Source organism: Dama dama, chromosome X (assembly GCF_033118175.1).
Source record: "Dama dama isolate Ldn47 chromosome X, ASM3311817v1, whole genome shotgun sequence".
NCBI classification, from domain to species: domain Eukaryota; kingdom Metazoa; phylum Chordata; class Mammalia; order Artiodactyla; family Cervidae; genus Dama; species Dama dama.
The window spans coordinates 24,357,731-24,429,819 of NC_083714.1; the positions used below are offsets into that span (position 1 = coordinate 24,357,731).

At 40.4% G+C, this 72,089-nt stretch overlaps 2 protein-coding genes and 1 pseudogene across 2 annotated transcripts; 2 read left to right on the forward strand and 1 right to left on the reverse strand.

Annotated features, from left to right (window-relative positions):
• Positions 1 to 2,650: 2,650 nt before the first annotated feature.
• Positions 2,651 to 8,544, reverse strand: C1GALT1C1 (C1GALT1 specific chaperone 1). Its single transcript, XM_061137813.1, has 2 exons — positions 8,304 to 8,544; positions 2,651 to 6,273 (listed from the first exon to the last, which is right to left on the reverse strand). The coding sequence occupies exon 2, from the start codon at positions 6,266 to 6,268 to the stop codon at positions 5,312 to 5,314; it is 957 nt and encodes a 318-aa protein (XP_060993796.1). The 5' UTR covers positions 6,269 to 6,273; positions 8,304 to 8,544; the 3' UTR covers positions 2,651 to 5,311.
• A 22,082-nt stretch (positions 8,545 to 30,626) lies between these two features.
• Positions 30,627 to 37,756, forward strand: LOC133053032 (ubiquitin-ribosomal protein eS31 fusion protein-like; annotated as a pseudogene).
• A 7,876-nt stretch (positions 37,757 to 45,632) lies between these two features.
• Positions 45,633 to 46,464, forward strand: LOC133053044 (large ribosomal subunit protein uL30-like). Its single transcript, XM_061137827.1, has one exon. It carries the CDS (start codon positions 45,655 to 45,657, stop codon positions 46,399 to 46,401), a length of 747 nt encoding a protein of 248 aa, XP_060993810.1. The 5' UTR covers positions 45,633 to 45,654; the 3' UTR covers positions 46,402 to 46,464.
• The last annotated feature ends 25,625 nt before the right edge of the window (positions 46,465 to 72,089 follow it).

Sequence of the window (72,089 nt, forward strand, 5' to 3'; positions counted from 1 at the left end):
CAAAAAAATAAACAGCTCCTTAAGAAGAAACTTCGAGTTTTCTCCATTCACATGTCAGCCCCAGGGTGGGATGTTGTCTGACACTTCTAGAATTGGTTAGACCCGTGTTGTAACTGTAAAATACACACTGGGTTTCAAAGACTTAATAAAATAATGTAAACTATCCCACTTTTCTGTCACTTATACATTGAAATGACAATATTTTGGATATATTTTGGTTAAATAAAATATAATATTAAAAGTAATTTCACCTGTGTTTTTAAATGTGGCTAATATTAGTGGAAATTTTTATTTATTTATTTTTTTTAAATTTTTTTATTTTTTATTAGTTGGAGGCTAATTACTTCACATTTCAGTGGGTTTTGTCATACATTGATATGAATCAGCCATAGAGTTACATGTATTTAGTGGAAATTTTTAAACTACACATGTGGCTTTCATTTCAATTGGATGGCACTGGGATGGAGATTGGGCAGTGTTCCTTGAAGTTTTCTTCTAAAGGTGAATACCTTAGAGTAGTAAATAGGGAAAAGAAGATTCTCAGTGCCAATATTTAAAGTCTCCCATCAGTGGGATGGATAAATTGGGGGACTATGATTGACATATACACTATGTACATATACATATACTATGTACACTAATAAGGACCTACTGTATAGCACAGGAAACTCTACTCAATACTCTGTAATAACCTCTGTGGGAAAATAATCTAAAAGAATGGATATATGTATAACTGACTCACTGTGCTGTACACTGAAACTAACACAACATAGTAAATCAACTCTACTCCAATAAAAATTAATTAAAAAAAATAGTCTTCCATCAGGTTAGGACTGGACTGTAGCTGGCCATGTTCCTCTGTCCATGGAATTCTCCAGGCAAGAATACTTGAGTGGGTTGCCATTTCTTTCTCCAGGGGATCTTCCTGACCCAGGGATCAAACCCGGGTCTCCTGCATTGCAGGCGATTCTTTACTGTCTTAGCCACCAGGGAAGCCCCAAGTTAGGACCACTTTTTCCTCCTGATGGTAGGGGCCTGGTGTTTTGACTATTAGAACATCCCAATTTTACACTTTGAATACCTTTGTAGATGTCTCTTATCACTTATTCATTAGAAGCACTGCTTACTTTTTTTTTTTTCCCCAAATGTAAGCCTGTCACATAATTAAGTGGCATCCTTCCTCCTTCCTGGACTTCCCTGGTGGCTCAGTGGTAAAGAATTTGCCTGCAATGAAGAAGTGAAGTGAAGTAAAAGTCGCTCAGTGGTGTCTGACTCTTTGTGACCCCATGGACTATACAGTCCATGGAATTCTCCGGGCCAGAATACTGGAGTGGGTAGCTTTTCCCTTCTCCAGGGGATCTTCCCAACCCAGGGATCAAACCCAGGTCTCCTGCATTGCAGGTGGATTCTTCACCAGCTGAGCCACCAGAGGAAACCTGGGTTCAATCCCTAGGTTGGAAAGATCCCTGAAGGGTATGGCAACCCACTCCAGTATTTTTGCCTGGAGAATCCCATGGACAGAGGAGCCTGGCGGGCTATAGTCCATGGGGTCACAGAGAGTCAGACACAAGTGAGCACATGCAGCTTCTCACTCCCATCCATCCATCCATTCATAGAAAATCTTAGTTTTATTTTTAGGCCCTGCTCTTCCTGCCAGGTCTTTCACTAAACTGCCAAAGCAATGGCAAAACCAGTGTGGCCATTCTTGCACAGAATCAGTGAAAACTATCAAAGAAATGGGAATTACATGGGTTAAGAGAAACAGAACCTATCAAAATGATTTTTAAGGAAAAAAGAACCACCATATTCTAATAGTAAACAATGGCTTGTTTTATTGCTCATGCAAAGCTTATACAATATGATTGTTTGACTGCCTGTATGAATCATGTGTTTGGGCCTTTCTGCTTTCCACAAAATAACCAGGTCTAGTGTTGAGCTAATGGATACTCAATATATGCAAGGAATAGTATAGTGTTTAGATTCCACACTAATAAAAGTGGACTTTTCTATTATGCTAGAGACCCCAGATACACACCATAATTTCATACTTTCTAAATAAGTAGTTTCCTCCATTGTCCTTTGAATACAGTATTTTACCTTTGATTATATTGGAATTGAGTTATTTTTCTTTCATTAGACTTTGGGGACTCCTTTGTGGGAAGGTTGTCAAAAATTTCTGATTTTTTTTCTATGCCAAAAAAAAGCTAAATTTTTACAAACAGGCTCTTCACATAACCACTCAGACATGCAGTGAATGCATCAATCCAAGTGAGCTGGCACTAAAAGGAACAGAATATTTCAAATGAGTGGAAAATTAGTGGTACATCACTACTAAACTGTGCTTTCAGTAGCTTTTCTAATACAGGTGTTCCCTGCTTTAAGAAAGCCCAATAGATGGGTTTGTTTAAATGCATTACAGAAAAATCTGGACATTATAAATCAGATTTGATACACAAGCAATCTTCTAGCTACATGAAGAAAAAAGCCAAGAGATCTAATCTATATTTTGCTCCAAATCCAGTGTTTTGAAAAAGAAGGTCTAGTGACTGAACTTGTGCAAGGAGATGGCCTGGGGCCTAGTGAAAGTCAAGGTGCAGTTTCCACTGCATTCAAGAAAACCAGAAAGATAAATATAACTTTTAGAAGAAACTTAGTTTTCTCTCATTTACATTCAGCCAGTGGGTCTCACACTTGGGGAACTGGTTTAGACCTGTGTTGTCCAATTAAGTAGGCATTAGCCAGCCATATATAAAATATATTCACAATCATGATCAATTCTCATTAGACCTCCATTCTTCCCAACTCTCTTCCCAATAAGATTGTAGTTAGGGTTACAGTTTTTGACTACTGAATGCATGATGATCAAATCTGTAACCATGACCTCTGTAGCACAATTTTCTGTGTTACTGACTCCAGTTTTATCTATAAGACTAGGTACAAATATGTTCAAAGAGACAGTGTATTATTTAAGACAACTAATATTTTATAAGGAATTCTCCAGGCCAGAATACTGGAGTGGGTAGCTGTTCCCTTCTCCAGGGGATCTTCCCAACCCAGGGATCGAACCTGGGTCTCCTGCATTGCAGGTGGATTCTTTATCAGCTGAGCCACTAGGGAAGCCCAAGCATCCTGGAGTGGGTAGCCTATCCCTTCTTCAGCAGATCTTCCCAACCTAGGAATTGAACCGGGGTCTCCTGCATTGCAGGTGGATTCTCTACCAGCTGAGCTACCAGGGAAGTCCCTTTTATAAAGGAATACTCGTATAAAAATACAATCAAGAGCATCAATTTGGTTTAAAAAGCAATTGTTACCTTAGTACCCACTAGGAAATCAAACAATAGAATACATTCTCTAATATATTTATTTCAACTATATTTTGATACCCTAATGTAATTGAAGGTGATAATACACTAGAAAAAATTTTAATATATTGGTGTTGGGGGCAAGGTGATACTTGTAAACTGAGTGTCACACTCAGTGAAATACTGTGCATTATTATACTCACTGAATATGATTTGGTTTGTAGTAATTACATCTAAGACCACATATTAGGGTGCTTGATAAAAGGGTTTTTATTATTTTTCAAAATAACCTTTCATCTTAACCAAGAGCCCCAATGAGGAAAATCGTACAAATTAAAACAAAGGGTTTTACACACTACTCTGATGATTGATAATTTGTAGCCCAAGGCCCTCTTAAGGAAATTCTCTTTCTGGCTTACAAAAGCTGTGGGAGACTATTAACATCATGAGGCCAGTTATAAGAAAAATTGACCTCTAAAATGTCATGGTCTCTCACTCTGTGGGGGCTTATGGCTCTGACTTAATATGGCATGTGCAGGCCCAATTAGAGGGCAAGTCAGCTCCAAGTATTTCACAAATTTATGAAGACAGAAGTTATTGTATCCACCATCCTTAAAGCTTCTATATAGCCACTGAAATCAGGCAAATGGCATAGTAATCCGAGGTGAATGGTGAGGTTAAGGCCTCCACACCAAATAGGTGCAATCAACATATGGTACAATCAAGAACATGCAAAAAAAAAATCTCAAAATTTGAACAGGTAAACAAAAACCACGGCAGATTCAACCCAGGTAAATGAAACTGCCAGACTACCAAAAGGAGTTCTTTAAAGGAGATTTAAAGGGGCTTCCCTGGAGAAGGGCGTGGCAACCCACTCCAGTATTCTTGCCTGGAGAATTCCATGGACAGAGGAGCCTGGCGGGCTACAGTCCATGGGGTCGCAAAGAGTTGGGCAAGACTGTGAGACTAAGCACAAAGGGGCTTCCCTGGTGGTTCAGCAGTAAAGAATCCGCCTGTAATGCAGGAAACTTGGGTTTGATCCCTGGGTTGGAAGATCCCCTGGAGAAGAAAATGGCAACCCATTCCAGTATTCTTGCCTGGGAACTCCCACGGATAGAGGAGCTTAGTAGGCTACAGTCCATGAGGTCTCAGAACAATTGGTCACAATTTAGCGATTAAACAACAACAAAGGAGATTTCCACAGAACTCACTTGCTCTGCAGGAGTAAATCAATCTCAACTGGTATATTTTTATTCAAGCCATAGCTAACAGCTTGATTAACTGGGAAACAGTGCAGTTAAATGACATTACATTCCTTATGATCACCATTCCAATTTCAGTATATGCATAGAGAAATTGTACATGCTGAGGAATGCCACTAAACTAGCTCCCAGGAAAATTATTAACCTTTGTAAGTAATCTTCACTTTCAGAGACATTCAACTTTCACTGTATCAGGGGTTGAGAACATTCTCTTGGTTCCTTGGTTGTGTATTTTGAGAAAGCAAATCCACTGGCACTTATGAGGGCTTAGAACATAAACCAATATTAGAAGTAACAGAAACACATAGCTAAAAGTTTTACTTTAATCACAGATTCGAAACTAGAGATTTCATTTGCAAGCTAAAAAGACAAGCTAAAAAGCAAGCTAAAAAGACACGTTAAATTTGTAACCAATCAGCAAAAATATGTGCCACACAGATTTTAATGTTCATAATTTAGGATTTATCACATATATTACTTATAAATATATCCTTTATTTGTAAAATTATTATTCTTAAGACACTTCTTTCCAACACAGTTGAAATTATCACATTTTTTAAGAAAAAAATTCCACCCTATTTTAAAATGTACCATTAAACTTCAATGTGGGAATAAATCAGTGCCACCAAATTGAAAAAGAAAACAAAAAAAGAAACATACTGCTGTGTTGGATATATATGCAGTTGTTACTACAAATAACAACACACGTCTTGTACGGCAATCATATACATACTCTCGTTTCACTTCTCAGTCATTGTCAGAACCATTTGGAGGTAGGAAAACTAATGCATCATTGAAAACATGCCCAAATGCCCTAAGACGGTATACCCCATACATCATTACATGCATCTGATTAGGTGTCAGTCCATTAAAAGTAACAGCCATATCTGAACAACATCCTTCTACTACCTGGTTTGGGTGATTAGTCATTGCCTCTTTAATAAAAAGCCCAACAGATTTGGTGTTAAATATATCTTTTCCTTCAGAATCTTCTGCATTTTCTGCAAACACTCCGGCATATTTCAGGCAGACGGCAAGCTGCTTATCTTCAGATATCTTCCAAATCATCCCTCCCTGTTCAGGACACTTCTCAGGAATACTGAGAAGGCTGTGAAGTCTCTTCATTGATTCTATACTTAAGACAATTCCTCCTTCCATGCTCACATACTCCAGGTCTCCAGATTTTACAGTGTGACCTAGATAGAAAGGTTGTGATGGATCCTTTTTTAACAAAAAGTACTTTAAGTTTTCAATAATAGCAAACGTCGTGGGGCGTGCAAGGAAGAACCAGTTGTATTGGTCTCTATATTTATCAAAGGCGTATTTGTAAGCTTTTCTCATCATTAACCACATGTCATTTGTTTCCATGTTAACTGACTCAAACACTTTAACATTTTCAGAACTGAAGAAGTCTACTTTGTCACAGTGATTGGTCCAAGTTTCTTTCACTGCAGCCCAGAGGCTCACATCTTTGGGTTTGACAAGGAGGATACAGTATACCCGAAAGCTCTTACTGAGTTCCATGCGTTCATCCTCTGAAATTTTCAAGATGTCTTCTTTATTAGGCGCTTGGAGATGATGATGCTCATGATGGTGCATTCTATTTCCATGACCAATCCTAACGTGTCCTAGCATAGTGATCAAGGCACAGAAAATGCTTCCAAGCATTACACCCTTCAAAAATGAACTGCTTTCAGAAAGCATTTTTCCTATAAAGAAGAAAAAGAACTTTAGGATACTTAATAGAAAAGGATTAGTCTAATGATTTGATAGTTCCCTTATACTTACATTTGGCTCTTAATGTTAAGGAAAAAAAAAAAAGGCACCCAGGTTTGACATGGAATCAGTTACAAATAGTACAAGAGGATCTTAAGAGTTTTTTGCTTCCAATGGTATCTGATTACTGCTAGGTATAACCTGGAACTTTGCAGAAATACCTCACAGCCATAGAATTTTCTGGGAGGCTATTTCTGCACTTCATCTATGGGGATTTAATTAACCAAGTACTGAATTAAAGCACTGACCCCAGACACCAATGTTACAGAGGTCGTCTGTCCATCATTCTCTTGAAAGGAATTTTGTTTCACAAGCTTGCATTATATTATTTAAATACCCCTGTAGCTAAAAATGGACTTTTACAAGAAAATGTTAAACTGAACAAATAAAACCACTAACAACTGCTATATCACCACTGGTATCTGTGCTGGCTTTTGTTCTCAATCTAATGCTTTATTTAACTGGTGGCTACTATCAGGTGTTTTGAGTACATCTAAAGCAAGTTTCTTGGAATTGATACCATATTTGTTAATATTTACCCTCTTGTGCCTAAGACTAAATGATTTCCAACACAGTATCTCAACTAACTGATGTAATAAAAGCCCATAATGAAAAGAGTTAAGTTATTTGGGTGAGAAATGAGTCAATATAAGGCATATCTGGGGACCATTAATGAACATTTTTATTTCCTCCAAAGGCATCTGTTTATTCTTTGGGGAAGTAAAAAGTCTACACTTTGATTCCAATTAGAAATTAAAAGAAAAGTCAACATTAAATACAACTGTTGAAAATTTCCCAATCTCCTCTCCATCTCCACAAGGAATGTTCTGAGCTACTTAGATTTTTCCCTTTGTCTCTTAAAGTTGAAAGTGGGCTTAAAAGATACTTAATGTCACTTTTCTCATTTTACAGATAGGGAAACAGAGGGTCCACAGAGGTTAGGTAACTGACCCAAAGTCACAGTTAGTAGTAGAAATGAACGAGAAATCAGCTATCCTGACATCAGTTTAATGCTTTTTCTAGTACAGAACAATGACCTCAACAGTGCTTCTATCCATATTATTGATAATAAACAGGTTACTGAATAACCCTGTTTTCCTATAAATGAACATGTAAGATCTGTTAACCATAATTTAACAGATCTTGCACCTAACATCACCATACTGCCTCAAGGACACCAACCCTTGGTTTTAGAGGAAATGGACTTTGACTTCCATTACCTTTGAAGGACCGGGTGTGGAATAGCTTGACAGACGTAATTCTTAAGCAGGGGTGGGGGAGTGGGGAAAGAGACAGGACAGTTTTTCTGTGTCACTCACAGAACTCGGTCAACAAACACAGCTCTAATAAGGAAAAGAGAATTGACAGGAAACAAGCAGAATTGTCAGATGCACTGCAAAATGAATTCTTTTATATAGGTCTTCAGCATTTCATATTATTTCTGGTCAATATATGATAATTCACTAGTGTTTCTTAGCTTGATGATGGCATATGGATTTCAGGATTCTTCTTGATAGGGATACTACTTATAAGTCATTTGCACAAATTTTCCTAAGGAGTAGCACATGATATGTGATGCACATGATAGGATATTTGATGCAGAGGGGAGGGAAACTTAAAACTGCACATGGGCACAAACAAGGCAGAAACTACCAGAGTGGTTTTCCACTCTGTCTCTTTAGATGAAGGTGGTTGCGGTGGAATATGGAAAAGGGAGGAGGATGAAATGAAGAACAGAAGTGAGGGGGAGAACATGGTCAACCCAAGACCCCAAGGAGGGGCAGAGGGAGCGCCTCTAGGAAGCTCGCGCTCAATCTCTCCCTCCCACTGGACCTGCCTGGGCACCTCGCGCGGAGCATGCTGGGAGTGAGCCAGGGCCCAGGCCTACCCCGGAGAGGGGCGGGGTCGTTCGGGGGCTGCTCCGCAAGCAGCTCCAGGTGCGGGCCGGAACCGCAGCACTCACCCGCGTCTAGAACGGCTCAGGGGCGGGAAAGCGCAGCCGCGCACAGGTTTCCTCTCACGTTCGCGCGCCACTCGGTTACGTTCCTGGTCGGGCTGCTCTAGATGCAGGCGGTGTCCTCTCGTTGGTTTCGCAAAAGGTGGGGAGGGCCAGGAAGTGGCCGCCACGACGGCGCGGGAAGGGGACGGGGCAAAGAAGCCCTCGGCCGGGCGGAGCCTCCCGTCGCACCGACGACAGAAGGGCCGGCGCGCACGCAGCGCGCCTTTTCTCCCCGCCCCCTGCCGAGTTCCGAGAAGCGCGTCGGGTTGGCGTGACCCGCACGCCGGCCCAGACCAAACGGGACGCCCAGAGAGGCGTGCGTGCGCGCGTACGACCCGCCGACACCTCCCACCACCGCATCTTCCGGGCGTGGAAACTGCGAGAGCGAGGTAGAGCGTTCCGTCTGACCGAGCTCGTGTCAGGTCTCTCATTGGTTTCTCTGACGAACTCTTGAGACGTTGCACCAAGAGGGTGCTCCATCCAGTACCCCTGGGCTGAGTTTAAATGTAGACCACTGAAGCAGTCACCAGATTATGAGGGCAGGGAGTCGCTAAGGTTATTGGAACGGTATCTGAAGCCCCACGGTCCGGAATCCAGTGCTGTCTTCACCGCGTCATTTGGTATGCTGGGGAGGTTACTTCACCTCGCTATGCCTCAGTTTCCCCCTCTGTAATGTACAGAAAGTATCACGGTAGTGCTATCTCGTAGAAGATTAAATGAGATAGTGCCATTGACTCTTTATTAGCAAAAGACCAAGCCTAGAATAAGCATTCATTAGCTGCTAGCTGTTAGGCTACTCACCCCTGTATCACTAGCCTTAGTACCAGCACGCCGTGGACAGTATATATTTGTGGAATTAATGAATGTTAGAACAACAGATGAACCAGGACCGGAAAGGAAGGGTAAGGAACTTTCTAAAGATCACAGAGTAATTAACGGCAGAAGAGGAACTAGAACTCAGGTCTAATTACAAGTGTAGAGCTCGCTTTCTGCTAAACATGTGCGCTGTCTTAAAATTCATTTTTGTGACATAAAGGGGTTTTTGCTAAAAAGCACAAAATATTACACATTTTTAAAATGTATTGTCACCAGGTTCCATCCAAATAACTTTGAGTGGTGATTTACCCAGCCCTGAGTTCCTAAAGACACGTATATTTGAGTATTGGCAGTGACCCAGTTTAAGTGGACTGAAAGTTTCAGCACTGAAATAATGAACAAATAGATTTTAGGCATGTACTATCCTGGCAGCACTACCCTAAAATCTGGAGATACAATGGTGAACAAAATTAACCCCCTGCCTTTAAGGAACTCTCAGTATAGCTGGGAAGAAAGACATTAAATAATCCATTACAAATACATGGTGCTACGTTCTCCAAAGGAATACAAAAATAAATTTTAGAACTGGAAAAGAGCTTAAGACTGCAGAGTATCTCCACTGTATTTTGTTAAATGACATACATTGTCTGTTGTCACATATATATTAATACATGTGTACTGACTAAACCGCAACCACCTTACCTGTATGTGTGTGAGGTGTGTATATGTGTGTATGTCCGACTATGTGTTGCAGACTCTGCAACCCCATGGACTGTAGCCCACCAGGCTCCTCTGTCCATGGAATTCTCAGGCAAGACTATTGGAGTGGGTTGCCATTTCTTTCTTCAGGGGATCTTCCCAACTCAGGGATTGAACCTGGGTCTCCTGCGTTGCAGGCAGACTCTTTACCCACTGAGCCACCAGCGATGACCTATATCTATACACACACACACACACGCACATTTAGTTAAGTGAAACAAGTTGCAGAATAATGTGTATGGTGTGATTATGCTTTGCAGAAAACAAACAATTTTATATATGTGCACATATGTTTGATCTGTTGGTAATGAGCAAAGGGAGTTGTGGAAGGCTCAGCAGCCTGTTAATACTGATCACATCAGGAGGTCGAGGTGTGAATGATTAGCCTTGTCTTTATACATTCTTCAATTGCATTGTTTGCATTGTTTCACTGGTCATAACAAGCATTTGTTATTTTTGAATTTGAAGAACAGCAAATAAAGGGATCTTTAAGATTAGAAGGAGAAAAAGAATGAGGGAAAGATACCAATAAAAATACTTTCAAAGAGTGCAGACAACCAAGCTCTCCTTGCAAAAAGGGACCAAGGAAAGACAGATAAAAGTGGCACTCAGAATTCAGAGACAGTGGCACAGAGTCAATTTAAACCACTGCTTCTTTCTAGTACTGGAGGGAATACCAAACTGAAAATACTGATACAAGATGCTCTGAAACAATAAACCACGGAATTTTCAACATCAGAAGCGCTGCAGATGAGAGGTTAAGAACCCAATTTTCTATTTAAAGCAGTTTTTAAGCATACTTAGCATTTGAAGTGAGACTAGTGAGATGGTTGACTTGTAGTTAGGTGATTGCATTTTTAAAACGTCATTCCTCATTGTAGTCCTAATTTAAAAAATACATGCAAGTTTCTGCTAAAATTAAGAATATTTATAAATATTCTTTGGCTCAGTTAACCCACTTCTTGTAATCGCTCCCCTAGAAATTAAAGCACCAGAATGTAAGGCTAAATGTATATGGTCAAAAGCATTGTTGTTTTTAGTAGTGGGAAATATCCATCAATGGTTGAATTAATTAAAGTGCATCCATATAGTGTAATATTAAGCATAAAATAAACAGCTTATCTCTCCTGCACTAAAGACTTCACTAAACATACTAACCTACACCTTGTCAGGGTGGAGAGGGTTGCTTTTTAATTTGGTTGCCTGCATGTACCTAGCAGGTAAGGCCAGACTGCATTCAAAACTGACAACACTGCATTATTGTCAAAGTCCTCCTGCCAAGTGCATGCATTATTCAGCATGAGGAGTCATTAATTTTTAGTAATTGGCCATCACTTGCATTTGAACATTCCAATTTTGGAAATCTGTCCAAAGGCCTTTGGGAAATTAACATGATTTTCCACAACAGTTCACTGGAATAGTAAATGTTGAAGAAAATCTAAGGTAGATTGTTTTCTGCATAACATCTTTTTGGAGGGTTAAAGGTGTCTTCTGTGTTTACCAAAATTAATACCTGTAATATATGTAACCTCTGCTGCCTAGAATTTCACAGATGTTCGTCTTTAATAAACAAATTCCCTGTCTGAGCAAATTCATTATTGTTTTCATTTGAATATAGCTTGGTCCATAAATGAATCTGATTTGTGTTTTCAGGCATATTCATGCTTGCAGTCTCATTTAATTTTTAATTCTTTTTTGGAACTAAGTAACCAGAGGTTTTTTTTTTTTTTTAAGTTTATTTATTTTTTTTATTGAAGGATAATTGCTTTACAGAATTTTGTTGTTTTTCTGTCAAACCTCAGCATGAATCAGCCATAGGTATACACATATCCCCTCTGTTCTGAACCTCCCTCCCATCTTCCTCCCCATCCCACCCCTCTAGGTTGATCCAGAGTACCTGTTTTGAGTTTCCTGAGCCATACAGCAAATTCCTGTTGGCTATCAATTTTACATATGGTAATATAAATTTCCATGTTACTCTTTCCATACATCTCACCCTCTCCTCCCGTCTCCCCATGTCCATAAGTCTATTCTGTATGTCTGTTTCTCCATTGCTGCCCTGTAAATAAATGCTTCAGTACCATTTTTATAGATTCTGTATATATGCGTCAGAAAATGATATTTATCTTTCTCTTTCTGAATTACTTCACTCTGTTTAATAGGTTCTAGGTTCATCCACCTCATTAGAACTGACTCAAATGCATTCCTTTTTATGGCTAAGTAATACTCCATTGTGTCTATGTACCACAACTTCCTTTTTTTATTTTTTTAATTTTTATTTTAATTGGAGGCTAATTACTTTATAATATTGTGGTGGTTTTGCCATACATTCACATGAATCAGCCATGGGTGTACATGTGTTCCCCATCCTGACCCTCCCTCCCACCTCCCTCCCTATCCCATCTCTCAGGGTCATCCCAGTGCACCAACCCTGAGCACCCTGTCTCACGCATTGAACCTGGACTGGCAATCTATTTCACATACGTTAATATACATGTTTCAATGCTATTCTCTCAAATCATTCCACCCTTGCCTTCTCCCACAGAGTCCAACAGTCTGTTCTTTACCTCTGTGTCTCTTTCGCTGTCTTGCATATAGGGTCATCATTACCATCTTTCTAAATTCCATATATATGCATTAATATACTGTATTGGTGTTTTTCTTTCTGACTTACTTCACTCTGTATAATAGGCTCCAGTTTCATCCACCTCATTAGAACTGATTCAAATACATTCTTTGTAATAACTGAGTAATATTCCATCATGTATATGTACCACAGCTTTCTTATCCATTTGTCTGTTGAAGGACATCTAGGCTGCTTCCATGTTCTAGCTGTTGTGAATAGTGCTGCAGTGAACAATGGGATACATGTATCTTTTTCAATTTTGGTTTCCTCAGGGTATATGCCTAGGAGTGGGATTGTTGGGTCATATGGTAGTTTTATTCCTAGTTTTTTAAGGAATCTCCATACCATCTTCCATAGTGGCTCTATCAATTTACATTCACACCAACAGTGCAAGAGTGTTCCCTTTTCCCCACACCCTCTCCAGCATTTATTGTTTGTAGACTTTTGATGATGGCCATTCTGACTGGTGTGAAGTGATATCTCATTGTAGTTTTGATTTGCATTTCTCTAATAATGAGCGATGTTGAGCATCTTTTCATGTGTTTGTTAGCCATCTATATGTCTTCTTTAGAGAAATGTCTGTTTATAAGTCTTTTTCCCACTTTTTGATTGGGTTTGTTTTTCTGGTTTTGAATTGTATGAGCTGCTTGTATATTTTGGAAATCAATCTCTTGTCAGTTGTTTCGTTTGCTATTATTTTCTCCCATTCTGAGGGTTGTCTTTCCACCTTGTTTATATTTGCCTTTGCTGTGCAAAAGCTTTTAAGTTTAATCAGGTCCCACTTGTTTACTTTTGTTTTTATTTCTGTTACTCTAGCAGGTGGGTCATAGAGGATCTTTGATTTATGTCATTGAGTGTTCTGCCTATGTTTTCCTCTAAGAGTTTTATAGCTTCTGGTCTTACATTTAAGTCTTTAGTCCATTTTGAGTTTATCTTTGTGTATGGTGTTAAGAAGTGTTCTGATTTCATCCTTTTACATGTAGCTGTCCAGTTTCCCCAGCACCATTTATTGAGGAGGCTGTCTTTGCCCCATTGTATATTTTTGCCTCCTTTGTCAAAAATAAGTTACCCATAGATACATGGGTTTATTTCTGGGCTTTCTATCTTGTTCCATTGGTCTATGTTTCTGTTTTTGTGCCAGTACCATACTGTCTTGATGACTGTAGCTTTGTAGTATGATCTGAAGTCAGGAATTGGTTCCTCCAGCTCCATTCTTCTTCCTCAAGACTGCTGTGGCTCTTCAGGGTCTTTTGTGTTTCCATATGAATTGTGAATTTTTTTGTTCTTGTTCTGTGAAAAATGCCATTGGTAATTTGATAGGGATTGCATTGAATCTGTAGATTGCATTTGGTGGTATAGTCATTTTCACAATATTGATTCTTCCCAACCAGGAACATGGAACATCTCTCTATTTGTTTATGTTGTCTTTTATTTCTTTCATTAGTGTCATATAATTTTCTGTGTACAGTTCTTTTGTCTCCTTAGGTAAGTTTATTCCTAGATATTTAATTCTTTTTGTTGCAATGGTGAATGGGATTGATTCCTTAATTTCTTTTTCTGATTTTTCATTGTTAGTATATAGAAATGTAAGTGCTTTCTGTGTATTGATTTTGTATCCTGCAACTTTGCTAAATTCTCTGGTTGGCTCTAGTAATTTTCTGATACTATCTTTAGGGTTTTCTATGTACTGTATCATGTCATCTGCAAATAGTGAGAACTTCTTCTTTTCCAGTCTGGATTCCATTTACTTCTTTTTCTTCTCTGATTGCAGTAGCTAGGACTTTCAGAGCTATGTTGAATAATAGTGGTGAAAGTGGACACCCTTGTCTTGCTCCTGATCTTAGGGGGAATGCTTTCAGTTTTTCACCATTGAGAATAATGTTTGCTGTGGGCTTATCATGTATGGCCTTTACTATGTTCAGGTAGGTTTCTTCTATGCCCATTTTTTGAAGAGTTTTAATCATAAATGACTGCTGAATTTTGTCAAAGGCTTTTTCTGCATCTTTTGAGATTATCATATTGTTTTTAATCTTTCAATTTGTTAATATCATGTATCACATTGATTGGTTTGCGTATATTGAAGAATCCTTGCATCCCTGGAATAAACCCAACTTGATTATGGTATATGAGCTTTTTGATGTAGTCACCAGAGTTTTACTTATTTTTTAAAACCAATTCAACATAATTAAGATTTATACAATTTTCACACAGCAGCAGGATACAAATTCTATTCACGTTCCCATAGACCATAAACCAGGAGACACTGGATCATATCCAGGGACATAAAACAAGGTGCAAAAGTTTCATAGTCTAAAGGTATTGAAATCATAGAGTCTGTTTACAGTCTCATTTCAAAATGTTTCTCCATTTGATGACCATCTGGAAGCTTTATTTTTTTTTTTAATTAACAAACTCATTTGCTTGCCAACAAATATGTATTAAGTGTTTACAATAGGTCAGGCACTGTGTTAGGTATTGTTTTTTCAAAAACCTTTTTTTTAATTATGGGGAATTTCAAACATAAACAGAAATAGAAAAATATAATGAAATCGCATGTAAAAAAGGCTGTAAAGGATGTAAATTGCTTCCATTTTAAGGAAGTTTCAACATCCTCAATTCAAAGCCAGTCTTATTACCCCTTCCACTTCCCTCCCATCCAGATTATTGTGAAGCACTTTTCGGACATGCCACTTCATCTATAAACATTTCAAAATGTGTCTATTAAATATAAGAGATAAGGGCTTCTTAAAAAAACCCCACAATATCACTAGAAAATGAATTCCTTTATATACTTAAGGAATTACTTAACAGTGTTCTTGTTACTAACAATATCACGATTGTGATGATTTCAATAATCTAAATCAGAATCCAAACAGTCTACACATTGTGATTGAGTTTTGTGTCTCTTAAGTTTCTTTAGTCTATAGGTTTCTCCTTTTCTCTCTCCCCTTTAACATTTCTTTTTTGAAGAAGTCTCATTGTTTGTCTTATACATTTACCCATAGTCTGATGCAGATAGCCACAGTCTGGTTCCTTTAATGTTTCTCTACCCTTTGTGTTCTTTATAAATGGATCTAAAGTAGGGTTGCCAGATTTAGCAATTGAAAATACAGGGTTCCCAGTTAAAATTGAATTTCAGATAAACAATACCTTTTTTAGTATAACTGTGTCCCAAATGCGGGACATACAAAATATTGCATGGTACATGCTTACACTAAAAATATTGTTTGTTGTTTATCTGAAATTCAGTTTTAACTGGGCATCCTGAAATTTATCTGGTAACTGTAACCCTAATCTAAAAGGTTTGTTTGATTCAGATTTAATTTTGAGGGGAAGAGGGTGGAAGTCAAAGATTTCTTCATCGGTTGTGGTATGTGCTTCCTTCAGGAGCATTGTGTCTGGTTGCCTTTGTGATGATAGCTGCCATTGATGCCTAGATCCATAATTCATTAGGATTGCAATATGGTGATCTTCCAATTTTCCAAGGCGTATTTTTTAGAGGAAGTTTGGTGTAGTGATCAAGAAGTCAGGCCCTGGCATAGGAAAGACTTGGCTTGAGCTCTGGCTCAGCCACTTTCCTAGCTATGTGACCTAGGGCAAGTTTGTTCACTTTTCTTAGCCTTAGCTTCTTAATCTGTAAGACAAGATTAATAATAGTACATGTCTCATAAGTTTGTTTGTTTGTTTTAGGATCAAGTGAGTTAAGGTACATGGAGGATTTAGAACAGTGTCCAGCACAGTGTTCTAAGAGCTGGCTATTATATCTAATGAGACTTTTAAAGAATTATGGCCTTTCGAATTCAGGATTCCCAATAGTAAAACTTTCAGTCCTCCATTCAGCAATTACATTTTAACATAATACAAATAACAATAAAGATGTATTAAACTCTCAGCCTCTCCTGTTTGTCCAGTGCTTTGCAGTCAACAAAGGCCTTCTTCACATGATTCCATTCTCATTTGATCCTCATAACAGTCTGTTAACAAGAAGGACTGGTCCTATTATTTTTTTAAATATTCATTTTTATTTGGTAATTTGGCAGGTCTTGGTTGTGGCACTAAGGGATCTTTAGTTGCAGCATGTGAACTCTTAGTTGTGGCATGTGAGATCTACTTCCATGACCAGGGATGGAACCTGGGCCCCCTGCATTGGGAACATGGAGTCTTAGCCACTGGACCACCAGGGAAGTCCCCTTTAAGTGTGAAGAATCTTGGACTTAGGGTTGTAACAAAACTAGAAAGTCACACAACAAAGTAAGGACTGAGTCCTAGTACAAGGCTCTTTTGAGGGAAAACATTGAGTGAGGAGAATTGTGTGGTCCTTTCTCTGTGCAGCACTTTCATTTCTTGGTTCTGGTGACAACAGTATCTTGTTTGCTTTTTCAACTTTTCAACTTCTTGTTTCTTTCCCAAAGTACTCTCTCTGAAAAGGAATAGTTAAAATGTTACCTCCTTCTGCCTCTGTAACTCACCTTGCCCCTTGCAAAGTCTGGATCACATAGGTCACGTAGGTCACGTAGTCTCAGAAAGTGGGGACTTGCAATACTAGGAACTGGAGTTTATCTCACTCACCCTTGTCCTGCTCTTTGCAGTCACCCAGCCGCTGTAAACCTGCTTAATCATGCCTGTCCAGGTCAGGCATCCCCCTCCCCATCTTGACCACTGTTCCCGCGCGCGCTCACAAAACCCCTTAGTTTAAACCAGCCTATTAACAGCTAGTGTTGCCCACTACAGTCTGGCTATAAAAACTCTGTAATCCCTTTGTTCGGGGCTCAGAGCTTGGAGTGTTAACTCCTCTGGGCCCGCCGGCATAATAAACCTGAGTTCTCCAACTCTCCGAGTATGGTGCTTGGTTTCTCGAGTACTGGTTTCTACAACATCTCCCGGTTCCCATCCTCAGTCTCTCTTCTTCTGAGTTTAGTTGCTCGCCAGGGTTCTTCATAGCTTCCCTCATAGCTAAGTTGGTAAAGAATCTGCCTGCAATGCAGGAGACCCTGGTTCGATTCCTGGATCAGGAAGATCTGCTGAAGAAGGGATAGGCTACCCACTCCAGTATTCTGGCCTGGAGAATTCCATGGATTATACAACCACTATTTCTTCTAATATTTAGGCTTCCCTCATAGCTCAATTGGTAAAGAATCTACCTGCAATGCAGGAGACCTTGGTTCAATCCCTGGATCAGGAATATCCCCTGGAGAAGGGATAGGCTACCCACTCCAGTATTCTTGGGCTTCCCTTGTGGCTCAGCTGGTAAAGATTCTGCCTGCAATGCAGGAGACCTGGGTTTGATCCCTGGGTTGGGCAGATCCCCTGGAGAAGGGAAAGGCACCCATTCCAGTATTATGGCCTGGAGAATTCTGTGGACTGTATAGTCCATGGGGTCACAAATCATTGGAAACAGCTGAGTGACTTTCACTTTCACCAGGGTTCTATCCTTGGGGCATTTTTATTGTTATATTCTTCCCCTTTAATATCTACTCAATAGTTTCATCTAGTCAGATAGCTTCAACTGTTCCTTCTGGAAAAATGATTTTCACATCTATATTTCTGGCCTCTATATTTTGGACCCAAAATTTCAGTTGCCTGCTTGATATCTCCAAATGTCTGTTTGAGACAATCTTATGAATCTTATGTTCAATGGGTCTGCTTATCTGGATCCTGATTTTTTTAGAAATTTATTTATTATTTTGGTTGTGTTGGGTCTTCATCACTGTGTGGGCTTTTCTCTAGTTGTGGAGAGTCGGGGGCCACTCTCTAGTTGTGGTGTGCAGGCTTCTTACTGTGGTTTCTTCTGCTGTGGAGCATGGACTCTTGGGTGTGTAGGCTCAGTAGTTGTGGCACACAGGCTCAATAGTTGTGGTACATGGGCTCAGTTACTCTGTGGCATGTAGGATCTTCCTGGATCAGAGTTTGAACCCATGTCTCCTGCATTGGCAGACGGATTCTTTACCACTGAGCCACCAAGGAAGTCCTGGATCCTGATTTTAACCAATTAGCTATATAAATCAAACAAGGAGCTGATTGAGGAAGTTTGAATACTTACTGATATCATTAAGTATTTGATGACATTAAAGACTTAATGTTATCTTTTTAGTTGAGATGATTATATGTGGCTATGTTAGGAATATTTTTCAGAAATACATATTGAAATGTTTATGGATGATATCATATGATGTTTGGGATTTACTTCAAAATAATTCAGTTGGGGAGAGAGAGAATAGGTTAAGGTATTGATGAGAAACAAGATTGGTTGTGTGTTGACAGTTATTGAGCTAGGTAATGGGTATGTAGGACTTCAGTATCCTATTCTCTTTTCTCTCTGTTTGGAAATTTGCATAATAAAAAATTTTAAAGCTCAAATAGGCCCCAAACTGAACTAACCTTGTGTACATGCATCTCCTGACAGTCATTTCCCCTTACATTCTCAGTCACTTATTATGAAAACCCAAAGCTCTTGGTTTCTTCCTTCTCCCTGACCTCTACACCCAATCAGTTGGTCTACACTGTGAGACTCCCTTCACAGTGAATCTTGCTTCTGGCCTTCTTTCCCATTCAAACGTTCAGTACTCTATTAAGTTCCTAATTACTTCTTACCTGCACTGCTGTAATGGCATTCATAAATTTCTCCCCATTTCCAGCCCCTTCTCACTTGGTATATGTAAAGCATCTAGCATAGTGCTTGGCACTTAGTCCCTTCTCCATTTCTCCTCAGTAGTGAATTCATCTTCCTTTCTGCTGCCTGCTTCACCCTCTGATGACACCTCCCTTCCCTCACCCTGAGACTTCCTCACTCCCTTTCAGAATTGCTTTCTTCCCTCTCCCTCCTGGATCCTGCCTCCGCACTGCTGCCTCCACTCCACCCAACTGCTGTGCTTTGTAGAGGAAGCGTGTGTCTGAATAAAGACTGATTTCTCAGTTTCAAAGTTAGAGCAGAATTTTGTTATCTGTAGATGAGTGGAGCCTTTACATACAGAAAAAGGAGGCATCCTAAATGTGAGTGAAAGAGAAGCAAGTTTTAAAGCTGCCTTTTGTCCCCTCAACTCAGTGAAGAGGCAAGATCTCTAGTCTAGAGGAATCAGCTTCTAGATTCAGGCAGGCTAGGGTAAATGCTGGTGGCAAAGAAAGGAGCAAGGTGGTTATTATTCCAGCAAGCTGGGGACTTATTGAGGAAATAACTCTTGCCTAGTCTGGCTAAGGGAGGAAGAGCAAGAACTGCCTCTGGTGGGTCTCTTAGGTGCAGCATCAACAGTATGGGTTGGGCAAAGGTGCTCTTAGGCCTGTCCCAGAGAAATAGAACTCTCACTTTTGGTGGCCTGCTTAGGTATAGTTCTATCTGTTAGGAAGAGCAGCCAGGCATTCAGGGGCTGGGCTACTCCCTATCATTAAAAAATACTGTAAATCAATCACATTCTTATATTTAAAGCGTAACACTTGCAACTGAAGCCAAACTGCTGTATTATAATCGAGATGCATCTGCCTGTTTTGTATTCAAGGCCCACAGGCTTCAACTAATTTAGGGGACCATCTGGTGAGGAAGAGAGAAAGTCTCATTACACAGTAGCATTTGTTTGGAGGCTCGGGCCTCAGAAGGAATTGTCCTGGGGGATCCCAATCAATTTCCAGTGCTCCTGACCTTATTATTTAGGTAAGAAAGGCATGGCTCTGGAGTCAGATCAGACTCAGTTCCTCCTGCAGCATTCTCAAACTGGGTGTCTTGAGCCATATAACTTCTGAAGTTTGAATTTCCTCAGTTTCCTCATATGTAAAGTGGGAATTAGATGATACCTGAAGTTGCTGGGAAGATTAAAGGAGATAAAGGCTCCAAGAGGGAGCCTAGAATCATTGCTTCCTTTCCCTTGATCTATAACTTAATCCTCCATCTTATTCCCTCTGAGCCTTGCTCTTGCCTTCTTTGTCTAATATCCACTTTCACATGGATAGACATGGGCATGCATTTACACAGATCTTTGAACAAAAGTTCTGAAAAATAAGTTTTATTCGAATGCTGTTATTTGTTCACTTCTACAGAAGTTAAAGAATTGAAATGAAATTGCCCTGGGATGCAATGGTAAGAGGGCAGTTTTGCCTCTTCTGCAGTATGCTAAGCAAATCTATTCTCAAAGTCCTCCTGTCCCACATTTAAGTAGTTGAAAGGATTAGACCAGTTAGCTGGGACAAGTTCTAGTTGAAGCTCAGGGGTGGGAGGAGAGGGAGTTAGAAAGCAGGTTGGGTAGAGATGGAAAATCTGGGAGTGGGGATGGTTTTAGATTTTAACTAGATAACTGCTACTTAGGTGACAGCTTTGTTTCAAGTGATAATATGAATTTGGCTGTATTCCTAGTTAGAATCTAATGCTCAAAGTTTGCTCCAAATCGAGAAACAAAATTAAGAAGTCATGATTAAAATAGGCAGAATGTAATTGCTGAAACTGTAGTAGATACCTGGAACTTCATTGCACTATTCTCTATACTTGTGTGTGTTTGAAAGTATCCATAATTAGAAGTTTTTTGTTTTTTATTTTAAATTTTTAAAAATATTTATTTGACTGTGCTGTGTCTTAGTTGCAGCATGTGAACTCTTTAGTTGTGGCATGTGGGGTCTAGTTCCCTGATCAAACCCAGGCCCCCTGCATTGGGACTATGGAGTCTTAGTCACTGGGCCACCAGGGAAGTCCCAGAAGTTTTTTGTTTATGTGACAATTATGAGACAGTGGAGGTCACTGAAACATTGGGGAGTTTGATGCCATGTCAGTAAAGCTAGTAGAGGATATTTGAACCAAAAGAACTCCTTAGAGGAAATGTGGTGATTTTTATAATTCTCATTTAGATAAGTGGATTTATTTGAAGGATGAAACAGCATGCTGATAAGACATTTAATGGATATAATATAAATTAATCCCCCAAAATTTGTGACAAGATGTGCAACCACTGTTTTGGGTTTTTTGTTTATATTTTAGTTTTTTCTTGTGTGTTTGTTTTGTTTTTGGCCATGCCACAAAGCTTGCAGGATCTTGGTTCCCTGACCAGGGATGAACCCTTGGCCATGGTAGTGAAAGTGCTGAGTCTTAACTGCTGGACAACCAAGGAATTCCTGAGACCACTGGTTTTAGGGGGATTGGGTCACATTAGGACTGTGACTCTCTTTCATCTGAGTAGATATTACCGTAGAAATAGGAAACAAACCATAGAGATAAAGGAGGTTAAGGACATTATTTTGACATTTAGAAAATATGATTTCTTTGGAATTAGGGGTGCCTGGTTAAAAAAATAATCTTTACAAAAGAAACAGTGAAATCTCCAAGTGGAGAATTACATGAAACTTTCTGACAATAAAAAACTTAGTTGATGTAAATGAACTATAGAAAATCACCAATATGGGCATGAGTATATTCACTGGTAGCTAAGAAGATGGCTTTAGTTGTTGCTCTGAATTGTTGCTAAACTACTTAGGGATATTATGAAAGTCTTGCTTGGCAAGGCTGTAGGCATGAACGCTCATTATAGAATGACTTAATAATTCATGTATGTAAATGTACATATATGCATATGATGCTAGAGTATTGGCTGGGATTGATTGTAGATCACAGGAGAATAGATTTTTTCTCCTGTTAGGATTGGCATTTTGGAAGTCAGTACTCTATTATGGACACCTACAATCCATCCTCTCAGGGGCTAGGAGAGCATGGTAAACTAAAATCTAGTAGAGAAGAAAAAATTTTCTGCCCTCAGAGCCTTTCCCTTCCCTTCAGGGAGAGAATTGACAGCCTTGCTGACAGTGAAAAAAAATAGGTCGAAAGCCTCCTTACTAAGAGGTTTTTTTACCCTTCTACTTGAAACAAAAATGAGAGTAGCAAGTTCTCCATGGTGATAGTTGTAGAGCAACACATTTCTGGATGAGAACTGAAGAGGCAAGCTATACTCCTCACCGGACCACCTATGTAATTTGTAGGACTCAGTGCAAAATGAAAACGTGGGGTCCCTTGTTCCTGAATTATTCAGAATTTCAAAATAGTGACAACAGAATATGAAGCCAAACATGGACTCTTCTAAGCATGGGACCCTGTGTGGTAGCATAGATTATATGCCCAGCAAGATGACTTTACTCCTGGGCAGCAGGAATAGTCATAACAAAAATTCAGAAGATAAAATAGAAAGGTCTAAAGCACTCTTTTGCCTGGAAAATCCCATGGACGGAGGAGCCTGGCAGGCTTCAGTCCCTGGGGTTGCTGGGAGTTGGACGCGACTGAGCAACTTCACTTTCATTTTTCACTTTCATGCATTGGAGAAGGAAATGGCAACCCACTTCAGTGTTTTGCCTGGAGAATCCCAGGTACGGGGAGCTGGGTGGGCTGCCGTCTGTGGGGTCGCACAGAGTAGGACACGACTGAAGTGACTTAGCAGCAGCAAAGCAGAAAAGGGCTTCCCTGGTGGCTCAGAGGGTAGAGCATCTGCCTGCAGTGTGGGAGACCTGGGTTCGATCCCTGGCTTGGGAAGATCCCCTGGAGGAGGAAATGGCAACCCACTCCAGTATTCTTGCCTGGAGAATCCCATGGACAGAGGAGCCTGGCAGGCTACAGTCCATGGGGTCACAAAGAGTCGGACACGACTGAGCGACTTCACTTCATTTCAAAGCAGAAAAGCAAAAATCATCTAAAATTCCCACCACCTAGAAAGAACCCTTATTATTTTGGTCTATATATCCCAAGGATGTTTCTGTATACATATATAGATATATATTGAATACAGTTTTTTAAATATAAATTTATTTATTTTAATTGGAGGCTAATTACTTTACAATATTGTAGTGGTTTTGCCATATACTGACATGAATCCACCACGGTGTACATGTGTTCCCCATCGTGAACCCCCCACCCACCTCCCTCCCCATCCCATCCCTCTGGGTCATGCCAGTGCACCAGCCCCGAGCACCCTGTCTCATGCATCGAACCTGGACTGGCGATTTGTAGAGGAAAACATAGGCAAAACACTCTCTGACATAAATCGCAGCAGAATCCTCTATGACCCACCTCCCAGAGTATTGGAAATAATAGCAAAAATAAACAAATAGAACCTAATTAAACTTAAAAGCTTTTGCATACAGTTTTTTAAAACTTTATTTTGTATTGGGTTATGACCAATTAACAATGTTCTAATAGCTTCAGGTGAATAGCAATGGTACTCAGCCATATATATACATGTATCCATTCTCCACAAAACTCCTCTCCCATCCAGGCTGCCACATGACATTGAGCAGAGTTCCCTGTGCTATACAGTAGGTCTTTGTTGGTTATCCATTTTAAATATAGCAGTGTGTACATGTCCATCCCAAACTCCCTAACTATCCCTTTCTCCCAACCTCCCCCTGCCCGGCTGCCCTGGTAACCATAAGTTTGTCCCCCAAGTTTGTGAGTCTCTGTTTTATAAGTAATTTCATTTGTATCTTTTTTTTAGGTTCCACACATAAGGGATGTTAACACGATATTTCTCCTTCCCTGTCTGAGTTACTTCACTCAGTATGACGATCCCTAGGTCCATCCAGTTGCTGCAAATGGCATTATCTCATTCTTTTTAATGGCTGAGTAGTATTCCATCGTATATATGTACCACGTCTTTATCCATTCCTCTGTCGATAGACATTTAGGTTGCTTCCATGTCTTGGTTATTGTAAACAGTGCAAAAAATTTTTTAGGGAAATTGTATGTTAAAAAAGAGATAAGGCCCCAAATGGAGTCACTTGTGCTAAGCCCATGTCACAAACGGAGACTTAATATGAAGCTTAATTACAGTTCCAGCCTCTCCCAGGAATGTAATCTTAACCAGTCAGTCTGGAAATCCCTGGTCAGCACTAAAGAGGTAATTTGCTTGATAGGCCCCTGTTGTTCCCCAGAGGAAGGTGACCTTGCCTGAATCAATCGACTCTTTGCTAGAATAACTTTCTTGTTCTGCCTCATTCTACCTGTAAAAGTCTTCCATTTTGTACAGCTCCTCAGAGCTCTTTCCTGTTTGATATATGGGATGTTGCCTGACTCATGAATTGCTGAATAAAGCCAATAAGAGGTTTAAATTTTACTCAGCTGAATTTTGTTATTTAATGTATTTGGTGGCAAAAGTGAGACTGAAGGAGACTTTGGAGTCAAGGAGAAACACAGGTGTGATACCCTGGAAACCCTTTGAATTCTTTGTCTTTTTCACCATTTCCTAGGGCTGTGGGTAAGTACCTCTTGGTTCAGAGTTCCACTCTCTTTGCCTTGAGCTCCCGATCTAATTGGCTTTCTGCAACTCCACGTTAGGACCTTCTCGTAGTTAGACCACAGTTTCCTATTTGATTGGAAAACCATAACCCTTAGTTCAGTCTCCAGATTCCACTTTAGGAACTGCTGGCGATTCAGTCAATAGTTGCCCATTTGTTTAGAATTTAGGTCTTCAGTCTCCACTTGTTGGGTCTACTGGTTCAGTCCTTTCTCCAGTCCCAGGTTCCACATTGGAAACTGGTGGTAGTGTGTACCAGGCCTTCTCCTGGCAGGCCACAGTAACATCTCTTGGTTACTGCTGGTGTGTTAAGGTGCACATATTTGTCTTGTTTTGTATAGATAAGGGCTATTGCTAATGAGAATCTTGGAAGCCAAAAGTTGAAAAATTGGTGGGCTCTTAAAATCTGATGAAAAAAAAAATCTGATGGAGCACTTGCCACCTAACTCTTGAGACTCTTGTGTTAGGATTAGTTGGTAATGGATAAGTCAGTTAGGATAAGTTGATCACTATCCTCAAAATTAAAAAATAAAAATAAAAATTTCCATGCATTGAGGTGTGCTGTAAAGCACCACATAATTTGCAACACAGCAGCACAACCCTTTTAAGTATTACAGTAGTCCCTCATATCTGCAGTTTCACATTCCATAGTTTCTGTTACCCCTAGTTAACTGTGGTCTGAAAATATTAAATGGAAAATTCTAGAATTAAACAATTCCTAAGGTTTAAATTGCAAACCATTCTGAGTAGTGTGATGAAACCTCAAGCCCTCTGGCTACATCCATCCTGGGATTCCCAACCAGTGACTTTGTCTGCTCCTGACATCCATCCATCAGCATCATCATGGTTCTATGATCCAGGATCACCCAAAGTAGATGGTCCTCCTGACATATCATCAGAAAGGCAGTAGTAGCCTACTGCTATGTCACAATGCCTGCATCATTCACCTCACTTCATCTCATCACATAGGCATTTTATCATCTCATATTGTCTCAAGAAGGGTGAGTATAATACCATAGAATATATTGTGACAGAGACTACATTCACATAATTTTCATTATACTATATTGTTATAGTTTTTCTATTTTATTATTAGTGATTATTGTAAATCTATTACTGTGCCTAATTTATAAATTAATCTTTATAATATGTTCAGTCCAGTTGCTCAGTTGTGTCTGACTCTTTGTGACCCCATGGACTGCAGCACCCCAGGCTTCCCTGTCCATCATCAACTCCTGGAGTTTACTCAAACTCACGTGCATTAAGTCAGTGATGCCATCCAACCATCTCATCCTCTGTTGTCCCCTTCTCCTCCCGCCTTCAATCTTTCCCAGCATCAGGGTCTTTTCCTATGAGTCAGTTCTTTGCATCAGGCGGCCAAAGTACTGGAGTTTCAGCTTCAGCATCAGTCCTTCCAATGAATATTCAGGACTGATTTCCTTTAGGATGGACTGGTTGGATCTCCTTGGAAGTCCAAGGGACTCTCAAGAGTCTTCTCCAATACCACAGTTCAAAAACATCAATTCTTTGGCTCTCAGCTTTCTTTATAGTCCAACTCTCACATGTATGGACATGACTACTGGAAAAACCATAGCCTTGACTAGACGGACCTTTGTTGGCAAAGTAATGTCTCTGCTTTTTAATACACTGTCTAGGTTGGTCATAACTTTCCTTCTAAGGAGTAAGCGTCTTTTAATTTCATGGCTGCAGTCACCATCTGCAATGATTTTGGAGCCCCCCCCCCCCCCCCGCAAAATAAAGTCAGCCACTGTTTCCCCATCTATTTTCCATGAAGTGATGGGACTGGATGCCATGATCTTAGTTTTCTGAATGTTGAGCTTTAAGCCAACTTTTTCACTCTCCTCTTTCAATTTCATCAAGAGGCTTTTTAGTTCTTCGTTGCTTTCTGCCATAAGGGTGGTGTCATCTTCATATCTGAGGTTATTGGTATTTCTCCTGGCAGTCTTGATTCCAGCTTGTGCTTCCTCCAGCCCAGTATTTCTCATGATGTACTCTGCATATAAGTTAAATAAGCACGGTGACAATATACAGCCTTGATGTACTCCTTTGCCTATTTGGAAACAGTCTGTTGTTCCATGTCCAGTTGTAACTGTTGCTTCCTGACCTGCATACAGATTTCTCAAGAGGCAGGTCAGATGGTCTGGTATTCCCATCTCTTTAAGAATTTTCCACAGTTTGTGGTGATCCTCACAGTCAAAGGCTTTGGCATAGTCAATAAAGCAGAATTAGATACTTTTCTGGAACTCGCTTGCTTGTTCGATGATCCAGTGGATGTTGGCAATTTGATCTATGGTTCCTCTGCCTTTTCTAAAACCAGCTTGAACATCTGGAAGTTCACAGTTCACATATTGCTGAAACCTGGCTTGGAGAATTTTGAGCATTACTTTACTAGCATGTGAGATGAGTGCAATTGTGCGGTAGTTTGAGCATCCTTTGGCATTGCCTTTCTTAGGGATTGGAATGAAAACTGACCTTTTCCAGTCCTGTGGCCACTGCTGAGGTTTCCAAATTTGCTGACATATTGAGTGCAGCACTTTCGCAGCATAATCTTTTAGAATTTGAAATAGCTCAACTGGAATTCCATTGCCTCCACTAGCTTTGTTCTTAGTGATGCTTCCTAAGGCTCACCTGACTTCACATTCCAGAATGTCCGGCTCTAGGTGAGTGATCACACCTTTGTGATTATCTGGGTTATGAAGATTTTTCTGTATAGTTCTTCTGTGTGTTGTTGCCACCTCTTCTTAATATCTTCTGCTTCTGTTAGGTCCATACCATTTCTGTCCTTTATTGAGCCCATCTTTGCATGAAATGTTCCCTTGGTATCTCTAATTTTCTTGAAGAGATCTCTAGTCTTTCCCATTCTATTGTTTTCCTCCATTTCTTTGCATTGATCACTGAGAAAGGCTTTCTTACCTCTCCTTGCTGTTCTTTGGAACTCTGCATTCAAATGGGTATATCTTTCCTTTTCTCCTTTCCTTTTCACTTCTCTTCTTTTCTCAGCTATTTGTAAGGCCTCCTCAGACAGCCATTTTGCTTTTTTGCATTTCTTTTTCTTGGGGATGGTCTTGCTCCCTATCTCGTGTACAATGTTACGAACCTCTGCCCATCGTTCATCAGGAACTCTGTCTATCAGATCTAGTCCCTTAAATCTATTTCTCACTTCCACTATATAGTCATAAGAGATTTGATTTAGGTCATACCTGAATGATCTAGTGGTTTTCCCTACTTTCTTCAATTTAAGTCTGAATTTGGCAATAAGGAGTTCATGATCTGAGCCACAGTCTGCTCCTGGTCTTGTTTTTGCTGACTGCATAGAGCTTCTCCATCTTTGGTTGCAGAGGATATAATCAGTCTGATATCAGTGTTGACTATCTGGTGGTGTCCATGTATAGAGTCTTCTGTGTTGTTGGAAGAGGGTGTTTGCTATGACCAGTGCGTTCTCTTGGTTGATGTCATTTAAGTAGTCACTTAATTTCTTGGGAAATTAAAAGCAACTATCTGGCAACCCACTCCAGTATTCTTGCCTGGATCATCCCATGGATGGAGGAGCCTGGTGGGCTACATTAATCCACGGGGTCGCAAAGAGTCGGACACAACTGAGCGACTTCACTTTCTTTCTTTCTTATCCTTATCTTACAAGTCTTTGCAAAACCAGAAATGTGACTGCAGAAAAAAATGCAGAGCTTATCTATCCTTTTTACCTTGTTATTCCAAAACCTCCTCTATTTATCTCAGGAAGCTTGTAAATATTGTAAAAATTCTGGTCTTTAAAGAACAAAAGTCCTTCTTGGAGGAACTTGCATTATTCCCTGTCTTTGATATGTAATTGTTTTACCTAGTCTTTCTCTGGCAACTCTTATGTAGACCATCCTCAATTCCTGAGATTGAAATGAAAAAGTAGGGGGAAGGCTTTTAAAAAATTTTTCATATTGTATCGGCCTATAGCCAATTAACAATGTTCTGATAGTTTCAGATGCAAAGGGATTCAACCATACATACAGATGTATCCATTCTCCCCGAAATGGGGGGAAGTCTTTTAAAAATACAAACTGCTATAAAAGCTCTCTTGCCCAATGGATTAAAGACCTAAATGTAAGACTGGACACTATAAAACTCTTAGAGGAAAACATAGGAAAAACATTCTTTGACATTAGTCACAGCAAGATCTTTTTTGACTCACCTTCAAGAGTAATGAAAATACAAACAAACAAATAAACAAATGGGACTTAATTAAACTTAAAGATTTCTGCAGAGCAAAAGAAGCCATAAACAGGATGAAAAGACAACCATCAGAGTGGGAGAAAATATTTGCAAATGAAGCAACTGACAAGGGATTAATCTCCAAAATTTACAAACAACTCATGCAGCTCAATATCAAAAGAGCAACTCAATCAAAAATGGGTGGAAGACCTAAATAGACCTTTTTCCAAAGAAGACATACAGATGACCAAGAGGTACATGAAAAGATGCTCAATATCACTAATTATTAGAGAAATGCAAGTCAAAACTATGAGGTATCACCTCACAATGATCAGAATGGCCATCATCAAAAAATCTGTAAATAAATGCTGGAGAGGGTGTGGAGGAAAGGGAACCCTCCCACACTGTTGGTGGGAATGTAAATTGATACAGTCACTGTAGAGAACAGTATGGATGTTCCTTAAAAAATTAAAAATAGAACTACCAAATGACCTAGCAATTATACTACTGGGCATATACCCTAAGAAAACCATAATTCAAAAAGACATATGTGACCCAGTGTTCATTGCAGCACTATTTACAACAGCCAGGAATTGGATGCAATCTAAATGACCATTAACAGATGAATGGATAAGGGAGATGTGGTACATATATATAATGAAATATTAATTACTCAGCCATGAAAAGGAACAAAACTGAGTCATTTGTAGAGATGTGGATGGACCTAGAGTCTGTCATACAGAGTGAAGTAAGTCAGAAAAAAACAAATATCGTATATTGACACATACATATGGAATCTAGAAAAATGGTACAGATGAACCTCTTTTCAGGGCAGGAATAGAGATGCAGATGTAGAGAATGGACATGTGGACACAGTGGGGGAAGAGAAGAGTGGTATGATTTGGGAGATTAGGATTGATATATATACACTTCCATGTGTAAGATAGATAGCTAGTGGGAAGCTGCTGTGTAGCACATGGAACTCAACTAGGTGCCCTGTGATGACCTGGAGGGGTGGGATGAGGGGTGGGAGGAAGGCCCAGAAGGGAGGGGATGTATGTGTACATATAGATGATTCACTTTGTTGTACAACAGAAACTAACACAGCATTGTATATCAATTATACTCCAATAAAAAAAGAACTGGGAAAGTTAAAAAAAAAGGTTACTTGTTAAGGACAAATACAAATCTAAAGTGTTTTCTCCACAAATATTAGTAGAAAAGGCTTTAGCCATAGACATTGGAGCAGGTATACTTATTTCAACTGTTCTTTTTTAAGCTAGTGAGTTTTACATTGTCATACCTGCCTCATGGTTAAAATTTTAGAACAAGAACTATAAAATCTCAACTATAAAGTTTGGGTAAGCATTTTTTTGGTGTGTGTCTGTATGTGTTGTAGATGTGTTGTATTTTTTTTTTAACCTTCAGATGGTTTTGTCAAAATTAATTTGTAAAAACAGAATAGAGTTCTGTATAATTGGCTTAAAGAAAAAGAATGCCTATGTGAATTTAGTATTTATAAACTTCTCAAAAAATATAACAGAAACTAACCCAAATGCGTTTCAGGTTCATGTGATCTAGGAAAATATTTGGTATTAAAGCTAATTCAAATCTGTTAGTTTAATTAAAACAGACATGTCGGGATCCGCCATCTGTGGTGGAACCGCCGCCAAGATGCAGATTTTCATGAAGACCCTGACGGGGAAGACCATCACTCTCGAGGTCGAACCCTCGGATACAATAGAAAATGTAAAGGCCAAGATCCAGGATAAGGAAGGAATTCCTCCTGACCAGCAAAGACTGATCTTTGCTGGCAAGCAACTGGAAGATGGACGTACTTTGTCTGACTACAACATTCAAAAGGAGTCCACTCTTCATCTAGTGTTGAGACTTCGTGGTGGTGCTAAGAAAAGGAAGAAGAAGTCTTACACCACTCCCAAGAAGAACAAGCATAAGAGAAAGAAGGTTAAATTGGCTGTTCTGAAATAGTATAAGGTGGATGAGAATGGCAAAATCAGTCGCCTTCGCCGGGAGTGTCCCTCAGATGAATGTGGTGCTGGAGTTTTTATGGCCAGTCACTTCGACAGACATTACTGTGGCAAATGTTGTCTGACCTATTGTTTCAACAAACCAGAAGACAAGTAATTGTATATTGGTTAATAAAGAGATGAGCTAACATTTAAAAAAAAAACAACAGACATGTCTTTGTGTTATCAACATTGAATATAATGCAGACCTACAACTTTTATTCTGTCTAGGTTTATTAGTCAAATAAGTTCATGTTATCTCTGTTATAAAACTTGTCAGCAAGAAATATAACCTGGTATGATGAAGTAAGCTAAGCACAATTGTTGAAAACAAGTGATTTAAATAGACGTGAGGTTAGAGTTTTTAGGTGAACTTTTTAGCAATAATTATGTTTCACAACATGTCTACTTAAGCAGTTTCCACAATCTTTTTGGTAACCTGAAATCTTAAAGTTTTGCTTAGTTAAATTAAGTGATGGATAGTCATTAAACATCTAGATAATTTCCAAATAAGATGAAATACGAAAACACTAATTACTCAATGTAAGTTTATTTACTTTTGGTTTCATTTTATAGAGGAACAAAAATATTTGGGTTTATTAGTAAAGACGTTTTGTGCCATACTGAAAAAAATCACTATGAAAAAGCACATGTTTCTAGAAAATATAAAGTGTTTATAGTCAAAAAATGCTAATGTACAAAATAGTTCACAATTGTTTATTTATTTTCACTAGTTATTAAGGTTTTTAAGGGTTAACAATTATATATGTAATTAAAACTACTAGAAATTAAAAAAAAAACTACTAGAAATAATAAGGGAAATGTTTCCACATGCAAGGAAGGTAGGGTGTATGTTTTCAGTAAAAGAAGGTATGAGGCAGAGAAATGCATTTTTGTTGAGGGGAAGGAAAAGTATTAATAGCTTTGTCCTGAGGTTGGTTATTTCAGAATGGGAAAGAGGAAAAACATATGACAAAATCTGAATGTAAAAAAGACAGTTGTAAAATGTTTATGGGAAAGGAATCTTGTGAAAATAATTTTATGCATGGTTAAGCTGGCTAAGATTAAAATGAATTTATTTGGGTGAAAAATGGATTTTAATATCAAAAGTAGCTGGTACAATATTAGAATTTGATTTTCTCTCTGTTAAAAGTGCTAAGTTTTTGTCCACTATTGGTCTGCTCTTGTAAGAGGTTATAAACGGTTTTTATCTTTTAAGTAATTTGCTTAGAAGACAAAGATTTTGTGTCTTATCAAAATAATTTTCTGTGTTTCACACTGTCTTTATTAAGTCTTTGGTTACTTAAGAAAATTGAGTCTTCTCTATTAAAAGAGCTGAGCTATTCTGTTTTTTTCCAATTTTTTTACAATTATTTAACTTTCTGTATTTGCCTGTGAAGTCTTTGTCACTATGGCTAAACAGATAATTGTTGTTTCAGTGACCTATGATCCTATTTGACCAAATGTTTTTGAAGCCTTTTGATATTTTTGACAACTCTCTCCCCACCCCCCTGCTGAAAAATAGAATCAACATGAAGTCTTTTTGACCTGGAAGTAACTCTGAGATTTTTCCAGAAGGTCTCTGGAAAGTCACAGAAAAATGACTCTCAGAAAAAGAGAGATGTTTAACTTATTAGGTATATTTGATATGCTAGATTACACGGGAAGCATTGTCAAATAAGTTGTACTAAACCTTCTTTATGTTGTATTTGTATAAATATATAGATGTTTCAGAAATTGGATGAAATTCCTGGGAATTTGAAGTGTCCTGGTGTGTTTTCAGTAGTAATTCCAGTTATTACCAAAATAACTGAATTTTCTCATCAATTCTATTGTAATTAACTCTCATCAGATCTTTAACAACAAGCATTCTTAAGTGTATACAGTTACTGGGCTTCCCACGTGGCTTGGTGGTTAAAAAAAAAAATCTGCCTGCTAATACAGGAGACACAGCAGGTGCAGATATCCCTGGGTCAGGAAGATCCCCTGGAGGAGGAAATGGCAACCTGCTCCAGTATTCTTGGCTGGAAAATCCCATGGTCAGAAGAGCCTGGTAGGCTACAGTCCATGGGGTCTCAGAGTTGGACATGACAGAGCACGCATGTACATTGTTTTACTCTGATACTTTTGCAAAATTGTTCCTGCAAAGTACTTTTATCTTCAAGAGATTCACGGAAAGAACTTTGACAAGTACAGGTTTCTGATAACTTTAAGATCATAAAACTGAACTGGGTAAGAATTTCCAGAACTAATGGAAAAACTGGATTCAAGTAGAACAAGTGTTAATTGCGTGGGTCTGAATGAATTGAGGAGGATGATTATAATTTTTAATGACTTTGATCGAAACATTGCTGGTTCCTTAATGTTTTGTTTTTCCAGATATCAGAAAAGCTTTTCTGTTAAGCTAGCTGTGACATGGAGCAATTTGGTTAAGTATCCCTTTGTAAGCAAAGAGGCAGCATGTACTTTTTCTCCCTACCTGATCCCTCCATAATTGAGAAGCTCTTAGGTATTCTTTTCATGGCAATATCGTTAGTTACTTGCCTAAGTTCAGTAAGGATCTGTTTGTTCTCCTTGTAACAGAACACAGAAACATTGGCTGTATTACCAAGGCTTTGATAGGAACGTTGTATTTGAGAGAGATGTGCATAGACTCAGATATGACCAGATAGCTTTAAGGTATTAAGGTTGACTTCATGGAGCCAATAAAGCCTCTTGGAAAAATTGACCTAGCACCTTGCTTACTGGATTCCTGGCAACCTTACCAGGTGAGTAAGGAAGGTCACTTTCTGGCAGGCTCAGAAGGCTAGGATGTTTTGAGGATCTCAAGAAGAGAGGAATTCACACAAGCTCTAGGCAAAATGTTGGCTAGACTACCTGTTCTCAGAGGCTTTTAAGAGTTTTAAGTTGAGATTTCTTATGCAAAGTTCCAGCAAATGTATCTTAAAAAGAACTTAAACTTAAGTTCTGTTTAAGACTGAACTTAAAAAGAGCAGTCACTGTTCTTGCCGCACTTATATAAATAGCTAGCCCAATTTTAATACAAACAAATTAGTTTTACTGTGATAATATTGGTTAAAAAATGGGGGTGATTGTAGAGAGAAAAATTATGTTTGCACCTTTGTAGATACTGGATTTTAGTCCTGTTAATTGTCTTTGATCTTTGAAGTTTTGTTATATACCTGTAAACTGGACTGGATCCTCAGTTCTTTTAGTTTCCTCAAATATCTGGCTATAACTCTCTGAACTAATGTTTCTAGTTTTCTCCCACCCTTCTGATTTGGAATCCACAAGAATAAAGCTGCTCTTAAGTTTTCTTGAAAAAGACTATACGAGGTCTTCCTCATTTATCCAGATGGCAACCAAACTTCAGGAACTTAAACCTTGAGTGCACAACTCACAGCTAAAGAAGGCTCCGCCTGACAGCTGGTCCTGTGTAGACACTGGAGGTCTTCCCTGGTTGCTCAGATGGTAAAGAACCCACCTGCCAATGCAGGAGACATAAGAAACCTGGGTTTGATCCCTGGGTTGGGAAGATCCTCTGGAGGAGGGAATGGCAACCCCACTCCAGTATTCTTGCTTGGAGAATCCCCACAGACAGAGGAGCCTGACAGGCTACAGCTCATGGAGTCGCGAAGAGTCAGACACGACTAAGCACAGCATAGCACAGACACTGGAGACCTCCAAATCAGAGGAAAAGAAGTAGCTAATGTTGATGTAGACCACTAAGATGCCAGATCAAAATTTCATACTTTAGCTAAACATGAAGCCTTCTCTTTCTTTCCTTTACTCTGTCATTGGCCTGGAAAGTTAATGCCATCATCCTTATCTTCTAGGCCATTGCTAATAGAGTTTACGTTTCAGACTGCTGAATTTGTCATCATAAATGCTTGTCTATGATGCTAGAGACATTACTTTGCCAGCAAAAGTCTGTATAGTCAAAGCTATGGTTTTTCCAGTAATCATGTATGGATATGAGAGTTGGCCCATAAAGAAAGCTGAGCATCAAAGAATTGATGCTTTTGAACTGTGGTGTTGGAGAAGACTCTTGAGAGTCCCTGCAAGGAGATCCAACCAGTCCATCTTAAAGGAAATCAGTCCTGAATATTCATTGGAAGGACTGATGCTGAAGCTCCGATACTTTGGCCACCTTACGCAAAGAGCTGACTCATTAGAAAAGACCCTGATGCTGAGAAAGATTGAAGGCAGGAGGAGGAGGGGGCGACAGAAGATTGAGATGGTTGGATGCCATCACTGACTCAATGGACGTGAGTTTGAGCAAGCTCTGGGAGATGGTGAAGGACAGACAAGCCTGGCGGTCTGCAGTCCACAAGATCGCAAAGAGTCAGACACGACTGAGGGACTGAACAACAGCCACAACATGATGCTAGAGGCCCCTTGGTCCTCCCTGTGACCAATTTCTATTTTCGACTGATTCCCTGTCTTAGGAATCACTTAGAGTTTGACTTATGCCCAGAACATCCTGTGCCTTGTTTTACTTTTCTTCAGTTATAATGTATTTGCCCAATTATATACAAATATCTATGTAAATTGTAGTACATTTGCACCCCCACACTTATGATTATCTATATCAGATCTCCCTCAGTCATGGAAAGGTCTTACCAGCAGCACCGATCTTTGCAAGGAATTTAGAGCAACTTTTTATTTTGGGTTAGGAGGTTTAGTTTCCAGTTGTGCTGAAAACCTAACCAACCCCTGGCTTGAGTAGATACATGGAACAATCCATTAACAGTGCCACCTTGGGAATGGCTTTGTGTCCTGACAGGATTTATCTTTGTGATGTTTGTCATTCTCCTTGGGCCTATGCATGCCCAGATGGCTGGTGCATAACTGTGCAATCAATGCCTCTTAGGTTAGCTAACTGTGCTCCTAACTGTCCAGAGTCAAACTGAAACACCTCATTAAGGTGTTCTTGATTCAGGACTCACTTACCCTGGCAGGTCCCTACTTCCCTGGTTAGGAGTCGCAGACAAGTGAGGCTATGATCAGGAATCTCAAACTCCTGAAAATACTACAGAATCTACTGCAAAAGCCATAACCATCCAATTAGAAATCCTTAGACTGTCTCGTCAAGGTTGCTCTTGATAAAAAAAATAACCCTTGATTATCTTTTAGCTGATCAAGGAGTTGTTTGTGCTGTGACCAGAACCACTTGCTGCACCTGGATTAACACTTCTGAAGTTGAAACTCAGATGCATAAGATCACTGAATAAGCCACTGGTTTGAGAAAGTAACTTCTTCAACAGGTTCTTTCTTTGATGTGTTTGATTTTGATTGGTTTGGGTCTTAGAAACCATGACTCCAAAGTGTACTCCAAACTTTGGGACTCATCCTGCTTATCATAGTCACAGTAGTCCCCCCAGTGCGCTGTGTTCTCTCAGAATCGTAAAATGCATGGTGGTGGCTGCTCACCACTAAGCAAATGTTCTAAGAGTAGAATGTCAGAAAAAATGAAGGGAATGACCAGCTAAAAATTGTGAAGCAGAAGTCATGACCTGTGAATGCCACAGAAATGCAGCAAAGAAAGTCATGACCTGTGAATACCACACAGAGTGTCAGCAAAAAACTGTGGGAACTTCAGAGTGATAGCTGGAAGTGACACTAATGCCTTAAATTTTGATCACATCTCCTAGTTAAGCTAAGAGTCTGATCAGAAGGGGGGAATTGTTAAAAAAACACAAGAGGCTCCAACTGGAGTCACTCATACTAAGCCCACATCACCAAACTGAGACTTAATACCTAACCTAATTGCAGTTTCAGCATCTCCTAGAAATGTAATTTCCAGTCTGTCTGCAATTGTCTGGTCAGCAGTAGTGAAGTAACCCACCTCATAGACCCCTGCAGTCCTCCAAAGGAAGGTGACCTTGCCTGAAACAATTCACTCATCGCTAGTAATTTCTTTGTCCCTCTGCCTTCTGCTTATTAAAAGGCTTCCATTTTGTACAACTCTTCAGAGCTCCTTTCTATATGCTAGATGGGATGCTGCCCAATTTATGAATTGTTAAATAAAATCATTAAGATCTTTCAAACTTAGTTGAATTTTGTTATTTAACAGGTATATTGTACATTCTTTTTTTGTTGCCTTAAAAAAAAAACCTTACTACATTTTAGAGGGTTTTCCATGTTGGTATATATAAATTAGTTCAATCCTACTGTATAGAGGTTCCATGTTCTATTTAACCAAATCCTGTTGTTGGGTGTCTAAGGAATCTCGTTTTTCATTATTACATGTGATGCACATTGAATATCAATACAGTTGAGTAGCAATTGAATAAATCATTGTGAAGTACTTCACAGGGCACTTGGCAAATAGTAAACTCTATTTAATGTTATTTTTATATTGTCAAATTGCTCTGTATAAAGGTGAGCTGATCGGGATGGGGAACACATGTAAATCCATGGCTGATTCATGTCAATGTATGGCAAAAACTACTACAATACTGTAAAGTAATTAGCCTCCAACGAATAAAAATAAATGAAAAAAAGAAAAGGTGAGCTAATTTACATTTCTGATAGCAGGGTGAGAGGGCTTAGTTTCTCTAAATTCTTGCCAATTCTTTCCATTTTTGCCTTTTGTATTTCTTTCTCTGTGAATGGCCTTTTCATGCTCTTTGATGGTTCTAATGTTGGATTCCTCATGCTTTTAAATTTTTAATGGGTTTCTGTACTTGTAATATGAATAAAAAGATACCTTTTCTTCTAGTTTCTTCGTTTGATGTTTGCTTTTGTTTGCTTTAACCACAGAGTGTTTTAAAGTTTAATACAGTTAAGTCTGTATTTTCCTTTAGGATTTTGGTCTTCACTGTCTTTTTTTGGCCATGCCGCACAGCTTGTGGGGTCTCAGTTCTCCGACCAGGGATTGAACCCATGCCCCCTGCAGTGGAAGTGCAGGGTCCGAAGCCCTGGACCACCAGGGAAGTTCCTTGCTGTATTCCTTTAGAAAGTCTTTCCTACCTTAGGTTAGGTCTACCAGATTTCCTCTGAGGCTTTGTTCTTTTGGGGTTTGGTGTTCCAAATTCTACAGTGGAATTCACAACGCTAGAATGCTTGAAACATACATGGGACTGGGGAATACTTTTATTAACTTTGAATCTACATGTGAAGATATATTAAGAATGAGTGTCTTCTACCTTCCACGCATCCATAAACTACTTTTGCCTTTTCATATTTTCTGCCTTTTTTGCTTTCTTCTTTCTCTTTTTTTGGCCATACTGCACAGCTTGTGGGATCTTAGTTTTCCAACCAAGGATTGAACCTGAGCCCTCAGCATGAATATGTGGAGTCCTAATCACTGGACTGTCAGGGGACGTTCAACTTTAAGGGATCCAATATGTTGCATTTTCTTTCTTTGTGTGCCAGTTCTCAAGGACTCTCTGTTCCTTATCAGTTCCTGGAATACAGGAAGGAGAAGAGCTGCATGCAGTTCTCAGGACTGAGATCATGGGAAAGAGCACCTGCTTGGATTCCCTTCAGTGACTCCCTTCAGTGACTCTCCTCAGCAACCTTGTACTTAATAGACTATCCATTTTGTTGCAACTGGTGGAATTTCATTCTTTTTATCGGCTGAGTAATCATTTTACTGAAGATACATAAGCAGGCATTTCTGCTAATAAAATACCCTTGTTCCACCAGATACTTGGGTCCCCCGCATCCTTCTTTCTGTCTCTGGCTAGTTCTTCAGAGCGTGGAAGCCTACCGAGCTCACTTTCTTGCCCGGGCTTTCAAGACCTCCTTGAGAGGATGCCCTGTGCCTTCATGAGTGGCACAAGTCCTTTGTATGGGCTTTATTGGCTTTCCACGTAACCCGAGTGATATTGCTCTTTCTCTCTCTTTCTCTCTTTCTTTTCGTCGACTCCAGTCCCCAGGTCCCAGTCTGTAAAAGACCGTAACACTGGACCACTAGGGAATTCCCTGTCTTGTTTTGCTTTCTAAAGAGAGGTTGTCTTTATCAGAGCTATTCTTTTGGGGATCAAGCCAAAGAGAAATGGAGTTGCATATACATTTATTTGGGCTTAATGGGATATAGTTATGTGGTTTGCTATGACTTCTGCATATAGTTAAGTTATTGCTGGCTGTATTAGTGTAGGAATGACTTGCAGAAGCATTTCTGAAGTGGTAAATCTAAAGCTTATTTAAGATTAGTTATTACTTTAAAAACTCGACATGTAAAATCTTACAGCTCACATATAAAAGAAATGATAGAGGTTTTCCTCAATTTTACAACAATCCAGAAAATTGACATGATATTAACCAGAGGTGGTGAGTTGTGAAGCTGAAAAAGACTTCTCCAAACTCTCAGAAACCAATGGCTCAGTGATAAAGAAACTACCTGCTGATGCAGGAGTGCAGGAGACACAGGTTTGATCCCTGGGTGGGGAAGAGCCCCTGGAGGAGGAAATGGCAACCTACTCCAGTATTCTTGCTTGGAAAATCCCATGGACAGAGGAGCCTGGTGGGCTACAGTCGATGGGGTCGCAAAGAGTCAGACGCGACTGAGCATGCATGCAAACTCTCAGAAAAAACAGAATTGTTTTTCTACTCTCTCTATAGAAATTGTACTACAAAAGGTGTATTGGATGAAGAGGTGATCAAAAGTTATGCAGCCAGAAAATATAGGTAAAAGGGTAGCATGGAGATGTGTTAATTTAATTAGAGTTAATTAAATGAAAAAATAAATACTTTCAAAATTTTATGATGTTTGTGATGTTTGTCAGTTTCTAAAATGTGTGTTTCTTATGATTTATTGTCTGATTCTAAATAAATGTTTAGGATTGTACCTAATTTTGTACTTAAAGGAAGCCAATTTAACCCAAATGGTATAAGCTTTAGGCCCCACAAAATCTGGACCTGCCATGCTTGTGAGGTAAATATTGGTGGTCATTTGGAGTATCCCTTGTTACAGATGATACTGGCTTGCTCAAACTAGCACAGGTAGTTTTAGAGCCAGGATCCAACCCTGAGTCTGACTTCAAAGCTTGTTTTTTTCCACTATCTAAAACTGTCTTCTTTCAGATGAAAATGTATAATTATCAAGCTAAATAATAATACACTGAGGTCTTAGTGTCAGAGATTGATAGCTATTTCATTTAAACTGTACAGTAATCCTATTATGTAAATATTATCATCCTCATTTTACACGTGAGAATACTACGATTCAGTGAAGTGATTTAAATTACTCAGACTAATAAGTGTACAGCTAATAAGTGGTAAAGACAAGATTTAAATTCATGTCTAAAGAAGTCTAAAATCTCGACTATGTTATAAACTGCTAGGGGAGAAAACTCAGGAGTCACTACCAAGGAAGACCCACTTGTCAGTTCTTTCCATCAACCTCCAGATGGGTATAGCAGAGGATAGGTAATGCCTTCTCCAATCCAGATGAGTAGAGGGTCAATTCCTTCCCCCATAGATTTTGGTACAACATCAGGATACCCTACATGCCTCCTTCTGCAAATCCCAGACAGTGTTCTGTCACTCACTGCGTTTGCTCTGTCTCATCTTCTCTGATCTCAGCTTCTCAGTTGTGGTGTTCCCGACAGAGCAGAGACATGAACATGACCCATCAAGGAGCTTTCTGACCTCTTCTTCAGAGCCTTATCACAGTTACTGCTGAGGGCCCAGTGCATTTACTGTAGCAACCCTGCCCTGCCTTCCATCTTTTTCGACTATTTAGTTGATGTCAAAAATGGTTGCCAACACCTGGGCTTCCATGGTCCCTTTTTCTTTGACCCTAGGTATACACCTGGATCATGTCACTTCTCACCTCACTTCTCAGTTTGGAGGCGAGCAGGGACCTCTGGGTTACAGTCTTTCCACATTCCAATATGAGATTTCAATCTGCCCCTCTCAGTAGGGCAGGCTGAAGCTGAAACAAGCCCTTTGAGGGCCTGTGAAAAAGTGTGAGGCAGGGTGCGCCTTCTCCAAAAAGAGCTTATTTGACTCACTCAAGCTGAGGAAAAGCATTTTGCAGGTGTCTTCTCAATTCCACAGACTGAGCCTATACTTCCTTGACTCCTTCCTCCCCACTATCCCTAACTAGCTCATAGTTCACCTTTCTAGTGCAAAGGAGATGTCCTTTCCTCAATCAGCCCAGGTCTGTGGTCCTTGCCTCCAGGGCACGAAATACTTGAGGACATTGTCTGTATTTTCGACTTCGTGCTACAGACTCAAATTTTGAATTGGATCTTAAATCTCACCAGCTTACAGACTCCACTTGGCAAAAAGCTGTGATGATCTTTGCCCCTGTGTCTTTATGACATAGCACAGAACCCAAGTCCTCAAACCAGGCCTTGGTAGCGAGGGACAGCACATGCTAGAACCATAAGCCAGGCAGCATGCCAATCTCCAAAAGTTCAAGAGGAAGGGCACATGAGAAAAGTTGGCCCAGGCAAAAACTAAACTTGGTTTGTTTGCTCTTTGAGGGGTCCTCCCACAAGGACAGCTTTATTTTGAGATAGAGCATAGTTGAACCCCAAGCACGTCTTCCTGACTGACAGACCCTGGTATTTTGTACAAGCCTTCCCCTCCTTCTTTAACTCTGTGCTCTGCTTCTGATCTCAGGCACCAACTCACCGAGGTGTTTTGCAATCTTTGAATAGTCCTTCAACCAGCTGCTGTAGTGTCTACAGAATCCCCTCAGTGTTTAAAAATGTTGGGCCCTGGCCATTCCCGTCATTTTTCCACAGTCTGTGTCCAGCCTCTGATGTGATTTTACATCTCCAAAGCATTTTATTGAGGTCTGGCAGGACTGGCATTTGTCAAGGGACAGTTTTAGGCTGTCTCCCAGGTGATCCAGTAATAATAATATAAGGAGCCATTGTTCCTTCCCTCCAGAGCTCTGCCAAATGTAATTATGCCATCTAAACAGATAAGCACCTCCAGGCAATTTATATCACCAATTGCTTTTTCCATCAAATTCCTCAAGGTGTCTGGGGCTCCAGAGATGTGTGGGGCAGCCTTTCACATACGTAAAACTCCGTGGGACAGATGAAGCTGGCTTTACTTTGCCCCAGTCAGACGTAGGAATTCAACAACAGCACTTTTCAAACACAGCACTAGAAATGACTGGTCCTCTACCATGCATTCTAGAGGTTAATCTGGATACAGAACTCACTCTTTCAGGCAGAGAAGGCTAATAAAGCATCTCATCCCCATCTATGTCCTGAGTCTGCCGTCGCCTATCATGAGCTTTTGTTCTTCTCCTTTAAATAATCATTATTCAGCTAAATAGTAGTTCTCAACCTTGATTGCCTATTATAATCCATGGAGTTTCTTACAGAACATCTATCCCTGGACCCCACCCACCCCTAGAGATGGTAACATTTTCTAAACACCTACTCTCTACTAGGTCCTGTGCCCTGCCATAGAAGTAGAGGCAATTCAGTCATGATCCTTGCCTCCATGTAGCGCGCAGTCAAGGGACAGAGACGGATAAATTAAAAAATACAATTCAGCGAGAAAACACAGTGTAACTCCATGTTCTTTTCTTTATCTTGTTTCTCATAGAACTGTGCCAGTACACCTAAGGTAAACATGGATTTTTTTAAAAACAAGTCCTAGTATACAGGAGGAGAAGGCTTTCTTGAGTTCTTGGGTGACATAAATTGAGAATTTAAAAAAATACTAAAATGTACACAAATGCCCATAGAAATTTTATTTGTAATAGCCAAAAACTGAAAGCAGTGCAACTGTCCTTCGGTGGCTGAATGGTTGCACATACTGTCACATCCATACTTTGGAACACTACTTAGCAAGAAAAAGTAATGAACTATGAATACATATGACAACCTGGATGAATCGCCAAATTACAGTGAGTAAGAAAGTCTGATCCCAAAAGATTACATCCTGTGTGATTCCATTTATATAACATTTTTGAAGGGACAAAATTATAGAGATGGACAAATGTTTAGTGGTTGCTAGAGGTTAGAGAATTGGAGAGGGAGGCATGAAGTATCCTTGCAGTAATGAAAATATTCTATATCTTCATTGTGGTGGTGGTTATGCAAGGCTATACATGTGATAAAATTGTATAGAGCTAAACACTCATCCGTACACACACTCAGACATGAATACATGCATAATTGGTGAAATCTGAATAAGCACTGTGAATTATATCAATGTCAATTTCCAGTTTTGATGTTGCATTATAGTTATATAAGATGCTAACATTGAGGATACTGAAGAAACAGTGCATGGGACTTCCCTATACATTTCTTGCAACCTTCTTTGAATGTACAATGATTAAAAAAAATAATACAAGAAATTACTAACCAGAAATCAAAAGGATTAAAAATGTTAGCCACATTTATAAATGCAAAACCATTAAATGGCTACAATAGGAGAAGCTGGGACTTTACTCTTTGATGTTATAAGGAGGACAAACAGTCCTTCTTAGGGACTGTGAAATTTAAAAAGCATAAGTTTTATTGTTTTTTATAATTAAAAAATGCTTCTTCAGGAAAATTTAGCTCAAAAAAGGTCATTAGTAATCCTGTCATTCTGACATAATCATTTTTTTTCAACATTTAGGGTATATATCTTTTTAATCTTTTTGCTATGCATAAAATTAAAAAAAAATTTCACAATCAGCAGTGAGTAGATTTTCCTGTCTTTAAAGAGTCTTGTATTAATATAACTTTAATGTATATGCAATTTTCTATCATGTGGATGCAGAATGAATTATTTGCCCAGTCCTCTATTTTGGATAGATTGCTTTCAAGTTTTTGGTATTATAAATAATCCTGCAACACACATCATTGTGCTTGCATCTTTGTGTATATCTCTGATTATTTCTTTAGAAAAAATTCTTAGGAGCACAATTACTGGGTCAAGGATTATATACAGTTTTAAAGCTTTTGCTCTGTTTGGCTCAATTGCCAGCCAGAAAGTTTGTATGAATGTTTTGCCTCTGCTTTTTCCTGAGCATATTCTTCATTGCTAATGCTAGCAACTGGGTAGTAGGCTGGATTGACCCACTGTGGCAATTCTTCTTTTCCTTGTACAGTGTTATAGGATGTAGCACAATGCTGGGTGCACACTAATCCCTCAAAAATATTTGTTGATCTAATATCCTCCATAATGCACTCTTTGAAACTCTTATTTGTGGTTGATGGGAAACAAAATCATAAAAATATTAGTGTTTTAACTCCAAATTATATCACTGACATCTAGTAAAGAATAGGAACTTGAGGGAGCAAATAGGTACATTTTGATAGAGGGGAAAGACTTGGGGAAAGCCTGGAGGTTCTAAAGTTGAAAGCAGAAACCATCTGAGCTTTCTGGGAGCAGACTGAAGGGGTCTGAACAACAGAGTTTTGGGGTTTGCTAAAAAGGGTAGTTGTTGGGAGAGGGGGCGCCTGTTATGTGCATCCCACAACTTCACTCCTTTAAGTCCTCAGGGTGTCAATAGACCTGGTGGCCTTTATGTAAAGCAGTGTGCAAACTTCTCCCAGCAGAAGTCTGATGATAATTATTCTGAATTGTGCGTTTATTGTTCACGTGTAGTGGGGAGGACACAGGTTTCATCTAAGTTTCCCTGTTTGTGTCTTCCATGTGACTCTTACCCATGAAGTACGACCAGTGGCCAGAGGCCTGGACGTCCCATCATTGCTGCTTCTTCCACCCTCTGCCTGAAATACAAACAGGGTGGACCACCTCCCGGGCCTCAGGGCTCTCTGGGAAGAACCCACCGCGGTTTCAGAAAAGACTAGGACATGGTCAGTTCTATTTAATCAGCAGATATGATTAAATAATAAAAATATGTAAGCACTCAAAAAATTATAACGGATTCTTCTTGGATGACTTTATGTCATCTTATTTAATCTAATAACCTGGTAAGGTAGATCCTTATTATCCTTATTTAACAGTTGAGGAAGTGGACTTAATTAATTTACTTGGATCACCCAGATAGTATGTTGTAGATCTAGGATTTGAAATTGAATTTGAAATCCCATCTATTTGATTCTAAACACCTGCTCCTAGCCACTGCCTGATTGAAGCGCATAGAGTAATGTGTTCTTCCTGAGTCTGTTTACTGCTTTGCATGTCTTACTTAGATTCCACCATTGGAGATTCAATCCCTTGCCTCATGAAGGCTTTTCCTACCCCAAGATCCTTTTTAAAAAGGTATCTACTCAAAGCAGTAGCAGTGGCTTAAGCACATCAGATAACATTAGAGTGGAGGAAAATGGGCTGTTAGCTAATTCTCCCAAACAAAGGACATGGGAAATTAATTCTGTTTCCTCAGGGTAATCAGGGAGTTATGGAGAGTCAGGGACACAAGTCCAAAGAAGGATAGATTAGATCAAGTGTATTATATTGGTACACTCAGAGGTTTACTATCATTTAGAAAGCCAGCCCTTTGGGACCGACTCCATTGTTTCTGCATGCCAGATGATGCTATTAGCATGTTAAGTAAACAATACATTTTAACCTTCAGAAGCCCCATTCAATGTTCTGTAGCTTTTCTTGCCTTCTTCAAAGTTCCCTTTATTTCTCAACCCTCTTACACTGTTGGTGGGAATGCAAACTAGTACAGCCACTATGGAGAACAGTGTAGAGATTCATTAAAACCTGGAAATAGCTCTTTCCCGGCTGGAACCATGGAGGGTGCAGAAGAGAAGAAAAAGAAGGTTCCTGCTGTGCCAGAAACCCTTAAGAAAAAGCGAAAGAATTTCGCAGAGCTTAAGATCAAGCGCCTGAGAAAGAAGTTTGCCCAAAAGATGCTTCGAAAGGCAAGGAGGAAGCTTATTTATGAAAAAGCTAAGCATTACCACAAGGAATACAGGCAGATGTACAGAACTGAAATTCGAATGGCTCGGATGGCACGGAAAGCTGGCAACTTCTATGTACCCGCGGAACCCAAATTGGCGTTTGTCATCAGGATCAGAGGTATCAACGGTGTGAGCCCAAAGGTTCGAAAGGTGCTGCGGCTCCTTCGCCTCCGGCAGATCTTCAGTGGCACCTCTGTGAAGCTCAACAAGGCATCAATTAACATGCTGAGAATTGTGGAGCCATACATTGCCTGGGGGTACCCAAATCTGAAGTCTGTGAATGAATTGATCTACAAGCACGGTTATGGCAAAATCAACAAAAAGCGAATTGCCCTGACAGACAACGCATTGATTGCTCGATCTCTTGGGAAATACGGAATCATCTGCATGGAGGATCTGATTCATGAGATCTATACCGTTGGAAAACGTTTCAAAGAAGCAAACAACTTCCTGTGGCCCTTTAAATTGTCTTCTCCACGAGGTGGAATGAAGAAAAAGACCACCCATTTTGTAGAAGGTGGAGATGCTGGCAACAGGGAAGACCAGATCAACAGGCTTATTAGAAGGATGAACTAAGGTATCTACCAGGATTATTTTTGTAATCTGGTCCGTTAATAAACAATTGAAACAAACAAACAAACAAAAAAAAACCTGGAAATAGAACTGCCATATGACCCAGAAATCCCACTCCTGGGCATACACACCGAGGAAACCAGATCTGAAAGAGACACATGTACCCCAATGTTCATCGCAGCACTGTTTCTAATAGTGAGGACATGGAAGCAACCTAGATGCCCATCAGCAGACGAATGGATAAGAAAGCTGTGGTACATATACACGATGGACTATTACTCTGCCATTAAAAAGAATACATTTGAATCAATTCTAATGAGATGGATAAAACTGGAGCCCATTATACAGAGTGAAGTAAGCCAGAAAGATAAACACCAATACAGTATACTAACGCATATATATGGAATTTAGAAAGATGGTAACGATAACCCTATATGCAAGACAGAAAAAGAGACACTGATGTATAGAACAGACTTTTGGACTCTATGGGAGAAGGCGAGGGTGGGATGATCTGAGAGAACAGCATCGAAACATGTATACTCTCAAGTGTGAAACAGATCACCAGCCCAGGCTGGATGCATGAGACAAGTGCTCAGGGCTGGTGCACTGGGATGACCCAGAGGGATGGGATGGGGAGGGAGGTGGGAGGGGGCTTCAGGATGGGGAACACATGTAAATCCATGGCTGATTCATGTCAATGTATGGCAAAAACCCCTACAATATTGTAAAGTAATTAGCCTCCAACTAATAAAAATAAATGGAAAAAAAACCCCAACAAAGTTCCCTTTATTTCTCAAGATTACAGGAAGATTCAATCATGTTTAGATATCATGAGGGTGTTTTCTCCCCAGCAGTCTGAGATACCCTGTTGTCAGAGGCCCTTTGATATTCTGGTTTTGCTGTACATTTTAATAGGTACTTGTTCAGACTAATCAATGATCTATAAGATGTAACAGTAATATTGGTGAGTGCATGTTATATTCCAGACACTGTACTAAGCACTTTCCATGTGTGATCTCATTAAAGTCTCATGAGTCTGAGAACAAACTCTGTCCCAGAAAAGGCCAATTTGTTCAAAGTAGCAAAGAGTAGCAGAATGAGGACTTAGTTCTAGTCTGAGTTCAGAGTCTCATAACTCTGCCTGTGGTAACTAGTTATAATAAGTGATACATATAATAATATATAGGGGCTCTGAAAAAAGGTGGTAGGATATTTACTGATCAACAATGTTGATTTTGCTTAGGCCCCAAATGGAGTCATTTATGCTAAACCCCACACCAGCAAACCAAGACTCAATACCTAACCTAACTACAGTTTTAGCATCTCCCCAGAATGTAATCTGTAACCAGTCAATCTGGAATTATCTGGTCAGCACTAGTGAGGCTATCTTCCCAATAGACCCCCACCACCCCCCTAGGCATGTGATCTTGCCTGACATGATCCACTCTCTTCTAGTAACTTCCTTCCTTCCCCACCTCTTCCTGCCTTTAAAAACCTTCCTTCTTCCACAGCTTTTTGGAGCTCCTGTTTGCTAGATGGGATGCTGTCTGATTCATGAATCATTAACTGAGCCAGTTTGATCTCTAAATTTATTCAGTTGAATTTTGTTTTTTAAAAGTTGGCTCCTGGAGGAATAACTATCAGTGAAATAGCACATTCATAATAGTAACAATATTTAATATACATAAATAAATTATTACTACTGTTATTTTTATTTGTAGCAGTAGTTAACATCACCATCACTCAACAAATATTCATTGAGTGCTTCCTATATATCAAGCATTGGGTGAAGTTCCGTGGATGTAAAAGGAAGCAAAAAAATACACATTCCTTGCTTTCTTGGTGCTTATAGTTTAGTGGCAGAAACAGACATGAAACAGTCATGTTGACTATGTAATTATAGAGATAAGAGATCAGAAGGGAAATAATATGGTTCTCAGTCGGCAAATAACAAAAGAATCTGAAATAGATGGTGAATGGGATCAAGAAAGGCTTCCCTGAAGAGAAGGATGGATTAACTGGAATAAACTAGGTGAGCAGGGGATGGGACTTGAGTTGAAATGCACATCTCAGGGAGAGGAATGGCATTTGCATATATCTTATGGATTTGGTCTCTTAAGAGCAGTGAGAAGTCATTGGCAGGTTTTAAGTGAATGTGTCATGATCAGATTCACATTTTAGTAAGATTACCCAAGCTGCTGCAGGGATAATGGAGTGAAGGGGAGCAAAGGTAGAAGTTAGGGGACCAGTTAGCAATAGCCCAGGCTAGATGTGGTGACTTAGACCAGGGTGGTGGCAGTGGAGGTAGAAATGAATTTTGGAGATGTGAATGAAAAACTGGCCTGCCATGTCAGCGAAGTAAGGATGATATGGCCATCAAGCCAACAGCCACTAGCCTGCCCCATGGTGAGCCCTGAGGGAACTCAGGATGGAGACAAAACAGGCTGCCCAGCCCTCAGCCACTGCAGCCACCCCACAATTGTAGACCGTGAGGGGACTGAGCATGGGAAAGAACAGAATAGTAGCCCCAGATAACTGAGGTGCATATCAAAGTAATCATTTCAATGGGCCCAAGATTCAAAGAGCTTGCATCTTCCCATACAAGAAGAGCAAGAAAAGCACTAAATTCATTAACTTGAAAAAAAATTCATTAATTTGAGATGTCTATTTTTCTTTAACAGTAATCTTTTGATGTTCTAACTACCTGTTTTTCATTGCAAAACTCTTTCTTTATCCTGGCTCCTCCCTTACCTCTTTGAAGCTGTCCCTCAGAGCTATCTGAGAGGCTGTCTTCTGGACTTAAGTCCTCAGAAATTCCTTCAAATAAAATATAATCCTCAACTTCTAGGTTGTGCATTTTTTTTTCAGTTGACAGAGGTGACAAATTTCTAGGAGATAATGCTGATCAAACTTGGTGACAGATTCAATAGGGAGGTACAGGATGGGAGAGGGCAGTGGTGTGGGGCCCTTTAATCTTCACAGCTACCCCATGATGGAGGTGTACTATTTTCCCGATTTTGCAAATAAGGTAACAGACTTCTCACTGCTTCAGCATTAGGTCTACAGTCTTCATGGGCTTCTCCAGTGATTCAGTAGTAAAGAACCTGTAACAGGGAAGGGTTAATTTTGAAATTACACTGGATCTGCTTCTGTGACTTTAACCCTTTTTTGTTATTATAAGCATACATAATGGCCTGCTTTTACATCTACTTCTGCTTCTTTGACTATGCTAAAGCCTTTGACTGTATGGATCACAACAAACTGGAAAATTCTTCAAGAGATGGGAATGAAGGAGGAAACAGAACAGGCTCTATCTTGAAAGCAGGACTCCATCTTGGGGTGGACTGTGGACTTTGAGCTATATGCCAGTATCTATGGAAACTTACCAACTGGAAAACCAGGCCTCCCGGAATGAAAAGCCCCAGGGCTCTTCCTTTGCTAAAAGAATACCCTAATTATCTGTGTAACCAAATAGAATCATACATTCTATTATGCTTATTGGGGTATGACCACAGGCCTATTGATAATTGTCCACTGTTAACTACCTAGGCTTAAGGCATATGAATCATGGGTTAACTTTGATTGTCAGGGAATTTGGGGAGGTGGGTTTGTGCATGTACACTTAGGGTCTATAAGGTTTTCACAAAAACTGGTCGGGGTCCTTGGCTATAGAGGAGACTCTACCTTGGGCCCGCCAGTGTAATAAACTGCACTCCACTATCTGCATTGTCCTTCTGAGTGAGTTTGTTTCCTGGAACGTGTGGCTACAACAGGAATTACCAGACCACCTGACCTGCCTCCTGAGAAATCTGTATGCAAGTCAAGAAGTGACAGTTAGAACCTGACATGGAACAATGGGCTGGTTCCAAATTGGGAAAGGCATATGTCAAGGCTGTATATTGTCACCCTGCTTATTTAACTTATATGCACAGTATATCATGAGAAATGCTGGGCTGGATGAAGCACAAGCTGGAATCAAGATTGCCGGGAGAAATATCAATAACCTCAGATATGTAGATGACACCACCCTTATGGCAGAAAGTGAAGAAGAACTAAAGAGCCTCTTAATGAAAGTGAAAGAGGAGAGTGAAAAACCTGGCTTAAAACTCAGCATTCAAAAAATGAAGATCATGGCATCTGGGCCCATCACTTTATGGCAAATAGATGGGGAAACAGTGGAAACAGTAGCAGACTTTATTTTTTTGGGCTCCAAAATCACTGTAGATGATGACTGCAGCCACGAAATGAAAAGACACTTGCTCCTTGGAAGAAAAGCTATGACCAACCCATACAGCATATTAAAAAGCAGAGACATTACATTGCTGACAAAGGTCCATCTAGTCAAATCTTTGGTTTTTCCTGTAGTCATATGTGAATGTGAGAGTTGGACCATAAAGAAGGATGAACATCAAAGAATTGATGCTTTTGAACTGTGGTATTGGAGAAGACTCTTGAGAGTCCCTTGGACTGCAAGGAGATCCAACCAGTACATCCTAAAGGAAATCAGTCCTGAATATTTATTGGAAGGACTGATGTTGAAGCTGAAGCTCCAATACTTTGGCCACCTGATGTGAAGAGTTGAGTCATCAAAAAAGACCCCGATGCTGGGAAAGATTAAAGGCAGGAGGAGAAGGGAAGGACATAGGATGAGATGGTTGGATTGCATCAGTGTCTCAATGGACATGAGTTTGAGCAAGCTCCGGGAGTTGGTGATGGACAGGGAAGCCTGGCCTGCTGCAGTCAATAAGGTCGAAAAGAGTCAGAAACGACTGAGTGACTAAACAACAACAGGGAGATAACCTGACCCTACCTACCTGTGACACTTTTAAATTCTTTGTGTGGCAAGTGGCGCAGTGCCTGGTACCCCTCATCTGCTGCTTTGTTGTTGTTGTTCAGTCGCCCAGTCGTGTCCAACCCTTTGTGACCCCATGGACTGCAGCACGCTAGGCCTCTGTCCCTCACCATCTCCCGGAGTTTGCACAAGTTCATGTTCATTGCATGGGTGATGCCATCCAGACATCTCATCCTATGACACCCTCTTCTGCCGTGAATTTTTCCCAGCATCAGAGGCTTTTCCAAAGAGTCAGTTCTTTGTATCAGATGACTAAAATACTGGAGTTTCAGCTTCAGCATCAGTCCTTCCAACAAATATTCAGGGTTGATTTCCCTTAAGATTGACCGGTTTTATCTCCTTGCAGTCCAAGGGACTCTTAGGAGTCTTCTCCAGCACCACAGTTCGAAGGCATCAATTCTTTGGCACTCCGCCTTCTTTACAGTCCAGCTCTCACAACCGTATGTGACCACTGGGAAGACCATAGGCTTGACTGTGTAGATTTTTGTCGGCAGGGTAATGTCTCTGGTTTTCAACACACTGTCTAGGTTTGCCATAGCTTTCCTGCCTGGCCCAGAAATTCACATCTGGGGAGGCCCAAATCATAGGTAGATGTGACATCTTTGTTGACATGACAGGAGATACTCCATTTCACACCACCCATGAAATGACAATGAAGTGAAGTGAAGTGAAGTCGCTCAGTTGTGTCTGACTCTCTGCGACCCCATGGACTGTCGCCTACCAGGCTCCTCCATCCATGGAATTTTCCAGGCAAGAGTACTGGAGTGGGTTGCCGTTTCCTTCTCCAGGGGATCTTCCTGACCCAGGGATCGAATCTGGGTCTCCCACATTGCAGGCAGATGCTTTACCGTCTGAGCCACCAGGGAAGCCCATGAAATGACCATAAGGAAGTGCAACTAACATATCCACCCCACCCGAGGCTTGCCATTCTAGGAGATATTTGCAGGAATTAAATGGTCTCTTTATTTTGTTTCCTCACCACGCCCCTATCTCTGATCCATAAAAGAATCTGACATCCAGCCCTGACAGATGGTTATTTTGAGGTGCTAGCCTGCCATCTTCTTGGTCAGCCAGCTCCCGAATAAAGTCCCTTCCTGGTCTTAACACCTCGTCTTGGATTCCTTGACTTATCTTGCCATGAGCAATGTGAGCTTGGACTCTGTAACAAACCCGCTTGCAATGCAGAAGCCACAGGAGATGTGGATTGGATCCCTGGGTGGGAAGATCCTCTGGACGAGGGCACGGCAACCCACTCCAGTTTTCTTGCCTGGAGAATCCCATAGACAGAGGAGCCTGGCGGGCTACAATCCATAGGGTTGCAAAGAGTTGGTCATGACTGAAGCAACTTAGCATGCATACAACTACAGGCTTCACAGGGTCCTCAAGACACTGTATAACCTAGACTTTGCTGTCTTACATGTTGTGGTCTCCCAGCTGCCATTATGTGGAGAATTAGGGGCTCCTAGTCCTCTGTGTAGGAGAAGGCAATGGCACCCCACTCCAGTACTCTCGCCTGGAAAATCCCACGGACGGAGGAGCCTGGTGGGCTGCAGTCCATGGGGTCGCTAAGAGCACAACTCAGCGACTTCACTTTCACTTTTCACTTTCATGCATTGGAGAAGGAAATGCAACCCACTCTAGTATTCTTGCTTGGAGAATCCCAGGGATGGGGGAGCCTGGTGGACTGCCGTCTATGGCGTCGCACAGAGTCGGACACGACTGAAGCGACTTAGCAGCAGCGGCAGCAGCAGCAGTCCTCTGTGTACCAGCTACAGTGGCCTTTCAGTTTCTATACCAGCTTCCTCTAGTCTAAGAGCCCTCTCCTATTGCCCTGAAATGCATTTCTCCTCTTCTTTGTCTGGCTCATCCTTACTTGGGGAATGGCCTGACCTATCAGACTGGATTAGACCTTCAGGTTATCTGCTCTCATAGCACTCTAGTTTTTACCCATTACAATTGTATCTAGTTTCTTGTGGGATTATTTTTGCACTGTCTCCCCTACAAAACTGTAAGCTCCCTAGAAGGGATCTTTTTTGCAGGAGGAGCTGTACCACATGACATGCCAGGATCTTAGTTCCCTGACCAGGGACTGAACCTGTGCCCTCTGCAGTGGAAGCATGGAATCTTAATCACTGGTCTGCCAGGGAAGTCCCCATAGACTGGATCTTGTCTGTCTTGTTTATCACCCTACTGCCAATGGCAAGCACAAGGTGTTACATATTAATACATATTTGTTGAATGAGTGAAGCATATGGAGTTTGTTAGCTGGCCTACTGTTAAACAGTGACAGAACTAAGACTTGAAGTAGAGCCCAAGCTCTCACCACCATGCAGACCGTCACTGTTCAAGTTTGCAATAGAAGCATATCAAAGGCCATGCAGAAATTGCTAGAGAACTTAAATTGGTTCTTTTTCCTCCTCACCCTCTTTCCCCCCTCTCTTCCTTCTTTCCTTCATCCCTCCCTTCTTTCTTCCCTGCCTCCCTCCCTGCCTGCCTCCCTGTCTTTTTCTTTTATAAGATTTGGAAGGGCTGTTAGAGGTCATCTTGTTCAACCTGCACGTTTCACAAATGACAGAGCTGAAGCTAGACTAAATTGCCTGCCCAAAGGCTACAGTTATTGGCAGACTTAACAGACAACTTTAGCTTTTATGGTGGGCATCATTCTAGCAAAATCAATGGAGATCTAATTTATTTCAATCTTGTTTACCCAATATCCATTTGGTGTAACCAGGTTAGTCTCATCATTGACGTGGACACATGTTTTTGCTCATTTCTGCCTCAGTAGCATGACCCACACACTGGTCCCTTTGCCTAGGATTTATTCCTTCTTTCTAACCTATGTATTAATACCACTGAATTTTATTAATCCTTCAAGCCTCAGCTCAGTTTTCACCCCGTTCATGCAGACTCCCCTGCCCATCCCGGCTCATTGTCATGTCATACAGCAGTCTGTATCACTCCATACAGCAGTCTGTATTGCTCATTTGGTCTATAATCACACATTAACATGTATTTTTATTTAAATATTCTCAGGTGTTTTTTCTTCTCCTCAGACTGCCCTTCCCCAAGCTCATCAAAGGCAGGAAACCATATCACATAGTGTGCTTCTTTTCTAATCCTTTTGATTTCTAGAAAAGCATTGGGCATATAGTGGACATTCAAAGAATAATTCTTGAATGAATGAATGAATAAATGATGTAAACAAGAAAAAAATGAAATGGTAAACTCTGCCATCTTGTGGCTATTGGTCTTTAGTGCTGCCATTTTCACAGCATTTTTCAACGTTGAAATTAGAAAAGTGGCACATGGTAAGGAAGAAAGGTGATGGTGGCGAAGTGGGGAGGTTTCTTTCTTTTTTTTTTTTCCTCAGTGTATCAGCAGAATGGTCACTGAAATGTTTTATAAGAGAAAAAACCAAACCAAAAGCCAAACTAACTGTGTACTTAAGGACGGAACATAGACCTAGGGAATAGTGATTGGATTTCCTCCATGCTTAGAAAGGGACAAGTAACAGAGTCTATCCCAACACGTTCAACAGTCCAGAGGGCTGATCCGATGACCCACCTGCTTATTTAGGGGGTCTGTGAAGAGAGCTTCCATAACAGTCAACTGGTGAAGAAAATTTCTGCCTTGGAGTTAACCATTCTTGGATGCAGTCTGAGTTCTGCTGAGCAACAACCTCTCTTGTCTGTCTTCTTATCAGTTAATTTACTGCGCAATTTTGTCCCAGGGCTGTTGTGAGGCTCTGTGAGATTACAGGCAGGAAAATTCTTAGGAGTTTAAACAAAGTGATATATATCTTTAACATTTCCATAAAAAGAGAAATAATGTTTATACTGTACATTTATATAGCACCTAAATGATTGTAAAGTGCCTTTACAGCCATTATTTATTTTCAGTCTAAGGCAGGCAGGCTTTATTGCTCTCAATTTAAGATGAAGTTCAGAGTAACTGAACACACGTTGAGGACCTGTAACATGCCAGGTATGGTGATTGGTGCTTTCTAATTTCAGTTAGAGAAATTTGGTGAGTTGTTGTCCTTCGGTCCCGTCTAATTCCTTTCTGGGGACATTTGCATTTAACTCTCTCTCTTTTGTAGAATGAAACACTTTGCTTCCTGTTAAAAATATTTAAGTTCTCTAAAGCAGGTGCACCCAAAAGCACTTGGTGTGGGTTACTGTTCTCTAGTTAAGGCAGTGATGCTCAGCCCTGGTTGTAAATGTTGTAAATTTTGTAATTTGTAAAATGTTGTAAATTAACATCTCCTGGAGGGTTAAAACAATTACTGGTGTCCTGGCCCCACAACAGAGTAGTTACATTAGAGTCTGAGGGCAAAGCCTGGGAAAAAGTGTCTTTCTCTTCTTTCTCTTTTCTTAAGAAGTTTATTTATTTTTGGTTGTGCTGAGTCTTCGTTGCTGCGAGGTCTTTTCTCTAGCTGGGGGGAGCGGGGTTATTCTTTAGTTGTGGTTCATGGGCTTCTCATCGCAGTGGCTTCTCTTGTTGCAAAGCACAGGTTCAGTAGTTGCAGCTCCTGGGTTCTAGAGAGCAGGTTCAGTAGTTGTGGTGCATGGGCTAAGTTGCCCTGCAACATGTGGGATCTTCCTGGATCAGGGATTGAACCTGCATCTCCTGCATTGGCAGGAGGATTCTTTACCACTGAGCCCCCAGGGAAGCCTTTTTCCTTCTCTTTTTTTTCCTCTTCTCTTTTAAAGCTAATTCTAAGGTGCAGCCTCAGTTGAGAACCACATTGCTCTAGCAGAAAAGCAGACTCAACATTCTAAGACTCAGTCCAACTTTCTCAGAGACTGGTCGTGGCAAACATCAAGAGCCTTCAATGTAGAAGAGGGAAGGGGAGTAAAGAAACATCTTAGAAATGTCATTTGTTGAATCTGATGTAAGTTGTGGAAGAGAACTGAACAGCAGTGACACAGGCAAACGATTAGAGCTAAAGAAGAACCAGGAAATAGAGGACATGGATTTCACTTTGGGGTAGAGAGAGGGTGGCAGACATCTCCTCACCTCAGAAGAGCAGATATTTTAAGTCCCTATTCATTCCTTCATTCATAAATCAAGTGTTTACTGAGCCCCTCCTATGTGTCAGGCACTATTCTGGGTACTGGAGATATAGCCGCGAACAAGCCAGATCCAGAGTTTAGAATCATGGGACTTTCATCCTAGCTGTGGGTGCAGGGGAATAGTTCTGCCATGGTGTCCTGGTGACCTTGAATGTCTCCACACAGGCCACATAGTCGAGGCTCAGGTGGTCTCTATCAAGTCTTAGAGGACTGCTCTGTAATCCTCTCGGGAACATGGCAACATAAGCAATATTGTGAAGAGCTATTACAAGACCATTTCACATCTATCTCCCTATCTTGTGGGAGGCTGCCATGAAACAGTTTCTCATTGGCCTTACTGGTTCCGGTGAGGCATAGAGTTTTCCACCATCATGGACATGGCTCCCTTCAGTATAGTGGCAGTATAAGCTGTTTGGCTATAGTTTAGGGTTGGCTCCTCTGCAGCCGAGTGGCCCACTGCATGTCATCTGTTATCTGGCCCTTCTAATTCAATGTCATCCTGTGGGACTAGGGACATGGGGCTCTGATACCATGAGGCTCTGGCTTTTGCTGCCTGTGTAAGTAATAAACTGTCTGTATCCATCTGGGCTCATTGTCTTCCAATTGACTGAATCCATGGAAGTGTAGTCAGTCAACTTAGCAGCTGCCAATGGACTGCTGCTTAGGGTCTGCTTGATAGTAGGGACAAATCCATACCAATTAGACCATAAGACAAAATTATTACAAATTGTGATGAATACAATGACTCATAAAATATCAGCTCTATGTGAACTTAGAAATCACCTAAACATTGGAGAGAACGAACAAGCCTTACACATGAATTCCAATTAATAAATGTTGGAAAAAATGAGAAAAATACAAAATCATCATCAGATAAATATCAAAATCATAATTGTGGATAAAATGGATGCTAATATTAGTGGCAAAAACTTGAGAAGAAATGGGATATTGGTGTCATCTAAATGCATCACAAAGAAAAATAGTAACTGTACAGTGAAGAAACCCAGTCCCCTCTTTTCATTCGAGAGGGAACATTTGGGGGTTAGATAATGAATGGAGTCCTGGCCCAGGAATAGTTCATCCTGGGTCTTCTTGTGTGGATCAACCTGATGGTCACCTCCCTAGTTCTAGGCTGTATAATTAGATTGGAAAAACTCAGCAGTTGGCAGAACTCTCATATTGGTTCCTTGACTAGTAGGGTAGGAACCGTCATGGTAGGAAAGGTCAAATAGAAACCTCAGAAACTCTTCACTTCCACATATCAAGATAATAGATAAGTAAATAAAATTTAAAAATGTTTGCATCCGAGGGAGAATTGCAGAATTTAGTGCTCTCAGCGACTTACACAGTGCAGTTACCATCAGATTGCTGTGTTGTCCCTGAAAAATAAAAACAGGTGGATCATGGCAGGTGACAAAAGGAAGCACCAGAAATTTTACTAGGTAGTAATACCAACTGCTATGTCAACCACGGTATCATCACTAGAGCAGATGAACACCTGTGGCTACTAAGCTAGTGACTATTATTTTCCATACCCATTAGAAGGCAGATCAGAAAGTTTCTGCTGACATGGTATGGCTATATGTGTCATACATGTGTATTCAGTCCGTATGCTGAATGCCAAAATGTGCTGCCTAGATCTCCTTTCAGCAATGAAGATGTTATTCCCCTCAGCTGCTGGGCTTGCACCTGGAAGATGGCCTTCAGGTGTCCCCTTTCCTTAGAGATGGATTACCTCAGCTAAAGAAAACTCCTTCAGTCAAGATCATGCCTTCTTCCAAGGGAAGCCTACATCTGATGAATAGTCAATGCAGGGGTATAGAGGCCCAGCCTTCTTTTTTTATTTTTAAATTTATATTAATTGGAGGCTAATTACTTTACAATATTGTGGTGTTTTTTGCCATACATTCACATGAATCAGCCATGGGTGTACATGTGTTCCCCATCCTGAAGCCCCCTCCCACCTCCGTCCCCATACCATCCCTCAGGGTCATCCCCATGTGCCAGCCCTGAGCACCCTGTCTCATGCATCAAACCTGGACTGGCGATCTATTTCACATATGATTATGTACATGTTTCAGTACTATTCTCTCAAATCATCCTACCCTCGCCTTCTCCCACAGAGTCCAAAAGACTGTTCTTTACATCTGTGTCTCTGTTGCTGTCTTGCATATAGGGTCATTGTTACCATCTTTCTAAATTTCATATATATGCATTAATTTACTGTATTGGTGTTTTTCTTTCTGGCTTACTCTGTATAGTAGGCTTCAGTTTCATCCACCTCATTAGAACTGATTCAAATGAATTCTTTTTAATGGCTGAGTAATATTCCATTGTGTATATGTACCACAGCTTTCTTATCCATTCATCTGCAGATGGGCATCTAGGTTGCTTCCATGTCCTGGCTATTATAAACAGTGCTGCGATGAACATTGGGGTACACGTGTCTCTTTCAGTTCTGGTTTCCTCGGTGTGTATGCCCAGCAGTAGGATTGCTGGGTCATATGGCAGTTCTAGTTTCAGTTTTTTAAGGAATCTCCACATTGTTCTCCATAGTGGCTGTACTAATCTGCATTCCCACCAACAGTGTAAGAGGGTTCATTTTTCTCCGTACCCTCTCCAGCATTTATTGTCTGTAGACTTTTTGATAGCAGCCATTCTGACTGGCGTGAGATGGTACCTCATTGTGGTTTTGATTTGCATTTCTCTGATAATGAGTGATGTTAAGCATCTTTCCATGTGTTTGTTAGCCATCTGTATGTCTTCTTTGGAGAAGTGTCTGTTTAGTTCTTTGGCCCATTTTTTGATTGGGTCATTTATTTTTCTGGAATTGAGCTGCAGGAGTTGCTTGTATATTTTTGAGATTAATTCTTTGTCAGTTGCTTCATTTGCTATTATTTTCTCCCATTTTGAAGGAGACCCAGCCTTCTTAATCCAGTTTGGGACAACCAGTCATTCTATTTCTAGAACCTACCATGGAATAGACTGAGGCCTTCATTGGGACTGCATTATAACTTCACTGACCAATGCTGTTTCATCTACTGCCTTTCCATAGCTGTGGTTGAGCCTAAGGGTACACCCTAATTAACATCTCATGCACTAGTCCCTATCTCAGAGTCTGTTTCCTGGGGAACCCAGGCTCTGTGATAGTTTGCTGCCAGAAGTGGCCTGCAGAAGCAAGTGTTATGGGATTTTGGACCTGGATCACTGCCGGGGTGGCATGGAAGACTTCATACTGGTGGTGGATCAAGCATGGCTATTCCCTGACATAACGTAGCAGTGAGGTTAAAACTTTCGTTAGTGGAAGGGAATATATTAGCTATTGGCTTGTCAGACATTTGAGAAATATGGGGAGACTAGTACTCTATAAAAGAATAGAATTTTGTGGTTATTCTAAGTTTGATTGACACGCTGGAAAAGGATGACAAAAAGCTGATAGCAATTAGTTGGCAATTTAAAGTTAAGTGTGAAAGTCGTAGAAACTCCTTGGTAGGGTATAAAGAGGCTCTCACTCAAGCAGCAGAAGGACCAGGTCCAGGGCTTAATCATAAGAGTAGTCAGTCTCCAAATGTGGTTCGAATCCCAACTAAGGCAGATCTGCTATGCCGAGTCAGGGCTGCGCTTGGGAAAGAATGAGATCCTGACATTTGACAGAAGGATTTCTGGGGCTTGAAAACCTTGGATTTCCAGATTTCCTTGACCCTCTGAGCCTGTCAGTGGCCCAGTCCTCCCTATTAAGAGCTAGCATGCCTCATTTGCTTGAACACAATACAAAGGCCTCTCCCTTACAAGACAACATGTGCCTGCCCCCTCTCAGGGTTTGTCCCCCCACCCCCGACCTTGCACCTCCTTGACAGCAGACCAATAACTAGGGTTAAATCACCATGGAACCCAATTGGGAATGAGCTATGCTGATGAGATACAAAAGGGACAATACCCTGATAAGACTGCTGCCTCTGTCACAACATGTACCAGCAGGAACTGGGACAGGAGGTATGAGCAAGGATTTTTGCTGAACTAAGGCGGAAGGGGTAGAACACAAATTTAGATAAAAGATAGTTTATACATATAGGAGAATTTTCCTGGGATATAGGATTTACCCCCCTGGCAAGGACCCTGAAAGATGATATAAACACACCTAGAAGGTTGGATCCTAGAAGCATGGAAAACAGGTTGGTTGATAACTTTGAGTAGAAATGCCTGAACTTCCATGACAAACAGTGGCTGAGAAGGCTCAGAATGGAGCCTAGGATATGGGGCCAGAAGATCCACTGGAGAATGTTGTACCAGAGGACTCAGGGGACACACTGTTCACCAAGGCCACAAGAAATGTGTTGGTGAGAGGGCCCCAGCATGGCTAAGAAGTTCATGTGCAGGCCCAGGTGGATAGTAGGAGAGGCAATCACAGAGTTAGGCTCATAGGGGTGATGGGGAAACTGAAGTAATAGAGGCCAGGTGGTTTTGCTCAACTGCCAGGAGCTAGGTGGATACAACAGTCATAATAACAAGCTAGGTCAGAGTAGCAGCCAAGGGGACCTGATCCAGTGGGAACTGTGGAGGTGGTTCATATTGTATGATATCCCTGGGAGCAAAATAGATGGGCTGGCAACAGGACACCGCTCAATCTGCAAAATCAAAAGCAATCAAGCTTGAATGAACAGGGCGCTGGGAGCAGTTGCTCCAATACAAAGCCATGACTGTTTGCTGAGTTTCTGGACTTGAGCCAGTTTTCAGATCTGAAACTCAGGGACTAAATGGGAGTCCAAGTCTTCAGGTAGGAAGGACCCTGCAGAACAGTCCAAGGTATATCTCACCACAATACATATACTGCAACTATATGTAGTAATGATTCCTTCAGTCCTTTCCCAAAGGGACCCATGTCTGTTTATTGGGTAACTCAAAGTTTTGAGAACTGTTGGGTTGATGGGCATGCAGGTACAAAAGACCTTTTCCACCAGTTGGGGGAGGGGGACTCTGTAGAGCAATTTATACTCCAGACAATCTCTGTGGGATCAGATTGAAGCTAGTCTACAGCTAAGTCCAAATTCTTGCCTAGTTTTCCCTCCTGGTTTGATAGAGTGCCTATCTTACTCCCTTCTCCCTGCTATCCAGATGAATCACATGCACAAGAATCCTTGTCTCAGGCCCTGCTTCTAGAAAGTCCAACCTAAGACAAACTGTGTCCATTCATACTTGGAAGATTCATAGTAATCCATAGGATATTAGTGCCCTGGTACATTTCACTGTTCTCCAAGTGATGAACTTATCTAGTCTTTTTCTCTTACAAACAACGCTTCACTGAACATCCTTGCATCTGACTCTACACATCCCATATGTTCTCAAACCTCTCATGTGAACTGTCTTCAGAAATGCTCCACTAGGATTTCAGGTAGTCCCAAGAGGGCTATGAATATTAGTTTTGTGGACTGTGGTTATAGTTCATGAAACAAATTACCTAAAGTAAATCATAAAGGAGTCCATGAATTACAGAGTTACACAAAGGTATTCACAAAGCGTTGCAGATCAGGGAAATGAAAAGGAAGAAGGATGGTTGGAGGAATAAGTTGAGTTAGTGAGAATAGCCCAGAAAGACTTTGAGGAAGTGGTTAGATTTAAGTAGTATTTAGGTGTATTCTTACTAGAGGAAAATAAGAATATTGGGGTTAGGTAGGATTAAATGGGAAACACAGACTTGAATGTTCTGGTTGATTAAGAGAAGGAAGAGATGAGGCAAGGGACAAAAGTGAGGATCTTAAAGTGTAGTATTGGAAATTACAACCAAAATGACTAAACTCAGCAGGTGCACCTAGGAATGAACTATTAATGAATACAAGTGCCTAAGGGTAATTTTTTCTTGAACTTATTTCCTGTAGTGCTTTTCTGAAAGAACACCATGCTCCTTGCTTAAGCTTATTTTCTTTGTTCTGATCATCACTCTTTCCTCACTTCCTGCTTTCATTGCCAAGATCCAGGAGGCAAAGACAGATAGGCAAGAGAGCATGTCACAGACCATAAGAGGACAAGCTGTATGACTTGGGAGTCCAAACAAAGGCTGAGGCACAGAAATCCTGCCTTGGCTATGCTGTAACCCAAATGAGTCACCTGGGCCTATTTTTTTTTAAAGTATCCATTAATATGGCCATGTCCATTTTGTGATTGTTCCATTTCATGGTGTTCCTATGATATTCTGCTTATATATATATTTATTTGGCTGTGCTGGGTCTTAGTGGCAGTATGTGGAATCTTTTATTTGAGACATGAGAACTGTTGTTTGTGGCATGTGAGCTCTAGTTCCCTGACCAGGGATTGAACCCAGGGCCCCTTGCACTGGGAGCATGGAGTCTTAGCCACTGGTTCACCAGGGAAGTTCCTGACATGTTGCTTTTACTACCATAATATCACTGTTTTCATTCTGATTTGCATTATCATTAAGTTAATTATTATTCTGAGGTTACAAAGTTGTGGCATACGGGATACCTTTGGCCCGCAGATGTGCTGCATTAAGCTATCGTGTGTTCACATTTGAAAAGACAGTTGCCAATATTTCAAAAATGGGAGGGTTCAAACAAAAATCTGGATTTCTGAATTCTGCAAAAACAGAACCTGGCACCTAGAGCCCCCATTTCTTCATGACAACGACTGACTGGAACTGAGCAGTGGCTACCCTTATTATCAACTTGACATTGAATCTGAAAGTCTGTTACTGTTTTTTATGGAATAGAACTGACATTGTTGCTCTTCTAACAACATTAAGAATGTGAAGTCTTCTATAAAAACTGGGAAAACAATAGCTAGACTGAGAGGGGAGAAGACTGTGGTGATTCAAGAATTAAAGGACAGGAGTGGGCTGAAGACTAGGTTAGGTTAGGAATGGAGAGCTTGGACAAAACTGCTGAGATGGCAGAGGGAGAAAGTGAGGAGGTAATTTGGTCGTTTCTCTTATGAGGCTTCTTAGGAGGAAACCACTCCTAGGGCATATGGTGCTATTTCTCTGCCTTTAACTGAAATTTTCATTGAGTGCCTACACTGTACCAGACACTGGGGGATACAGTCCTGAATAAAGGAGACATAGCCCCTGCTCTCCTGGAGTTCACTGTTGACTGGGGGAGCCAGACATTAATAAATACAATACTATGAGGGAAAGTTAGAAGGTGCTAAGAAAATCAGCACTAAAGAAACTTTTCCTCAAGGTCCATCCAAGTTGTCACAAATGTCCTTTTTCGTGGATGAAAAATACTCCATTGTGTGTGTGTATACACTCCATTGTATGTGTATTATATATATATACATATATATTCACACTACATCTTCTTTATCCGTGAGGATATTATGCTAAGTGAGAGAAATCAAACAGAGAAAGACAAATACTGTGTGATCTCACTTATATGTGGAATCTAAAAAAGTCAAACTCTTTTTTATTTTTTGACCACTCTGCATCATGTGGGATCTTAGTTCCCTGACCAGGGATCAGACTCGTGTTCGCTGCATTGGGAATGCAGAGTCTTAACCATTGGACTGCCAGGGAAGTCCTCTTTCTTTTTTGTTTCAATTAATCAATTGTTGGGCTGACCACAAGGGTGTGGCTGTTCTTTTTTAGTTGAAGTATAGTTGCTCTGCAATATTATGTAAGTTATAGGTGTACAATATAGTGATTCACAATTTTTAAAGATTCTATTCCATTTATAGTTATTATATAATGTTGGCTGTATTCCCCATGTTGTATAATATATCCTTGTAGCTTATTTTATACCTAATTGTTTGTACCTCTTACTCCCCACTCCTATATTGCCCCTTTCCTTTTACTTCTCCCTACTGGTAGCCACTAGTTTGTTCTCAATATTTGTGAGTCTGTTTTTTTTGTTATATTTACTAGTTTGTTGTGTTTTTTAGATTCCACATTTAAATGATATCAAAAGGTATTTGTCTTTTTCTGTCTCACTTACTTCACTTAGTATGATAATCTCTAGGTCCATCCATATTGCTGCAAGTGGCAATATTTCACATATTTCATGGCTGAGTAATATTCCATTCATCTGTTAATGGATACTCAGGTTGCTTACATAACTTGGCAATTGTAAATAATGCTGCTATGAACACTGGGTTGCATGAATCACTTTGAATTAGTGTTTTTGTTTTCTTAAACAAACAAAACCCTTAAAAGTAGAGAGTAAAATGGTGGTTACCAGGGGCTGGAGGGTGGGAGGACTAGAAAGATATTGTTTAAGGATGCAAGCTTGCAATTAGTAGTAAATAAGTCCTGGAGATCTAATGCACACTACAGTGAATATAGACAAGACTGAATTATAATCACTACACTTGCTAAGAGACTCAAACTTAATTATTACAACCACTAAAAGAATGATAATTATGTAACATGATAGAGGTGCTAATTTTTGCTATGATCATATAAATGTATTAAATTAACATGTTGTACACCTTAAAATTATACAGTGTTGTATGTAGGTCAAATACATTTCAACTTAAAAAAGGAAAAATGTTCTAATCTAGGGGAACGTTTCCTTGTGGAAAGACACTTGGATTGGGGCCTGAAGTAGATAGGAGTTAGTAGGGCAAAGAGGAGGGAATAAAGCTTTACAAACAAAGGGAACAGCATGTGCTAATACCACAAAACAGGCAGGAGTGAGGCACCACCAAAGACCTGAGAGAAGGTCTTGTTTCAGAGAGGAAAGTGGCTGGCAAGGAGGCTGGAAACGTCACAAGGCCACTGCACAGCCTTGGAGGTGGTGGAAAAGAGTCTAGGTCTTCAGAGCAGCGGGGGTCACTAAGAGGTTGAAAGCAAAGTGCACCATAATACAAATTTTGTTTTAACACTTCAGCCACCTGGCAGTGAGTCCCTGTCCACAGAAGGCTTATCATTTGCCCCGTGTTTTGTGGTTAAAGCAGTTAAACGTTTTTCCCATAGAGGGTTTAAACATTTTTTTTCACTCAGAAATATTAATCACAGCACAGATTTCTCACCACTGTGGACAATATGCCTTTCGGGAGATCTAAGTCCAGGGAAAAACTCCACTCTTGTCTGGCTAACTGGCCATATTGAAACCAATGGGAGTGAGGAGAGGTGTATTTTTCAATCTTGCCAATTACTTTTAAAATTTAGAGGAGTACAAACAAAATCATTTTATTAATGAAGTCCTGCTCATTTGCCCTTGGATGTATTTTTCCTACATGTCTCTGCCATCCTAACCTCCCAACTACAGCGCTTTTTTAGGTCCTTATTACCCACATGTGAATCATGGTCCCCTCACTATGCACCCTACCCATCTTCCAACTATTACATGCTTAAGCTGGGACCCAGCAGTCATTTTCCCCCTTCTGGAAGGCCCGCCTATCTCATCATCACATTACTCTGCAGCTCGGAAAACCCTGACAGCTCTCCCACTGTCTACAGCAGGATTTCTAAAGTGTGGTCCATGACTCTGCTCAAATATATGTATTTGCTTTCATATACACAAAACATCTCTGGAAGGATATAGAAAGAACTGAAAACATTAATTGCCTTCAGGGAAGGGAATGAGTGTCTTGGGGCCTGGTGGGAAGAAGATTTTCTTTATATAATCCTTTATACTTCCTGAATTTTGAAACCTGTGACTTTTAGGATTTTTAAAATGAAAAAATATCTGTTTTTTTTAAGAAGTGTGTGTGTGTGTTAGTTGCTCAGTTGTGTCCGACTCTTTGCGACCCCATGGACTGTAGCCTGCCAGGTTTCTATGTCCAAGGGATTCTCCAGGCAAGAATACTGGAGTGGATTGCCATTCCCTTCTCCATTAAGAAGTATGCTGCTAAAAAAAAAAAAAAAGAAGTATGCTGCTGCTGCTAAGTGACTTCAGTCATGTGTGACTCTGTGCAACCCCATAGACGTCAGCTCACCAGGCTCCCCTGTCCCTGGGATTCTCCAGGCAAGAACACTGGAGTGGGTTGCCATTTCCTTCTCCAATGCCTGAAAGTGAGAAGTGAAAGTGAAGTCGTTCAGTCGTGTCCAACTCATAGCGACCCAACGGACTGCAGCCTGCCAGGCTCCTGCATCCATGAGATTTTCCAGGCAAGAGTACTGGAGTGGGGTGCCATTGCCTTCTCCGATTAAGAAGTATATATACATATAAAAGAAGTATGGTTCATGACTACATTAGTTGCTAGGGCTGCTATAACAAAAGACCACAGATTGAATGGCTTAAACAATAGAAATTTGTTTTCTCATAGTTCTGGAGGCTAGAAGTCTAAGATCAAGGTGTCAGCAGGTTGGTTTCTGCTGAGGCCTGTCTCTTTTACTTGCAAATGGCCATCTTCTTGCTGTGTCCTCATGTGACCTTTTCTCTGTGTGTGCATATTTCTGATGTCTTTTTTGTGTGTCCAGATTTCCTCTTCTTAAATGGACACTTGTCAAGGTGGATTACGGCCTACTCTAACAGCCTCATTTTATCTTAATCACATCTTTAAAAGTCCTACTTCTAAGTAACAGTTACATTCTGAGGTACTGGGGGGTTAGAGCTTCAACTTATGAATTTTGGTGTGTGTGCGTGCTCAGTGGTGTCCGACTCTTTGCGACCTTATGGACTGTAGCCCATCAAGCTCCACTATCCTTGGGATTCTCTAGGCAAGAATACTGGAGAGGGTTGCCATTTCTTCCTCCAGGGGATCATCCCAACCCATGGATCAAACCTGAGTCTCCTGTGTCTCCTGCATTGCAGGTGAATTCTTTACCTCTGAGCCACCTGGGAAGTCTATGAATTTTGTGGGGGGAGCACAATTCAGCTCATAGCAATGTGCACTAGAGCCATGTGCACTAGAAACATCTGTAGTGCTTGTTGAGAATGCTGAGAATCCTATGCTTCATCCCAGATCCACTGATTCAGAATCTACTTATCATGAGTCTGAGGTCACATGGATTGTTCGATTCTAGAAGCCCTCAGTTTGGCAGGACTTCACATTCTCTCCTCATCAAAGTACTTGTATCTGTGGGGAAGTCATGCTTCCTCGCTTTGTTCTTATCAGTCCTTGGAAGGAGGAATTCCACTCTCATTCCACTTCTATTAGCCACTTGGCCCCTGGTATGCACAGGGCTTACCAGGTGGCTCAGTGTTAAGGAATCCGCCTGCCAAGCAGGAGGCACGAGTTCAATCCCTGGGTCAGGAAGATATTAGTGACTAAACATCAACCCTGGTACCCACACTACCTCTACTTTATAACACTGAAATGTATCAGCCCATCCAATTCCCACAAGGTCAGAGGTATGTACTACTGTCCACTCTGGTTCACTTGCTTTAAACGGAACTCACATTTTTACACATGTGGGAACATCAATAATAATAGGAATACTATCCAACATTTATTAAATGCTACTATGTTTCAGGAATTATGTTATAATTTTATATTATCTGAGTTAATACTTACAATAGTCAGTCAGTTGTGTCTGCCTCTTTGCGACCCCATGGACTATAGCCCTCCAGGCTCCTCTGTCCATGGGATTTCCCAGGCAAGAATACTGGAGTAGTTTGCTATTTCCTTCTCCAGGTGATCTTCCTGACCCAGGGATCGAACCTGGGTCTCCTGCATTGCAGGCAAATTCTTTACTGACTGAGCCACCAGGGAAGCCCAATATTTACAATAAAGCTATGTAATTAGTTACAGTCATCTCCATTTTACAAACAAAAAAATAAGATCAGAGAGGTTAAGTAAGTTGGTGAAGGTGGCATAGCTAGTAAATGGCAGACTCTGGACTCTAACCCAGGCCTACGTGTATGCTCAGGTCTGACTCTTTGCAACCCCAAGGACTGTAGCCCACCAGACTCCTCTGTCCATGTAATTTTCCAGGCAAGAATACTGGAGTGGGTTCCTATTTCCTTCTCCAAGGGATCTTCCTGAGCCAGGGATCGAACCTGTCTTTTATGTCTCCTGCTTTACAGGGGGATTGTTCACCACTGAGCCACCTGGAAGCCCAGGCCTCTATACCTCTAAAGTCCCTGATGGGGATTTTTACCTCTAAGTCCATGAGAAATATTGGTCTGTAGTTTTCTGTTTTTGTTCTGGTTTTCGTATCGGGATAATGCTGACCTCATAAAATGCACTGGGAATTGTTTGTTCCGCTACTATTTTTCTGACAGAGATTGTGTAGCATTGATGTTATTTTTTCTTTAAATGTTTAGCAGTAAAACCATCTGGGAATAAAGATTTCTTTTTTTGTTTTTGGAAGGTTTTAAAAAATATGACTTCAACATCTTTAATAATTATAGAAATATTCATGTTATTTCATCTTGGATGAATTTCCAAATTTGTGTGTTTTGCAGAATTTTCTTACTTAAGTTGTCAAATTTATGTTTATAGAACTCTTTGTAGTACTTTATTTTCCTTTTAATGAGCGAAGCATTTCTACTGATAGTCTTTCATTTCTGGTATTGGTAATTTATGTCTTATCTTCCTTCCTTTTTAAAAAAATTTTTTTTTTTAATTTACTTATTTGTTTGTACCGGGTCTATAGTTGTGGCATGCGGGATCCAGTTCCCTGACCAGGGATTGGACCCAGGCCCCCTGCATTGGGAGTAAGGAGTCTTAACCACTGAACCACGAGGGAAGTCCCTTATCTTCCTTCCTTTATCAGCCTGTGTCATGCTTATTACTCTTATTGATCTTTTAAATTAATTAGCTTTGATTTTCATTTGTCTTCTGTTTTATTTTCTATTTTCAATTTCTTTAGTTTTTCCTCTTTGTATTCTTTCTTCAGTTTGCTTTGGATTTATTTCATTCTTCTTTTTCTAGTTTCTTAAGGTGAGAGTTTATATTGTTTATTTGAGACTTTTCATCTTTAAAAATATTTATTTATTTATGGCTCTGTTGGGTCTTTGTTGCTGCGTGGGCTTTCTCTAGTTGTGGCAAGCAGAGGCTACTCTCTAGTTGTGGTGTGAGGGCTTCTCATTGTGGTGGCTTCTCTTGCTGTGGAGCACAGACTTTAGATGCAAGGGCCTCAGTAGTTGAGGGCTTAGTTGCCTTGTGGCCTGTGGGATCTTCCTGGACCAGGGATGGAATGGGTATCCCCTGTGTTGCTAGGTGGATTCTTAACCACTGGATCACCACAGAAGCCCTTCCTTTTTTCTAATTTAAGTATTCAATGCTATAAATTTCCCTCTAAGGTTGCTTTAGTGGCTTCCCACCATTTTGATGTTTTACTTTCATTTTCATTGTTTCATTATTTAATAATCTAGTTATATTTCTATCTGTTTTCTCTCAGTATACAATTTTGAAAAAAAAAATGGTTGCTATTTATTCAAATTTACTTATCTTTTCTTCTGTAATGTCTTATTTGCTTTTAATCCATCAAGTGTACTTTTCATTTCAGATGCTGTAATTGTTCATCTCTTTATAGACAGTCTTTTTGCGTCTCCTTTTGAATCTTTTCTTATATCTTCCATTCCTCTTCTGATTGTGCTTGTGTTTTTCTCTACCTTCCTAAACATACAGGGGTATATTTATAATGCTGTTTTAATGTCCTTGTCTGCTATTTCCATCATCTTGGTCATATCTTGATCTCTTTCTATTGACTTTCATCCTGATTTGGGGTCATATTTTCTTGCTTCTTTGTATACCTAGTAACTTTATTTATTTTAAAATATTTATTTGTTTGGCTGTGTTGGGTCTTAGTTGAGGCACATGGGCTCTTCCTCGCAGGTTTGAGATCTTTCATTGTGGTGCCTGGGCTCTTTGTTGTGGCTCACAGTTTTCTCTAGTTGTGGTATGTGGGCTCTAGAGCATGTAGGTTCAGTAGTTGTGGCATGGGGGCTGAGTTGCCCTGTGGCATGTGGGATCTTATTACCCTGACCAGGGATCAAATCCACGTTCCCTGTGGTGGAAGGTGGATTCTTAACCACTGGACTACCAGGGAAGTCCCCTTAGTAACTTTAAACTGAATGCAGACATTGTTAGACTTTCATTGATGGTTGGTGAATTTTGTTGTATTCCTTTAAATAGTGTTGGATTTAATTTTCTGATACAGAGTCAAGCTACTTAGAATTAGTTTGATCCTTTCAAGTTTTGCTTTTAAACTTTGTCAGGACAGGTCCAGAACAGGCTTCAGAATAAGGTTAATTTTGTCCCCCTACTGAGGTACCATCCTTCTGAGGATTCCACTGGATGATCTTTGTATTAGGAGATCTTTCTATTCTGGCTGGTTAGGACAGGAAGTATTACCAGCCTTATGTGAGCTCTGGGAATTATCCTAGTTACTCTTTTCGATGTGTTTCTTTCCCTAGCCCTGGGTATTTTCCTCTCATATCTGTGCAGATGCATACTCAGCCAAAGACTTAAGGGGCCCCTTCTGCATATCTCTAGAGCTCTTTCTCTGTGTAGCTCCTTCCTCTCTGGTAGTGTGACCTACAAATTATAGCTGCCTTGGCTCTTGTGAACACCAGTCTCTGTCTATGCAAGTCAGTGAGACTGCTGGACTTTGTTTGGGATCCTTCTTCTTCTACTGCATCTTGGAAACTGCCTCAATGCAGTAACCTGGTGCAGTTATAGGACTCGCTTTGTTCCCATACACTTGGGGCTTGCAGTCTTTCACTGCTTGTTGCCCAGTGTCTTAAAAACATTCTTTCATTTATATATACAATTTCATAGTTTTTAAGGTGGAAGGATATCTAGTCCCTGTTGCTCCATCTTGGCTGGAAGCAGAATTCAATTAACTGAATTTTAACTTTTGTTTTTCTCATCTTGCTATGTTTAGTTTGGGCTTCCCTGGTGGCTCAGACAGTAAAGAATCTGTCTGCAATGTAGGACATCTGGGTTTGATCCCTGGGTTGGGAAGATCCCCTGGAGAAGGGAATGGCCACCCACTCCAGTATTCTTGCCTAGAGAATTCCATGAACAGAGGAGCCTGGTGGGCTACAGTCCATGGGATCACAAAGAGTCGGATATGACTGAGAGACTAACACAGCAAAATAACACATGTTTAGCTTTTAGGAAAATAAAGTAAAGAATACAAAACAGACTGTATCAGGAACTTAGTTTAAAAATTAATTTGTAGAGCATGTCCCAGGCTCAGTCCCTACTCAGCTGATCTAAGAACTATATTCCCTAGATGTCTAATTTTTCATTATTGATAGCAATGAAATTATGGCCTAAGACTCTTAGGCTCTTGGCCAGTACACAAATACCATGACTCACCCAGAGACTTTTTACTAAGAAAAGATGAGCTCAAATTTTATTAAAAGGTTTTCTAAGGGGGGTGTGGTTGGTTGTGGGGAATAATCCAAAGGGGTTTCTGCGTAACAATTAGTTGCTAGAATATCCTATTGCCCAAAAGAATTGCTCCAAACTTTCCAATTAATATAAGGTTTTCCTGTACTTGACATTTATTATCCAGTTTATCATCTCCACATATAGTTACTTCTTATCCTCTACTGTTCTTCCTCCTATCAGTGTCCCTTCCCCACAGATGACATCTTTTTCCTGCCCCCAACATGTCAAAAGCTGAGCTATATATCCACAACTCCTGTTAGGCATGAATCTTGATGCAACTTAAGCTGTACTTTCTACTGGCTTCTGTCATGGTTTCTTTATGGCTGGTTTCCTCACTGACTTTCGAATATGCATTACTCATTTGGAATTTTAAGTCTATGGCCATGCTGTTGCTACTTTCTGCAATATCTTTTTGCTGCCACAGCTCTTGGCCATCCTTCAAAGGTCAACACAAGTGGCAAGCAGCTGTCTTTGCCCTCAACTCCATCAAATGTGCACCTTTTCAATTTGTATCATTCATT

What these genes read in the sequence shown, in the direction of transcription:
- C1GALT1C1 (XM_061137813.1), bottom strand. Translation starts at nt 6,268, where the DNA reads ATGCTTTCTGAAAGCAGTTCATTTTTGAAGGGTGTAATGCTTGGAAGC.
- LOC133053044 (XM_061137827.1), top strand. Translation starts at nt 45,655, where the DNA reads ATGGAGGGTGCAGAAGAGAAGAAAAAGAAGGTTCCTGCTGTGCCAGAA.